At 45.0% G+C, this 62,072-nt stretch overlaps 2 protein-coding genes, 1 long non-coding RNA gene and 1 other non-coding gene across 4 annotated transcripts in view; 2 read left to right on the plus strand and 2 right to left on the minus strand.

Moving 5' to 3' along the window:
- Positions 1–6,566, plus strand: part of BAG1 (BAG cochaperone 1) — a 13,303-nt gene extending 6,737 nt beyond the window's left edge. The window contains exons 5-8 of the mRNA XM_059410125.1: positions 274–387; positions 2,737–2,844; positions 3,778–3,840; positions 4,337–6,566. Coding sequence (XP_059266108.1) covers positions 274–387; positions 2,737–2,844; positions 3,778–3,840; positions 4,337–4,426 — 375 coding nt within the window. The 3' untranslated portion in view covers positions 4,427–6,566. The remainder of the gene's footprint in view (positions 1–273; positions 388–2,736; positions 2,845–3,777; positions 3,841–4,336) is intronic.
- A 2,616-nt stretch (positions 6,567–9,182) lies between these two features.
- Positions 9,183–17,255, minus strand: SPINK4 (serine peptidase inhibitor Kazal type 4). Its single transcript, XM_059411504.1, has 4 exons — positions 17,128–17,255; positions 12,234–12,274; positions 10,703–10,815; positions 9,183–9,323 (listed from the first exon to the last, which is right to left on the minus strand). The coding sequence occupies exons 1-4, from the start codon at positions 17,186–17,188 to the stop codon at positions 9,278–9,280; spliced, it is 261 nt and encodes an 86-aa protein (XP_059267487.1). The 5' UTR covers positions 17,189–17,255; the 3' UTR covers positions 9,183–9,277.
- Positions 17,256–33,457: 16,202 nt separating this feature from the next.
- Positions 33,458–60,603, minus strand: LOC132025097 (uncharacterized). Its single transcript, XR_009406412.1, has 4 exons — positions 60,518–60,603; positions 59,995–60,171; positions 59,766–59,860; positions 33,458–34,309 (listed from the first exon to the last, which is right to left on the minus strand). It is a non-coding gene; the product is annotated as an uncharacterized LOC132025097 (long non-coding RNA).
- On the plus strand, positions 39,584–39,690 carry LOC132025228 (U6 spliceosomal RNA). Its single transcript, XR_009406493.1, has one exon. It is a non-coding gene; the product is annotated as a U6 spliceosomal RNA (small nuclear RNA).
- Positions 60,604–62,072: the final 1,469 nt, after the last annotated feature.

Here is a 62,072-nt window from a genome sequence, read left to right on the forward strand (position 1 = left end):
GACTGACTCTGGCACTTGGTTTGGCTCCTTTCTCTCAACCCAAGCTGTCTGGGTCCTTGCAGAATGTTTACTTAGTGTTTTCACTCTAGACTAGAGTGTTTGTAGGTAGGAAACCTCCATGTGTAAACCCTCCAGCTTGCTTTCCAAGGAGCAGCAGAGTTAAGGTTATTTTTTTCTAGGTGAGTGGTTTAGCCCAGTTATGGTCAGATTTATTTTTTCCTTTCCAGTTAGAAGCCACTATTCTTGACTTCATTTTATTCTTTAACATTTTAGAACAGTCCAGAGGAAGAGGCTGAACTAAAGAAGTTGAAAGGTTTGGAGAAGTCTGTGGAGAAGATAGCTGACCAACTGCAAGAGTTGAACAAAGAGCTTACTGGAATCCAACAGGTCACTGTCTGGGGAGATACAAATGTGTGGTTGTGAGGGCAGGCTTTCTAGTTTCCCTGGGCTCAGATCCTGGCTTTACCCTTTCTACTACTGTGGGCAAATTTGCCAGGTCTCAAGTTCCTTAAAAGGGAAAAATGATGGTACCTCCTCTCAGGGTCGGTGTGAGGATTAAATGATGCAGCTCAAGGGGCACCTGGCTGGCTCAGTTGGTAGAACATGTGACTCTTGATCTTAGGGTCGTGAGTTCAAGCCCCACTTTGGGCATAGAGCTTATTTAAAAAAACAAAAAAACTGTAGTTTGAGTCTGATGCATACTAAGTGCTTTAGAAGTGTTCTTGTCATTGCTGTTTTCAAACCCCAGCCAGCATCCATTTGTGCTCCTAGGAGAGCACCTGCCATTCCAGGGTCACATACTGTCTGAAACAGAACAGGTAGCTTTTCTCAGGCCCAGCTGTTAGAATGTGTTTAGCAAGACAAAGAACATTTAAGGTCCAAGTTGAGTTTGATCTTAGCAGGGAAGGCGGGGGGGTCATCCTGTTCAATTCCTTGTATTAGAGAAGGGGTACTAAAACTAAGGGGTGCCTGGATAGCTCAGTCAGTTGAGTGGCTGCCTTCTGCTCAGGTCATGATCCCGGAGTCCTGGGATCGAGCCCCACATTGGGTTCCTTGCTCGTGGAAAGCCTGCTTCTCCTTCTCCGTGCCTGCTGTTCCTCCTGCTTGTGCTCTCTGTCAAATAGGTAGATGAAATCTTTTTTTTTTTTCTTTTAAGGATTTTATTTATTTATTTGACAGAGACACAGCCAGAGAAGGCTGTGGGAGAGGGAGAAGCAGAGGGAGTGGGAGAGGGAGAAGCAGGCTTCCTGCCAAGCAGAGAGCCGGATATGGGGCTCGATCCCAGCACCCTGGGATCATGACCTGGGTTGAAGGCAGAGGCTTAACAAGTGAGCCACCCAGGCCCCCCAGTAGATGAAATCTTAAAAAAAACAACACCACCAAAAAACTAAGTAAGGATTGTGAACTGGCCCCAAACCAAGTATTTTTTTCTCCTCTCACTTTATAATGTTAATAGATGTAGGTTTCTGTTTTAATTACAAAAGTAATACATGGCGGTTGTATAACTTTTAGGTAAACATATGGGCACTAATACCTATAAGGTCCTGACTCAAAAGATAACCAGTACTGAAGACTGGAATATGTTTTTGCATCTTAAAAAATTTGATACAGTGTTATGTATACTTTGTAAATTGTTCTTTTATTGGATAAAAAAATTGAGCATTTTCTTGTCATTGAAAATTATCATTCTTGGGGTGCCTGGGTGGCTCAGTCGGTTGAGCATCTGCCTTCGGCTCAGCTCATGATCCAGGGGTCCTGCATCAGCCTTCCTGCTCAGTGAGGTGTCTGCTTCTCCTTCTGCCCACCCCCCTGCTTATGCTTGCTTGCTCTCGCTCTCTCTCTCTCTTTCAAATAAATAAAATCTTTTTTAAAAAATTGTACTCTCTGAAACTTGGATAGTAATGTTAATGTATCATGGTTTACCTAACCAGTTCTCTATTGTTTATCACCGAATGTTATTTTACCATTATGCATTAATGCTTATCTGAACATCCTTGAACATAAATCTTTTTTGACCATTTCTGATTATTTTGGGGGGGGTAGAATAAATTCTTTGACTTGGAATTGCTGGCTAATGTTTAAAGCTTTTACTACATGTGGTCAAATCTATATCTTTGATAAACATCCTCAGAGATCCTGGCTGTCTACCCATTGTCACCACCTAACTGTTCACTAGGCCAAGCAATGTGAATAAATGGGAAGATAGTTTAATAAAAACAGTGTAAATGCTGCCAGTTGTTACCACATGTCCGTGTCAGGAATTACATTAAGAGTCTGCTTATGTTTGTCTTTATCCTCATAGTAATCCTCTGGGGTGTGTGTATCATAATCTTCATTTTAAAAATAAGGACATTAAGGCTCAGATGGGTTAAGCAACTTGCTAACGGTCACAAGCCAGTAAATGGCAGTTAGAATTCAAGACTGGGCCTGTCAGACTCTACACCCTGCATTCTTAATGTCTGCCTCTTAGGTGTGGGTATACTTTGGTGACTGGAGCTTCACCAGAGCCAGGCGTCAGGAAGCATTAGCAGCCCCAGTGGGCCGCGGGAGCTAGAGTGGCCTGCAGCCTATTGTGGTGCATGGGGTGGCTCTGTTTTCTCCAAAAGATGAAGTTGCAAGTCTGAGGTCTGGCCCAAACTATTGGGGGAATGTGGGTGGCTGCTTCATCAGTGCCTCAGCCTGGAGTTTTCTGTCAGCCTCAGGAAACCCTTGCAATAATGCATTATTCCTGCACAGGGTTTCCTGGCCAAGGATTTGCAAGCTGAAGCCCTCTGCAAACTTGATAGGAGAGTAAAAGCCACTATCGAGCAATTTATGAAAATCTTGGAAGAGATTGACACACTGGTAAGTACATATTCAACCAGGAACTAGTTTGCTTTGACTGTGTTTCAGTCAGTTTCACTCTTTCATTAATGCACTCTTATTTTCTGAGCGTACTGGGCGCCTGCTGTGTGACAGACACTGCCCAGCCCTTGCTGGGTACACAGAAAGACAAGATCGTTCCTGATTTTTAGGCACTCATATCCCACCAATGTAGGGCTTTTGTCATTTTTATTTATGTGTGCTAAAAGCATCTAATCCTCACAAAGTTGGGACCCAAATGGATGGTGATTTTCTAGGGCTTCATGCTACTCATGTGACCGGTACCCCACTGGGCTCATTACCTGAACAGAAGTGAGTCAGACCCGCTCTTGTGAGACTGTTGAGAGTCATCGACTCACATGTTCCCTGTTATAGAATGGCAGTAATGATATTTCTAGCCCGCTGCCTCATTTTTTAAAAAAAATTTTATTTATTTTTGAGAGAGAGGGAGCACAAATAGGAGTGGGTGGCAGAGGGAGAAGAAGACTCCCCACTGAGTAGGGAGCTCTATGTGCGACTCAATCCCAGGACACTGGGATCATGACCTGAGCTGAAACCACCTGAACCACCCAAGTGCCCTGATGCCTCATTTTTGAGGGTGAATTACTCTGCCTGGGATTCTGAGGGAGTGCGGGCGATTATAAAGAAGATCAGGGAGCTCATGACGTGGCCAGGACATAGTACCTGTACATAGGGAAAGGACATAGTCCATGTTATACATCAGTTTCCATGGCCCAGACCCTGAGAACAAAGGATAGGGGTAAGAGCCATGGTAACGGCCACATAGGATACAGATCAAGGAAAATCATTCCTGAACATGCACATCTCATTCATTTTGGTGGACTGTGGGTATTCTGTCGTGTTGTTATGTCACTTTCATTGAGATGATTTATGTGTCAACTTATTCTTCCACAGATTCTGCCGGAAAATTTCAAAGACAGTAGACTGAAAAGGAAGGGTTTGGTGAAAAGGGTTCAGGTGAGTTGTGTGGTGAAGCATTACAAAGTTTAATGTCTTGGTGTGTGTGTTTATCTATTCAGAGAAGGATACGGTAAAGGTGTGCTATGTGGTATGGACTTTCTTTTGATTGTGATTTTGTGAGCCCAGAACATAAGAGAAGAGCTCCTTTCATGTCCCTGTAATTACATTTGGATATAAACTCACTGGGGAGGAAGATCAGTGGAGAACAGTTATGATGCCACATTACATAATTCCAGGAGGCACTAATGTGAATACTGTTCCCTGAAACTGTGTAGTATAGTGGCAAGGCTTCCTGTCCTCACCACCCTTCTGGTGGGTTGTTGTCAGAAGCCCTGCTCCTATGCTGTGCTCTGCCTCCCCCGCCTTACCTGGGAGCTCAGGCTAGCTCCATCCCTCCCCGCGGGTTCCCCATAATGGTTGAGCAAAGAGCCTCCCATGGGCAGGGAGAGGTTAGCCCCAGGTGGTCCCTCACTGTTCTGCACTCGTGTTTTAGGCATTCCTAGCTGAGTGTGACACAGTGGAACAGAACATCTGCCAGGAGACAGAGCGGCTACAGTCCATGAACTTGGCCCTGGCCAAGTGAGGTGAGGCGAAATGAGGCGGGGCTGCCTGAAGAAATTGCCACCAGCTCTGCCCTCTCTGGGACAGAAGTGACCTGATTTCTCCAGGGCTGCTGGGGACAGTTGGCCGCTTTGCAGTTTTCCTGCACCTACCATGTTCCCGATGAACAAGTATTCTCTACAGTCTGCAGTGGAGCTCCTGTCTTGTTTTCTCATTCTCTCTCCATGTGGCTGTGCCGTCCAGCAGCCCACCTTGTCTGGGGGAACCTCTCCTGCCCATCTTGCCAATTCTTTCAACCTTGGGGTGCTTTCCTTGGGCTGGGGAGACCTCTCATTTGTGTTGGAGTAATTCCTGTAGGCCACCCCTGTCTTCAGATTCATGAGGCCTTTTTGCCCTTATGATTCCGTAGCCTGTTGATGTAACCCAGAATCACCAGGAGGTTACATCTAGGGAGTGGCTCAGAATAGGTAATTTGGCTCACAGGGTGGTCCAGGTATCCCTCATTGTAACCAAATTCTAGAACAGGTGGCTGGGTTGTTGGTTCATAGACCTTGACCTCACTTCCCAGTGACCCTGCCCAGCCACAGGCCACGAGACCTCAGGCCCATTCCTGGGGTTGGGCTTGTATCGATGTGTGGACTTCCTTGTGCTTAAGTAAATCTTTAGAAGGTTAGAACCTAGTAATGACCAAAGCTCTGCTTAAAACCAGGTCACAAGTACAGAGTGGGGGGGACAGAGAAAGGAACCACAGTGAGGCAGGTGGTGAAGGCAACCATAAATTTCTAAGGCGTACCTCAAAGGCATTTCTGTTCACTGTACCCTTCTGAGGTCATTGTTTCCTTTAAGGCTGTTACTGTTTGTTTTGTGGCCCCCTCCACTCTTACAACATTGTTTTTAAAAAGCAGTTTATGTATCATCAGCAAACAAAAGAATGTTTAAACCTTTTTTGATTAAATAGGAGAAGCAAAAGCCTTCTGTGGTTCCAGCTGTAATTTGTGTTGAATAAGTCAAGAGTTGCCCTGTATGCTACAACTCTTAACCAAGTCAGCTTCTGTCACCCTATTTTTTCCACACAGTGTCCCGGAGACAGGCTTCCAATAGGCCACTCTGAGGCCAACCTTATTTGGCGGAGAGGAGTCACTGAAGCCCCAGGAATTTAGGCCTGTGCGGGTGGGACCTAGGACAGGGGTGGCTAAGTGGATGAGGTTCAGCCTAGCCTAGCCCACCTCCCACTTTAATCAGCAGTTCAGTATTTATCTGATAGCTTTTATAGGCTAGCTATGTGGTGCTGGACCAAGGCATATAATGAGAGGTCCCTGTGTGTGAGGTGCTGTTCTGAATTCTTCAGGTATATTAGTCATTTAATGCTCATACATTCTAGGAGGCAGACAGATACTGTCCCCACGTTAGAGGTGAGGAAGCAGAGAGCTTAGGTAATTTCTCAAGGTCATAAGTGGCAAAGCCAGGATATAAAGCTGGTAGTTTGACTCTTCACTGTACTTGCTCCCCATAGCATGGGCCTGCTGGCTCTTATCTCTCTCCCTCTTCCTCCCTCTCCCTTGTTGGTCTCCACTTCCCCTCTGGCCTTCCAAAGAGCAGCTTCCCTACAGAGCAGCCAGAGTGGCCATAAAGTGCCAATCTTAGCATGTCAGGCCCCTGAGGATAAAGGCCAGAGTCCTTACCCTATGTGCTCTCCCTTTTATCCCCAGACACTGGCCTGTTTGCTCTCTGCTGGTAGGCACGCTGGTCTTCCAGATGCTTTGTGCCTTCTCCTGCCTTGGGGTCTCTGCATATGCTGTTCCTCTGTTTGGACAGCTCCTCACCATCTCTCTCCACCCCCACCTCGCCAACCCTTTTCCTAAGTATCTCCTGTTCATCCCTTGAGCTTAACTCAAATGTCTCTTCCATGGAGAATCCTCATCTGTTGTCAGGGAACATCTTAAACCCCCAGGTGATATCCTTTCGCAATTTGCCGTTGCTTTCCTTTATGATAAGTAGCATGATAAACCATGATGTATTTGTGGTATTATTTGATTAATATTTACCTCTAACCCTAGACTCTAAGTTTCTTGGGTTAAGGGGCTTCTTTGTCTTGTTAACAGCATATTTCAGGCACATTGACTATTTTATAATAGGTGCTCAATAAATATTTGGAGAATGAATGAATGTCAGACGCACACATCTACAATGATATTCCCACAGCTGCACTGCGTCAGCGCTGGAATTTACTGCATCAACAGCCATTGTTTGATTAAAGGGTGGAGAAGAGAGGCCCTGCGCCACTGGGGACTGGGCACATGTGCAGGGTGGTGACTGGGGCCTGTGCACAAGCCCCCCCACGCCCCTTCCCCAGATCTGTACATCCACAGGGTGTCTCTGCCAGTGAACAGGGAAAGAACACTCCCCGGCTGCCCACTTTTCCTGGCACATGGCCAGTCTTACTATATATAAGGGGAACCAATGGGGCTCTGTGATCCCATAAACATCCTCAGCCAAACAGAGCTGGGAGAATTCTCCCACACATGGTTTTAGTCAACAATTTCTACTTGCTTTAAGACCTAGCATTAAGTTTACCTTCTCTGAGACACCCTTCCTGCTTTGGTAGTCAGGATTCTTTTAACTGAAAGCACCAGAAACCAAATTCCGAAGAGAATGTTGAAACAGAAAATATACTGGGGCACCTGGGTGGCTCAGTCAGTTAAACATCTGACTTTGGTTTTAGCCTAGGTCACGATCTCAGGGTCATGAGATCGAGCCCCACCTGGGGCTCTGTGCTCAGCAGGGAGTCTGCGTGAGATTATCTCTTCCTCTGCTCCTCCCCCTGCTTAAACTCTCTCTCTCTCTAAAATAAATAAACCAATCTTTCTTTTAAAAAAGGAAAGAAAATTTATTGGCAGGATGTCAAGTGATCCCACATAGTTTTGGGGTGTTCGAGGGCAGTTGGGCTTCAGGGATTCAAACACAGCCTGGAATCAGTCTCTGCATCTCTTTCTTTGCATGCCAGCATCATTCTCTCAATCCTGCTTCTTCCACAAAGTAGGAAACGTGGCTGTCAACAGCCCCCACATCACACATCTTTCAGCTTCACTATGAGAGAGGAACTGCCTGTTTCCTTATTTGCGATTCAGAAAATCCTGGCGGAGAATTTTTTGGCTGATCAGCAATAGCCAGGGCAGCAGGGTCATGTGCCATAGATAGGGTCTTTGGGGACCCAGTTATGTTTCCAGAGACAGGGCCAAGTTTCCACATCTGTAACACGGGGAATTAGTTATTTCTTCCAGTGTTGTGCTTGGCACCTTGGCACATTGTTCAGGTGTGATCTTTGGGATCCCTCATCATGACTGTGGAAGCCTGGGAGAGGAGGGTCACTGACAGGAAGCTTGGCTGAGAAGCTATACCCCCTGAGTGTAAGAGGGGCTTCCCACTTAGGGCAGGGGCTTAGAGATCACCAACAGTTACTCTCCTATAAGTGAGCTAATTTCCACCTTAGCACGTGGCTCACCAGATAACAGTTTTTCCCAGTCTTCTTGTCCTAGCATGGCCAAAAGACTCCATTCTATGCAATGGGCTATACACACAGTGTGCCTTATGGGGAATCATAGAGTGCCCTTCTTTACTTGGAGCAGCTGTCATGTACACTGAAGGGGAAACTGATGAGGATAGCAGAGTAACTATATAAGAAGCAAGAAGTTAGCACACTGCAGAGGTCCATGTGTGAGGAAAATGAACTGTTGAAACCACTGTTATTTTGGCATTTGGGTTTCTCACAGCCAAACTCAATACTGCCATCATTCCTATGCAGGAAAGGAGCAAAAGTTTCTGTTACCAGTGGCAGTAAGTAGTAGGGCCCATAGATGACCTTCTACCTGCAGGTCTATCAGCAACAGTTCCTGTCCATGTCCCCATTTCAGTTGTCTGGGGAATGCTGGTTCCTTCCTTTCCTGCCCCGGCTTTCTTCCCAGTGTGTTTTCCCACAGCACATTTCCTGCTCAGTCGGGCCACCCTAAAGCAGGAATCTGAGTCCAAGTGACACTGCTTCTATTGGCCAAGACTTGTCTCCACACTCTTTTACTCTGCCACCATTATCAAGTGGCCCCTTCTATTCACTTTGGCCAAAAGAGGGTTATTTGACATGGACCACAGGCTAGGGCCTCTGTGGTGGGGTTTCTGGATACTGTGTGTTTTTGTGAGCCACTGTATAGGTACACATGTGGTGTGTATGCCTGGACTTGTGTCCAGTGCCAACATTAACAGAATGGATGGTGACCAAAAGAACAGAGCAGGGTCTGGACATCATCCTGCATGGTGGCCAAGGTGCAGGGAGACACTCAAAGGCCCGGGGCAGCTATTTTTAGCTGTTACAGACCTAGGTCAGTAATTTAACAAGTCGTTTAGATATATTGTGTATGCTATCTAAGTATTAGTATTTGTGTGTGTGTGTGTAAGACTTAAGACTTGGGGTGCTGGTACAACCCAGGGAGAAGGCCACGAGGGGTGTAGGTCCTGCTCTCTGACAATGGGAGAAGGTACAGAGGTCACCTAGGGTTCTTGACAAGCAGGCTGGGGCAGACAAGCGTGCTGGGGACAGGGACTGACCTCTTTAAGAAGCAGAAGAGACCTGGGACCTCTAGGGGAGCATGTGACAGTGTTGAGGAGTGCTGGAGGAATGGAGAAGACATCAGGTTCAAAGTAGGGAGGTCAGGGCAGAATCCCTACCACACCCACCCACCACCAACAACCACCTCATCAGAGTCCCCAAAGATACTGGCTCACTTGGCTGAGTTGGGTTGGAACTTTTATTCATGTCGCATCCTTCACTCCCAGCACTGTTGTCTAGCCCAAAACTTCGTGGCTTAAGAGGCTGCTATGGGGATCAGCATTTGCCATCCTTCATGATCTGGATGTCCTGTTTGGTTTTCCTAGGATCACAGGAGACAAAGATGAGTCCCATCTCATCAGGGACTAGGACAAACCCTTCAGGGACCCTACCCTGCCTCCCTGGCCAGAATGCTGTAGCTTCTTCTGCTTCTGCTTCTTCTTCTTCTCTCTTTTTTTTTTTTTTTTTTAGATTTTATTTATTTGACAGAGAGAGAGAGAGATCACAAGTAGGCAGAGAGGCAGGCAGAGAGAGAGAGGGAAGCAGGCTCCCCGCCAAGCAGAGAGCCTGATGTAGGGCTCGATCCCAGGACCCTGAGACCATGACCTGAGCTGAAGGCAGAGGCTTAACCCACTGAGCCACCCAGGCTCCTCAGAATGCTGTAGCTTCTGAAGACTGTCTTCCATGATCCTGATTAGCTCTGGCCCAGCTCAAGGGTTTTATTAATGAAGAAAGGGGATCTAATAGGTGATCAGACATACCAAGGTCATGTCTGGCCCTTCTCACCTTTCGACTCATTTCTTGCCTCTTCCCACTTGTCTTTAAACATCATACTCCAGTGTATCCAATTTCTTACATTTTTTCAAATACAAACTTTTTTTTTCTTTCCTTCTAGACATTTTCCAAACTCATTTCACTACTTGGAATTACCTTTCCTTGTTCCTTCTCTTTCTAAGCCAATATCAGCTTATCTTTCAGAGCCAAGCTGGAAAGTCTTCCCTGCCCTTGTCCTTGCCCTGCACTCACAGAACCCTGAGTGCCCCAGTTTGAGCCTTGAGCATTCTATGCTACAGTTGGCTGACCATTAGTTTGACTTCCTCCTTAAACTACTACATGCCCCAGAGGGCCAGGGATGCTGTCTAGCTTATATCCTATTGTATCCCCAGTGCCTAACATAGTAGACACTCAATAAATAATTATTGGTTGGAGGAATAAATGAACAAATGAAGTCAACTAGTTGGTCAAGGGTAGAATGAGGGAAAGAACCCAGGGTTTCTTTTTTTTTTTTTTTTAAAGATTTTATTAGAGAGAGAGGGAGAGACAGCGAGCACAGGCAGACAGAATGGCAGGCAGAGGCAGAGGGAGAAGCAGGCTCCCTGCTGAGCAAGGAGCCCAGGACGCTGGGATCATGACCTGAGCCGAAGGCAGCTGCTTAACCCACTGAGCCACCCAGGCATCCCAAGAACCCAGGGTTTCTTCACCCTCCCCAACCCCCTACCAGCTGAGGCTTTGTACTTGGAACCACGTGCCTTCTTTGAAATATACTTGTGCTCATTCTGTTAGGGGCAATTTCAGAGGACTCTTCTCAAGCCAAGGTGTGTGAAGGAAGAGGCAGGTCAAGTCTTGTTCCTTTCACACTTGAATGCAGCAGAGTTGGGGCCCACCCAAGCAAGCTGAGGGGAATGAATGGGTTGGACTTACAGCCGGATCAAGCAGATCTGACATTCATTGTCATACGTGACACCATCAGTGCCACAGACCAGGTTGGATGTCTGGGAACAGACAGGAGACTCCTCCATGTGCTCACAGATGGGCTGTGAAAGAGAGGAAGGGAGGGAGGGCACTCAGCACTTCAGGGGCAGTGAAGAGGGGCCAAGGGACTTTGCTTGGAGTAAGGGGCACCAGGGAAGAGCCAGATTCTAGAAGGCCCCAGTGTTGGTCCAGTGGATATGAAACTAACCACTCAGGGCCCCTTGGCATGTTTGCTTAGGTGTACGTGCATGACTAGGTGTAGGGCTGTGCCTGTGTACACAAGTGTGTACCTGTGTCTGCTGAACCCAAGTCTGTGGGCATTCAAGTGTGTGTCTGTGTGTCTGTGTGTCAGGTGAGTTTATGGCCTCAAGCTCCTTGGGATGGGTTCACACACTTTTCAGAGGGTCTAACTAGAACCTCTGCTGTGGGTCCCGGTGAGGAACCCAAGAGACAGAACCACCAGCATTCCCACGGGGCCTCTCCTTACTGAGGGCTTCTCTACTCACCCTGGCTGACATGACCCATCAGGCCCCTGGTGCTGGAAGGCTGAAGAAATGGAACAAGGCTTAGGTCTTAAATGAGGCTATTCTGAAAGAATTTCAGGGCAGGCCTGAGGTCAGGGTAGAAGCTGGGTCAGGACTGGGATCGGAGCGTGGGACAGGATGGGGTGAAAGAGGCAGTCTGGTGGTGGTGGTCATAAGACTGAGAGTCTGACTTCCATGCTTATGAGTTGGGTGAAGTTGTGAGAGCCATCTCCACTCCTGGTCCCTCAGTTTCCTCCTCTGCACACACTGTAAATGAATAATAGTATTCTTCTCATGCAGGGTTAATTGAAATCATATATGTAGAAGTACTTGACTTCTTTGGCCCAATAATAGGCCTGGGTCTGATAGGCTGATAGTGGAGATGCCGAGGCTGCTGGATGGGAAGGCAGCTTTGAGCCCCCTTGGTGAAGGCTGGGTTGAGGGTCTCAGGGACGCCAGCACCACTGCCTTAGGATCCCTGCGGACATCAGGCCCAGGGCCAAGGTGGAACCAGGATTCAGGGACAACTTGGTGTCTGTCCTCTAGAGTAAAGGGATGGATGAATGATGGGGTGTGGTTGGGCGAGGCGTGACACAGGCTGGGGGCACCAGAATTCTATGGCCTGAACCCATAGCCTGTCCATCTTCTCTACACAAAACAGAGTACATGCTCAGTCCTCATGAGCCCAGGCAGGGAATTTTGCTGGAGACCAGGTTGGGGAGATCTCTTGAGGTCCTGGAAGCCAAGTTTGGGACCTTGGCAAAAGGGCTGGGCCAACTCAGCCTGGAAGGGCAGCCCAGGGAGCCTGCAGGCTCAGGAGGCTACCCTAGCCACCTCGGAGCCATCAGTTACTTGAGCAGGAGTATAAAAAAGAAAAATGCTGGTTTCTTAGCATGGATGCAGAAGGAAGACCAGGACAGCAGCCCTGGAGCCCAACCTGGAAGGGGCTGCCTTACCATTCTTGGGGAGATCAAGCTTGTCGCCGACACGGGCGTCTCTGAAAGGCAAAAGGACGAGTTAGGTGATGGTGTCCCTAGGCGCAGGTCTGGCATCTGAGGACTGAAAGACGAGTTAGGTGATGGTGTCTCTAGGCGCAGGTCTGGCATCTGGGGACTGTTTTGGGAGACCTGTTCCAGCTACTATCTAGTCTGGAATTCCTCAAGGAGAGGTATTGAGTCACCAGACCATGGGGGAATCTCAGAAAGCTGCTGTAACCTTGGGTTGCTAGAGCAGAGACAGAAAATCTAGGGTTAGGGAGGTGACAGTCCAGCCTCATCTTATTAGTCAGATCCCACTGGGATTGTTATATCCCATATCATACTGAAAGTAATTGAATTAGCATGAATCAAGCATGGAGAACACATGATCTTAACTCCTCTTCACATCTCTATCACCGTCGTGTAACAGGGAGGGAAGGATGCCGCGGTCCGCTACCCACATCCCACCCGCAGGCCAGACTGAGGTGCTCATTTCCTCAGCTGCTGTGAGTATTGGCCACTCACAGCAAGTTCCTTCCTAGAAACGACTCTCAGAAAACAGAGTACCTCACCCATGATCACATACCCTACCCAAGAATAGGCCATATCCAATGACAGGTCGATGTTGGTACAATAGCCAGAACCCCTCATTTCTACTAAATAATGCGGAAGGGCCACCCCAGCTCCAAAGCTCCCTGTGGGATCGTTGGGCAGAGCTGGGACCGCACACGAGTCTGTCACTCCCCAGTCTTTTCCTACACACAGTTGTGCCTCTTGGCTCTTAAAGGTCTCGATGCCCTGCTTGCAGGACATAAACAAGCTGATGTGAGTGGAGAATGTGACAGGCAGATGAGGGAACGGAGCCACATCTAATGCCACAGGTGGAAGGAAGGGTGTCTATGTAAATTGGAGAAGGGCAGGCTGCTTCCTGAAGTCTCTATAGGGCTATCCCAGGGCCAAAGGAGAGAGGATCTCTTTTCAACCTCACAGGGCAGAGCCCATTCATGCGAGGAAGCTGTAGGGAGGCAGGTTTGAGTTCCAGAATTTTCTCTCAGTGGAAACTGCCACAGTGAAGGAGGCTGTCTCCAGAAGCAGAGAGTTCTCCCATTACTGGAGGTATGCCCACCACTGTGGTTTTAGCTTTTCTTGGGGTTGCTATTATAAGAGATTTCCAAGATAGATAGGGAGAAGGGAATTGAGGTGAAGTGACCCCTGAAATGCTGTTTAAGCATGGCACATTAAGATGCAGACCCAGCACTACACTGCTTAAAACTCTCCTGTGATTGTGAAACTAGAAATGAGAAATTACCCAAGTGTCCTTCAACAGAATGGATAAACTATGATACATACATACACTGGGATACAACTCAGAAATAAAATGAGCAAACAATGGTTATATGCAACAACATGGCTGAATCTCAAAACATTGAGCAGAAAAAGCCAGACACAAGGCTACATACTACATGGAAGGGGTACCTTAGGCCAAGGTCAAGGGCAGCCTGGGGATAAATACAGCTTTCTATGTGACATTCTAGAATAGGCCAAACTAATTTATGGTGGGGGTGGGGGAAGTGGTTGACTCAAGGGTTGGATAAGGGAGAGGACTGACTAGCATGAGGGAAGTTTCTGGGGTGTTGGAATTTTTTTTTTTTTAATTTTTATTTTAAGTAGGCTCCACACCCAACATGCAGCTCCAACTCATAATTCTGAGATCAAGAGTCTCATGTTCTACTGACTGACACAACCAGGTGCTCCAGAAATGTTTTATATCTTTAAAATTTTATTTATTTGTCAGAGAGAGAGCACGAAGAAGGGCAGAAGGAGAGGGAAAAGCAGGCTCCCTGCTGAGCAAGGAGCCTGATGTGGGACTCAATCCAGGACCTTGGGATTAAGACCTGAGTTGAAGGCAGATGCTAGGCCAACTGAGCCACCCAGGCATCCTAATGTTTTGTATCTTTTATTTTTTTTTAAGATTTTATTTATTTATTTGACAGAGACACATTTTGAGAGAGAAAACATAAGCAGGGGGAGTGGGAGAGGGAGAAGCAGGCCTCCCACTGAGCAGGGATCGCTATGTGGGACTTAATCCCAGATCCCAGATGCAGGACTTGATCCCATGACCCTGGGATCATGACTTGAGCTGAAGGCAGACACTTAATGACTGAGCCATCCAGACACCCCTAATGTTTTGTATCTTGATAGAGATTTGGGTTACACATGTATGTGCATTGTCAAAATTCATTGAATAAGATTCACTGAGTGATAAGATTTGTTTATTTCACGGCACAAAACTGTTGGACAAAAAAGCATTAAAAAAATATAAAGGCCTTCTATGGCTCCTGTGATCTCAGAGCTCCTTCATCTTTAAGGGCCCTATGTAAGCTGATAAAAAACTTCCTCCTAGACTCACTTACTAGGACACCTCCCCATGTTTCTATGCCTCAGCTCTTCCTGTCTGCTCATTTTTCCAGGATAGGCTCTGCTTTAGCTTATACTGTTTCTGTCTAGGTGAAATGCCCTTATCTCCCTTCTACTGATTTTGTCTTCATTGTAAGGCTCAGATGCTACTTCCCAGGGAATCCTTCCCTGATGTCCCCCAGGGTTTCCTGAGGAGACTGGATTTAGCCTGCAGTTTTTGTCTATTGTCCATTTAGCTGCTAGAACAAAATACCATAAACTGGGTGTTTGAGAGAACCCCCTGATTAACATGGCAGCCCCTCTTCACCCTAGCCAATATTTTTTCTTTAGCCTTTATCACCTTCTAACACTGCATCTATCTTGCTGTCTAGTCCCTTCCATCCTACCCCCAATGCTGGAGGCTGGAAAGTCATAAGGTCATGGCCCCAGCAGATTTGGTGTCTGGTGAGGGCCCTCTTCCTGCTTCAGAGCTGGTGCCTGCTTACTGTGTCCTCACGTGGTAGAAGGGGCAAGGGAGCTTTGCAGGGTCTCTTTTGTAAGGGCATTAATCACGTTCATGAGGGCTGTACCCTCATGACCTAGTTGCCTCCTAAAACTCCCACCTCCCAATACTATCACTTTGGGGATTAGGATTTCGGCATACGAATTTTGGGGCCACAGACATTCAGGCCACTTTCATACCTCAGGCTGTCCCACTCGGTGGGTCACTTGCCTCCCATGGACCTGAGTTCCTTGGGGCTCCTATGCTTCTGCCCTCATGTGGTAATGTGCCCCACAACTAAAGTGCATCGTGGGGGGGGGGGTGGAGGGCAGAACTCTGTATAGAGTTTCTTCCTGGAGGGTGTGGGAAGAGGTTGAATTTACTCTTTTGAACCCCTTCCTCACCTGGCCTAGGCAGGAATCTGAAATGGGCACAAGGACTCTTTTCCGGACAGGCCTCCTTAGTGTTCCCAGTGGGAGAACTGCTCAGGGAACGGATGCCATGCTGGGAGTAAGCAGAGCCCCCAAACCCATGCTCTGTTGTCCCAGCTCCTAGGACTGCGTTCTCAGCTAGGGGAATGGGAGTGGGACTGGCCAGGAGGTCAGTGGTCTTCCAGAAGTGTCGTAAGTACTCTTCCTGCTTCCCCCTTTAGTCTGTTCTCAACACAGCAACTAGAGTGATCCTTTTAACACACAATTCTGCTTGGGGCGCCTGGGTGGCTCAGTGGTTAAAGCCTCTGCCTTCGGCTCAGGTCATGATCCCGGGATCCTGGGATCAAGCCCTGCATCAGGCTCTCTGCTCAGCGGAGAGCCTGCTTCCCCCCTCTCTCTGCCTGCCTCTCTACCTACTTGTGATCTATCTCTCTGTCAAATAAATACAATCTTAAAAAAAAAAAAAACAAAAACAAACAAAAAAAAACAAGCAAAAAAACCCCGGCTCAAAATTCTTCAGTGTCTCCCATTTCACCCAGAGGGAAAGCCAAATTCTCACACTGGCCTTTAAAGCCTTACCCAGTCTAGTTCCCAGTTGCCTCTGTCATTCCTCTCCCATTGCTCTGCACCCTGCCTCTCATTCCCCTCCTGCCACACTGGCCTCCTTGCCATACCTTCAGCACTCCAGGTATGCTGCTCCTATCTCAAGGCCTTTGCACTGCCTCAGCTCTGTCTAAAAACTTCTCCCAAATATCCACATGGCTTACTCCCTTTCCCCCTTGAAGCCTTGCTGTAGGAGAGAACCCCCTGATTAACATGGCAGCCCCTCTTCACCCTAGCCAATATTTTTTCTTTAGCCTTTATCACCTTCTAACACTGCATCTATCTTGCTGTCTAGTCCCTTCCATCCTACCCCCATTGGATTTAAGCTTCATTGGGGTAGTTCTCTTTCTGTTTGCTCACTGATAGGTCTTATCAGGCCCAGAATATGCCTGACACATGGTCGGTATGAGACCACAGATGTGCTCCAGGCCCTGAGAAGGCTCCACTCCAGCATGTGTCTAGCCCAGGGCAAGGGGCTACCCTTGGCTCACCCAGCTGCCATCCGTCCCACAGGCATCACCAGTTACAGCAAACAGGAGTTCAGAGGACCCGGGCCAGGCTTCCTTCAGCACCTGCTACCTTGCAGCCAGCAGATTAACCTGTCTTTCCCGAGGTAGGCCTGCTCTCTGCTGCTTCCCACATCTCTTGCGGAGGAGTTGCTTAGAGCAGCTTTGAACCAGAAAGACATCCTATGCTACAGCTGGAGAAACAGAGGCCCCAAGAGAGGAGGGGTTTTTGTAGTTCTGGGCCAGAGTCAGGATTTGAACCCAGGTTTCTTTTCTCCTAACCCAGAGCTTTTCCCAACCACAGTGGAGAGGTACAGAAAGAAGGTATATACAGAAAACCGAGGCCTCACAGGATGCTTCAGTGCCTGTCTCTGCCCCCACCACAAGCTCATCTACCATCACCAAGTCACAGAGTCCAAGCTCTGTCCACTCACCCCTGTCTACAATGAGGAGGGCAGCCACAGCCAGGGCAACCATCCACGAGCGGACAGCCATGCTGATCTTGGGCTGATGCGTCCGAGCTAGCTGGGGTCCTGGGCCAGGGCTATGACTGGGGCCTGTTTATAGGGCCGATCCCCACCCTTATCTTATCTAGGGCCAGATGGAGAGACTGGGAGCGGCATCCACAGTTAGGTACCTGCACCACAGCATCAGAGATGCCGAACCCGGGGCAGCCTGGGGCTGTGCCTGCAGAGCTGGCCGATTTCCAGAATGAGGTGAAGTTTGGACAACCTCCAAAGTGGCCACCAGTCTGAGGGCTGGAGCATGTGAGGGAGGAAAATGGAAGTAGAAAAACAGAGACACCAAGTCAGAGAGACTGAAAGAGGAGAGACAGATCAGAAAGGAGAGAAAAAAAAAAAAGCAGTCACTGTAAGGGGGCAGGAGGCAGAGAAGAGAGGTTGGAGCCATGGGTACCCTTGCTGGGGTCTGCACCAAGCACCTCTGCAGTAGCAGAAAAGACACTTTCCTTCCTGAGGCCTGTTTACCCACTTGTACTACGTGGAGATGGCAGTTCTGACTCTGTCTCCCTCCTGGGGCTGCTGTGAAGAGGACAGTGGGGACAGCAGATGGGAAGACATCGTGCAGAGGATGAAGCCTGTGTAAATATAAATGAAAATGGTTCTTTTCATTTCTTTTTTTCTTTTCCCACCATGAAAGGGCACAATTGATATGGCAGGCCCTGGGGAAGGGGCGGCAGGGCATGGAGCCTGCTTGAAAGTCTCTCTCTCCCTCTGAGTGCCCCCCCCAACCCCTCACACTTTGTCTTTCTAAAATTAAAAAAAAAAAAAAAAAAAGAAGATGCCCTCATGTTTTGGATGAATTATGTGCCATTTGCATTTTAGTGGGTTAAATACAGACAAGATTCTTTTCAAGAAAAATCAGTATATAAAAGCCCCCAGGGGCACCTGTGTGGCTCAGTCAGTTAAGTGTCTGCCTTTGGCTCAGATCATGATCCTGGAGTCTTGGGATCAAGTCCCACATTGGGCTTCTTGCTCAGTGGGAGTCCGCTTCTCCCTCTTCTCCCTGCTCGCGCTCTCTCTGGCTCTCTCTCTCAAGTAAATAAATAAATAAAAATTTTAAAGAATAAAATTAAGATTAAAAAAATAAACAATAAAACTCCCCCATACTTATACATTTACTTAAACATATACACTTACACTTTATACACTATACATATACACTTACATATACACTTCACTTATATACATACTTGTACATATAGTATATACATACTTATACACTTAGATATGAATGAGATATTTGGTTATCTGCTCTCAAAAGAATTTCTGATTATAAACAGAATAATAAAATTTTATTTATATATATTCATTTCTCAAATTAATTTAGATTAGTGATTTTTAGTTCCATCTACAGATTCAGTTTTCCTGGGAAGAATTTTTTTTTAAAGATTTTATTTATTTATTTGACAGATCGCAAGTAGGCAGAGAGACAGGCAGAGAGAGATGGAGAAGCAGGCTCCCTGCTGAGCAGAGAGCCCGATGCGGGACTCGATCCCAGGACCCTGGGATCATGACCTGAGCTGAAGGCAGAGGCTTTAACCCACTGAACCACCCAGGCGCCCTCCTGGGGAGAATTTAAAAGTACACACCTGAAGCCTCTTTCCAAAATACATAAGTCCAAGTTTCAAAAAATTTTTTAAATTGCTTTAATTTTGAAAGTAAGGCTACAGGTAAGTTGTAAGAAAGTTAAATGAGTCAATGGGAAGGATTCTTATTTATGATTAGCCCCTTTGGGGGCTCTAGGCAGCCAGCCAGACAGTAACCCCTACAGGCTGATAGGGGCCCCAGATGTACAGCCAAGCCTATGATTCAGCTTCAAGATCCTCCTGCCCCTCCTCAGGAAACTCAGGCCGAAGGACGCCTCTGAGGCAGGTGGCAGCTATCCTTCCATTGCTTAGCCAGGCAGAACAAATATTTAATGATGATTTCCTGTCCTGAAGCAAAAACATCTCATAAAGTGTGGGGAAGTAACTTTCAAGGTCATTTAGGTCCTGTCTGTCATCTTCCCCTCAGACTTTCTGGCAGCAGCCCCACCACGAAGTCATTTAACCTTTGGGGACGAGGAGCTCATGACCTACCAGTTTCATTGTTGAATGGCTTTGAGCTGAGTCCTTCCTCATACATGAGGTCTGCTTCCCTGAGACTCCTTGCCGGGGTCGGAGTGGGGTGGGGGTTGGTTCCCAGCTCTGTCTCTAGCCTCCTCCACTTGCATGAACCCCAGGTGAGCACCTCCGGGCTAAGCAGGTCCAGCCCCTTTGCTGACCCCCACCCTTCCGCCTGAGGAAGCTCTTGGACCTTTGCATTTTTCATCTGGCTCCCAGGTCTGTCTGCCTGTGATCCAGGTTAGAGTGAGAAGGGGACAGGGGGAAACAAAGGAGTTTGTCATCTCCCTTGTTTTTGGACCTTATACCTTTATCAGTGTGGCGGGAATGTCTGCTGATGGTTCTAGCTGCTTCAAGGGACCAAGAAGCTTGAATTCTGGATCCTTTGAAGTTCAGAGGAAAATCTAGTGCAGCCTGTGGGGTGTGGAGCCCACTTACTATGCTCCTTATCCAAAGTCTCTTTCCCCAGACAAGCACCTCCTAGATTCATTTATAGTGACAAAGTTCAAATCTGTCCTTGATCAAAATATGAGCCTGACTCCTATATTCAGTTGTTATTGGGAAGCAACCCTATCAATGTCAATAATCCAAATAAATCTCATTCATTAATCCAGAATCCACTCATTCACTCGACAGGAGTTTAATAAGCAGTTAAGCTCCATGTGTTTGTATATAGCTGGGAATAAGTCAGCACAATAGCTGCCTCAAGCAGCTTGTCATTATGTGGGAGACTGGTACCAACTGGCGGGGGCAGAGCTGTATCATCGCCACTGGAATAAGTACCACAAATGAGACACACTCAGTGCTTTGAGAAGATCTGAGAGTGACCTATCCATCTGAGAAGTCAGAGAAGGCCAAGGGGGGAGTATTTGGGGCAGGAAGTAGCAGAGTGGAATAGTGTTACAGACAGAGGAAACAGAATGTGTGAGGGCCCTGAGGCAGGAAGAAGCTTGGCACATCCAGGAAACAGTGAGGTCAGTGAGTGGAGAGGAGCATGCAGTGAGTCTGGAACGGTCAGGGAGATCGGATCACTGCTCCCCACCCCACATCCCACCTTCCAGCAGTGGAATCCAGAGGCTGACTCTGTGACCCTGTTTGCCTTCCCACTGAGTATATAGGTTCTGCTTCCTGAATCACATAAGCAAGAAGGAGTGAGATCTAGGGGAAGGGTCTGCCAAGAGGAGGAACTACCGGGCCAAGGCCCTGGGACAGAAGCAGGCTTGATATGCTCAGGAAGTAAATACCAAGTAGTTAATTGTGGTTAGAATAGAATGAACATGGAAGTGAATGACAGGAGGAGATGGCCAGCTCATACTCCCGGCCCAGCCCAGACCAGCTCGTTGGGGTTAACTTGAGTGCATCCCTTCCTCCCTTCGGCCTTGTGCATGTTCTCCCATCTGGGAAATGGGCCCACTGACATTTCATCAGCAGCATGATTTCCAGGGCAGCTTTGAGGACCCCAAAGAGAAGTGTGTGAGGTGAGATGTGTGCAGACACTGTGATGCCAAAGAAGCAGCTTGAGTGTGGATTCCTGGAAGCAGAACAGAGGCCAAGCGCTAAAAGCCCTAAGCACCTATGCAAGTGCTGGGATCAGTACAATAAAGACAGAGATGCCTTAAAACGGGGCTCTGGCAGGGGAGCTAGTAGTTCCTCCCTGTCTTGCCCCAGGTCAGAGTGAGAGCTGGGATTATGTGTGCTGGCTGAGCCCACACTACCCAGCCTCCTCCAGCAGCCTTCATGCTTCCTGCCAAGTCTCTGACCGACGCCCAAGGAATACAGCCCCTCCTTGGTGACGACAATGCAGGATCCATTAGCTCTGAGTCACCAGGCCTGCCAATGGGTGGAGGAAACAATGGCCTTGTTTGGTTCAAGGTCGGATGAACTGACCTCAAGCAGGTCTTGGGCCTGCCAGATGGCATGCTCAACACGGCCACCTTGCCCCTGGACTGTGTTTCCTGGTCCCTCAGACCACATCCTGTTCCACCTTTTTTCAACCTCAAGTGCCTCCCCCCAACCCATCTACCTGTGATGAGCAGCCCAGGATGAGTATGGGCACCCACTCCTGGGAGCCCTGGTCTAAACCAAGCCAGCTCCATAGCCTGTCCTGTCGTGGGTTCCTGAGCCACCCGACTCCATGTCCCAGGTCTGGCCACTTCCCATTCTGCCTGGTCCAAACTGAAGGCCCCCACAAAATGGCAGTGAAAGGAAAGGGTACCCTTCTATTCCTTTATTTTTTTAAAATACTAACTTTATTATTTTTTTTTTTTAAAGATTTTATTTATTTATTTGACAGAGAGAAATCACAAGTAGATGGAGAGGCAGGCAGAGAGAGAGAGAGAGGGAAGCAGGCTCCCTGCCGAGCAGAGAGCCCGATGCGGGACTCGATCCCAGGACTCTGAGATCATGACCTGAGCCGAAGGCAGCGGCTTAACCCACTGAGCCACCCAGGCGCCCCTAACTTTATTTTTTTTTAAGGTTTTATTTATTTATTTGACAGTGAGAGAGAGACAGATAGGGAACACAAGCAGAAGGAGTGAGAGAGGGAGAAGCAGGCTTCCTGCTGAGCAGAGAGCCCGATGCGGGGCTCTATCCCAGGACCCTGAGATCATGATCTGAGCCTCCTGGGATCATGATCTGAGCTAAAGGCAGACACTTAACAACTGAGCCACCCAGATGACCCCCTCCCCTAATTCCTTTAACAAGAGATTTCATCTACTTGTTCGGGATCTGATTCCAAGGAGGACTCAGTGATGGCAACAGACTGATGTCATTCCTCTGTGGGGGCACCAGCCCTACCATTCAACCTTATTAAGCACCTATTTTGGGGCACTAGTCATTGTGCTAGGTCTTGGGACCACAGAGATGATGGATAAATGGACCCCTAGGGTTAAGAAGCTTGCAGTTCACAAGTAGTAGAGGTAGAATGGACACATGGACACTGAGCATTTATAAATTTATAAAGATGTTTATAAAATGCTGTGGTCAGGGCAGTGATGGAAATGGTGGTAGAATATAACCCATGGACCCCTAATTAAGTATGTCCAAAAGTCAATTTGCCATGTCCTCCCCACCCAGAGATAATCTATGTCCCCATATCTCCATCTGGGTGGACAGAACCACTATCATCCAGGTGCCCTAGGCAGACCTGGGAATTCCCCTGAACTCACCCTTCCTACTACTACTAGTACTGCTACTACTACTACTACTACTATTACTACTTCTTCTTCTCTTCCTCCTCCCTCCTCCTCATTTTTTTTTTTTTTTAAAGATTTGATTCATTTGAAAGAGAGAGAGTACAATCAGGGGGAGGGGCAGAGGGAGAGGGAGAAGCAGCCTCTCCACTGAGCAGGGAGCCCAATGTAGGGCTCCATCCCAGGACCCTGGGATCATGACCCAAGCTGAAGGCAGAGCCCCAACCCACTGAGCCACCCAGTTGCCCTCACCCTTACTTCTTCATTGTTACTTATTTCACCTCTTCCCCCTCTCTCATATATGTCACCTCCTCTGCGATTCTTCTAACTCATCCTCCATACTTCTTCCAGAGAAATCTTTCTGAGATGCAAAGATGACCACATAATCCACTGCTTAATACTATCCAATTATGTTCAGTTCATTCAATTAATATTATTCAATCTCTATTGACTCAAGGATGAAAACCAAATTCATTGGCATGGCATACACGTTCTTCCATGACCAGACCTTTGCTGGCCTCTCTACATCTCTGGACACTTAACCCTAACTCCATTGCACAGAATCACCCAGTAGGCTCTTACTCCTCCAGGCCTTTGTTCATGCGGCGCCTCTGCCTGGATGCCCCCCAACCACCTCCCCCACCTGGGCTCTCTTCCTGGGAGCTTGGCCCTCCCCGGTTTGGGCCCCTCATCTGTACAGACATCTATCCCAGAAGCACGTATAATGTCCCATGGTCCTTCCTTGCTTATGTGGCTATGTCCTATATTTCCTTACAGATAGGAATGGGAGGACATCTGGTTCACACCATGTCCCCAGTGCTCTGTGCAGGGCCTGGCACGTGTGTGTTGACTATATGAATACATCCAAGACTGGAGGCAACTTCAGGACAGCAAGGAGCCCAGTTCCAGATTCTGTCAGCTGGGCTCGCGGACTTCTGAGAGCTCCGAGGACCAGGCTGGGCTGCATTTGATCCAGTGGGTCCAGCCACTGACCACTCTATGCCATATCCATATGGGGACAGAGGTGGCACTCTATTCCAAGGACCACATTTTTCTAGTTCTTGGCCCACCTGTCAGGGCCCCCAAGAACTCAGCTTCTCTTCTAAGACCTAGATGTGGTGCTTCAGTCCAAAAGCTGTCCCAAGCCCATCTGTAGGACTCAAAAGTAGTGACCCAGTACCTGCTTTCTCTTTTGGTGTGTGGGATCCTGGCTTGATTATCATCAACCAGGAAGAATATTTAGGTCCTTACTCTAGAAGTGGCCTGGGGTCACAAGAGACCTGGTGTTCTCTGGTTATGTGCCATCCAAGGAGTTCCAGTCACACAAGCATAGCTCAGAACTCCAGTTTTCTGAGCATACATATGAAAGACAAAGGCTCATGAGACCCTCTTTTTCCCATTTTAGAGCTCTGATGGTCTTTAGAAAAAGGACTATTTTGCTAAGCGAAATAAGCCAGTCAGAGAAAGGCAAATACCATATGATTTCACTCATATGTAGAATTTGAGAAACAAAACAGATAACCATAGAGGAAGGGAAAGAAAAATAAAATAAGAGGAAAACAGAGAGAGAGGCAAATCATAAGAGACTCTCAACTACAGGCAACAAACTGAGGGTTGCTGGAGGGATGGTGGGGGGTAACTGGATGATGGGCATTAAGGAGGGCACTTGATGGAATGAGCACTGGGCATTATATGCAACTGAGGAATCACTGAACTCTACCCCTGAAACTAATAATACACTCTATGTCAACTAAATTGAATTTAAATTTTTTTTCAGAAGATTTTATTTATTTATTTGAGAGAGAGAGAGCACAAGTAGGAGGGGTGGCAGGAAGAGGGAGAGGGAGAAGCAAACTCCATGCTGAGCAGGGAGCCCTACATGAGGCTTGATACCAGGACCCTGGGATCACGACCTGAGCTGAAGGCAGGCGCTTAACTAACTGAGCCAACCAGGCGCCCCACTAAATTGAATTTAAATTTAAAAAAATCTTTTATAATGAATACCATTATACTGAAAATAAATAAAAAGTAAGTAAGTAAATAAATAACCCCCCCCCCCAAAGACTATAGGGGGCACCTGAGTTGCGCAGTTGTTTAAATGTCCAACTCCTGGTCTCGGTTTAGGTCATTATCTCGGGTCCTGGGATTGAGCCCTGCGTTGGGCTTTGCAACTCAGCGTGGAGGCTGCTTGAGATTCTCTCTCTCCTTCTCCCTCTTCCCACCCACTACTTGTGCTCTCTCTCTCTCAAATAAAAAAATAAATCTTAAAAAAAAAAAAAAAGACGTAGGTTCTTATGCCCAAGTGCAGTATCACATCCCTCCAATCCACTGTTAATCCTGATAGGATCCATGACTTGCAAGCAACAGAAACAGATTCTTGCCAATTTAAGCAGGAAGTAGGAATTTTCCAGAAGAGGATGTAGTTTTTAAAAAATATTTTATTTATTTGACACAGAAAGAGAGATCACAAGTAGGCAGAGAGGCAGGCCAAGGTGGGAGGGGGAAGCAGGTTCCCTGCTAAACAGAGAGCCTGATGTGGGGCTCGATCCCAGGACCCTGAGATCATGACCCAATGCAATGGCAGAGGGTTAACCCACTGAGCCACCCAGGTACCCTCAGAAGAGGATGTAGTTAACTTATGTTGGACTCACTCAGGAGCAGACCGCGATATACTAAATTTCAAGTAGTTTTCCAGAAGGCAATACTGGGAAGCACCGGCGGAGGAGTCAGGATCAATAAGGTGGGGAGAGAAGAGAACCAATAGTGTGCATCACTGAGATTATCACTGTGGGAAACCAGGCCTCAGTCCTACCAGGGATGGGTGGGACACCATGTGAAATCCCTTTCAGTTATCCCCACTGAGGGGCAAGGGAGCTGGGGTGTATAGCTACCAACTCCCATCAGTCACTGACTGAGAACACTAGAGCAAAGTCCTTAACTCCCTGGCACTAAGGGGTTGCCTCTCTCATGTCTCTGAACATCCAGAGAAAGCCAGCAGCCAACGGATTTGCAAGGGTTGTGGATGGAAATGGGGGTCGGCATAGGAATGGTGAACGCCAACGAGATGTCGGGGGGGGGGGTACTGTATAATTCCATGTACACGAGGTTCTACAACAGGCAAACCTTATTTATAGTGACAGAAACAGATCAGTGGTTGCTTTTAGGGTAAGGTGTAAGAAAGGGCAGAGGGAACTTTCTGGAGGGATGGAAATGTTCTTGATCTGTTTAGAGTGATAATGACACTGATGTACACAATTGCCAAAATTAAGGAGTTAAACATTTAATGTCTGTGCATTTCATAGCAAATAAATGACATCTTTTTAAAAACATAACTGAAACAGACCCGTAAATACAGAGAACAAAAATGATGGTTACCAGAGGAAAGAGGGGTGAGGGAATGGACAATATGGGTGAAGTAGAGTGGGAGATACAGGCTTTTGGTCATGGAATGAGTAAGTCGTATGGACAAAAGATGTACCATAGAGGATCACCTGGATGGTTCAGTAGGTAGAGCATGTGATTCTTGGGGTTATGAGTGTGAGCCTCACTTTGGGTGTAGAGTTTACTTAAAAAAAAAAAAAAAAAAAACTTTTAAAAAAGCTATGGCATAGGGAATGTAGTTAATAATTTGATAGGGTTGTATGGTGACAGATGGTAGCTACACTTGTGAGCGTAGTATGATGTACAGAGTTGCTCAATCACTATGTTGCACACCTGAATATAATGTAAGACTGTGTCAACTATACTTCAATAAAACTTTTTTTTTTTAAAGACTCTATTTATTGACAGAGAGAGCGAGAGAGCACAAGCAGCAGGAGCGGGAAGCAGTCTCTCCGCTGAGCAGGGAGCTCGATGCGGGGCTCGATCCCGGGCTTGATCCCAGGACCCTGGAATCATGACCTGAGCCAAAGGCAGACGCTTAATCGACTGAGCCACCCGGGCACCCCTATACATCAATAAAAATTAAAAAAAATAAAGCTATGTTGTGATATCACCACACACTGGCCAAGATAGCTAAAACAAAAAAGACAGGCAATATCAAGTATTGGCAAAGATTTGGAGCAAGCAGAATCCTTAAAAAAAACAAAAACAAAAACCCAAACCAAAAAACCAATCAGAATTATGCCTCAATTTTGAATTGCTCCCACCAGGTGGCAGTAGTGCCCAATTTCTAAGAGTTCAACTGTAAAGCTTGTGTAATGAGTAAGATCTGAGAATCATTTTGTTTGTGAGTGTTCTTGAAAGCATGAGACATTGTTTTGTGGGCATGTATTTTTAATTTCAGTCAAGAGTATCCTGCTGGAGGTCTCTTTCTCTTCCTTACTCTCTTACTCCCCCCCATTCAGCACTGTGTTTTATTTTATTTTTTAAAGATCTTATTTATTTATCTGACAGAGAGAGAGAGCCAAAGAGCACAAGCGGAGTGAATGGCACAGGGGGAGGGAGTAGCAGGCTCCCCACTGAGCAGGGAGCCTGATGTGAGGTTCAATCCCAGGACACTGGGATCATGACCTGAGCTGAAGGCAGATGCTTACCCACTGAACCACACAGGTGCCCCAGGACTGTGTTTTAAAGATTTGTCTACACTGTGTGTATATCTGGTCTATCGGTCCTTACTGTGATTCCAGTGATGGATGCCTCACTGCATCCAGCCCTCCAACCACCACAAACAATTTTGTGTTAAAGCATCCTCTTATATGTCTCTTCACGCACTTGTGCAAGAATTTTTCTAATTGCATGGCCAGGAGTAGGATTCTCCTCATATCAACTCATAATATTTATTCACTTGTATCTCTTTATCTCCTTCTATTTAGTAAATTCCCCCGAATTTTTTTGTGTTGAAACAGGGTAATCTAAGTAACAGCCTAAACTTTTAAAGGGAAACATTTGCTGTGAGTTGTTTTATTTCTATAGTTCCTTGCAAAACATATTCTCTTGTTTGTGATGTGATTTCACCTTACAAAATAGTGTTGTTGCCTCAGATTTGGACCATCATATTGTTGATCATGGATTTTCTTCTACCAAATAAACTTTCCCCAATTCTTTGCTGTAAAATGACTAAATTTAAGCAACATCCTAAATTTTAAATAAAAGTGATATTTCAGAAATGGTTTCTGAAATATTTAAAGCACAGTTTCTCTTGGGGGCACTGTGACATTTTGGCCTCCTGATTCTGTGTTATAAGGAGCTGTCCTGTGCATTAGAGGATGTTTAGCACATCCCTGGTCATTACTCATAAGATGCCAAGAGCACTCCTCCCCAGTTGTGACAACCAAAAAACATCTCCAGACATTGTCAGATTCCAATGATGAGGACAAAGTTGCATTTAGTTGAGAACTACTATTTTAAGGTAAATGAACTCTGGGATTCACTTGGAGGACTTTTTCTAGAATCTCCCTTTCTTTTTTTCCCATTTATTTCAATCCTAATATCAGCCACAGACTTGCTGTATGTGATCCCTTTTAAAACCTGGGGGCGCCTGGGTGACTCAGTGGGTTAAAGCCTCTGCCTTCAGCTCAGGTCATGATCCCACGGCCCGGGATCTAGCCCCAAGTTGGGCTCTCTGCTCAGAGGGGAGCCTGCTTCCCTTCCTCTCTCTCTCTCTCTCTCTCTGCCTGCCTCTCTGCCTACTTGTGATCTCTATCTGTCAAACAAATAAATAAAAATCTTTAAAAATAAAAAAATTTAAAAACCTGCCCCCTTGGGGCGCCTGGGTGGCTCAGTGGGTTAAAGCCTCTGCCTTTGGCTCAGGTCATGATCCCAGAGTCCTGGGATTGAGCCCCGCATCGAGCCCCAGATTGGATCAGGCTCCCTGCTCAGCGGAGAGCCTGCTTCCTCCTCTCTCTCTCTCTCTCTCTGCCTGCTCACGATCTCTGTCTGTCAAATAAATAAAATCTTTAAAAACAAAAACAAAACAAAACAAAACAAACAAACCAAAAAGCCTCCCCTACCCCTTGCTTCCTGGCTACAGTAAATCTCTTCCTGGAGATTCTTACTGGAGCTCTTAGCCTTTTAGGGGACTGACCTCCAAGCAATTCGCCAGGTTCTCTTTTCTCTAGGTTTCCTCACCTCCCTCTTAGCCACTCCGGTGCATCAGAGAAGGAAGAGGGAGTTCCCTCTCTGGGAATCCAGAAGAGGAGGGACAGTTCCACAGTGGCTGATAAGACCCTACAAGTTTGATGACTCAGTCTGCAAGGGGCACAGACACAGGAGTCTCTCTCTTTGGCTCTTATATCCTCTCTTCCCACGAGGCGCTATTCTCTCTAGCTGCCCCATGTGACTTGATTTTATCTACAATCCGTTATATCTACAATCTAACACCCAGAGTGATGACTGTCCCCTATATTCCTCAGCACCTTAGACCTATAAGATGCTTCTGAGGAAACTTTTCTGTGGTCAAATAAATAATGGTAATGTTGCCTACTGAATGTCTCTCTTGGACACCAGCAATGAGCATCAGTTTATTAAAGGCTTTAAGAAGCTCTTCAAATGTCTATTTTTTTTCTAAAGATTTTATTTTTAGGAATGCCTGAGTGGCTCAGTCAGTTGAGCTTCTGACTCTTGATTTTGGCTCAGGTCATGACCTCAGGGTCGTGAGATCAAGCCCCACATGGGGCTTGTGCCCAGCATGGAGTCTGCTTGATTGCCTCTCTCTCTTTCTCTCTGCCCCGCCTCCTGCTCATTTGCTCTAAATAAATAAATAAATGAAATATTTAAAAAGAATATTTTATTTTTAACTAATCCCTACACCAAATGTGGGGCTCTAACTCACAGCACGAGATTAAGAATTGCATGCTTTACTGACTGAGCCAGCCAGACACCCCCAGATGTCTATTTTTAGTTCAGTACTTCCCAGATGGACTATAGAACCTTCCCACCACACCTACCACGTCTTTTAGCCACCAACCCCCACCCCCAGCCACCGCATAACTGGTATCCCAAGGAGCACAGTTTGGGAAATGTCCTAGTTATTAATGACCTCCATTTTTTATAAGATGCCTTCAAAAGCCATTAACATGTTCCTTCATTTATTCAAGAAACAGTTGTGTACCCACCATGATAGGTATTAGGGTTACAAAGATTACTTGACTCAATGACCCCCCAGGCTGGCAGGGGGACAGAGAAGTCAGGTCAGACTGTCGGTTAGAAGATATGTCAAGGACTGAGCCAAACATTGGGGGAAACAATGGAACCCAGTGATGAATTCTGACACTGAAGTTCTAATAATCTTCACAGCCCCAAGCAATACCTTGCTGAGTCTAAAACACAAGACCGGATCCCTTACATCCTTGCAGTATCAAGAGCTTGTTAGAAAGAATCTTGGGCTCCAACCTTGGAGCTACCAAGCCAGACCTTGTGCTTTGACGAGATCCCCAGGTACTTGTCTTGTACACCTTACTGTTTGAGAAGTGCTGCCTTAAAATGAACACACTTTTGGATAAGAATGTCAACAGAGCCAAGATGTATTTCTGAGTGGTACCCTGGCCAAAGGGTGACCTAGTGATTTCCAGGCCCAGACAGACAGACAGACTAGGAAGGGAAGACTGGTATGGGCAACAAGTATCTTCTCTTCTCTCCTCGCCATCACCTAGCAATGACTGATTCACCAGGTGAAGTTGCCCGATATCATCAGGGAGCAAGAACAGATAATGAGGCCATACCTGTGGTCCTTCCTGCCTCAGTGTCTGCCACAACTGGGTAGATGTAATGGTGAGGACTGGGAAGAAGGAAATGAGCAGGGGTCGGTCAGGGAAGGGATATTTGCTGTTTTCTTCCCAGAGATACCAGTTCTGCTCTGGACCAGATAAAGGGCCAGCCACACAGCCCAGCATTCAGGGTCCTGTATGGAGAACTTTTAACTTCTTCCTCTTGATCCCCAACACTGGTAGAAGAAGGAGGACAGTGAGGATTGATGGCAGCCTGACCCATTAGGAAGCAAAGGTGTTCAGGGCGAGGGCACCCAGCAGCTGAACCAGTCCAGCTTTAGATTCTCTTCCCCTCTTAACAGGTCATGCCCTTGTCTGGCCTGGCCCTGAGTGCTGCTGGCATGAGCTTTACTGGCCACAGGGAGAATGCAGGCAGGCTGGGCCTTGGCTAGAGGCCTTGTTGAGGACCTAGGGGAACACTCTTCCCATAGACTTGGCATTTGATGATGGAGGGTGACTAGCCTAGGTGGTTGGGCAACTATAGGGAGGGAAACAAAACCACAGCATCAACGACCACAACAAAGGGTGGCAGAACAGGCCATCCCCAAAACACACTACTTTGGGGTTTGATTACGTTGACTCATAGGCATTTGAAAAGCAGCAGATGTAGAGAGAGACTTTCTCTAAATTCTTATCTGTCTAAACATGGATCCTCCAAAAGGAACTCATTTATCATAGACCCCCTCCCCTGAGGTATCATCCACCAGGGAAAATTGTCTTGTAACAGGAAACCGGAGTAGAAGTCAATACTACACCCAGAAGACAGATTTTGCCTCAAACTATTATACCTCCCATCTATTCTGATGGCCCATCTTTCTTAAAAATCAGTTTCCCTCCTCTCAGAGGCCTATATTCCTCCTTCCCTTTTCCTATTAAGATTGTATTTAATCTTGAATTCTAAACCACCTCAGGGACCTACTGGGTATCTCTGTATCTGGGTATCTCCCATGTATACATGAGGTATATATGTTAATAAACTCGGCTTTTCCCCTTGTTATTCTGTTATTTCTTACAGGGGTCTCAGCTTAAGAACTGAGAAGGGTAGAGAGAACATTATTTTTTTCTCCTGTATAACAGCACAACAAAACAAAATATCGAAATACCTGCACAGCCCTTCAGCATACTTCCTGCCCCACTCAAGAAGGCCTCATGTTTGATTCACCCTACAGCAGGGGGTGCCTGTCTGGACTCTTCAGAGGGTCAGCACAGAGCAGCCAACACTTGGATCCACTAGGATGAAGACGTCCTGCTATTCTACCTAGATACTCAAGGATTTGCAGGAATCTGGTAGACAGAGATGGGATTTCTAGAAGAAGGAAAGACACACTCGAGGGCCCAAAGCCAGGACCACATTCACCTGGGTGGGAAAAGGGGCATTAACTTACACGTCTCTATCCAGTCCTGAGTAAGTTGGCCTTACCGTGTTTTCCGAGCTCCACGGACACTATTAGTAGCTTGTGCATGTCCCTGGGGGTAGAGTCCCATGTTTGTTCCTTAAGCATGGGCCTAGTTCTGGTTCAACTTATTTCCTGGCAGTCCACTAGAGGTGACCCAACCTAACCCTGACCCGAAGACTAAGAACTTCTCAGACCTCCACAGCAAGTGCTCAGGACAATTGGATCCATTGTAGCAACCCCATTCCTACAGGTAGGCCTCATCAGAACAGTCCCTGCCTTACCACCTCCTACTCTTTTCTGAAGAAAGAGTTAACTCAGAGAGTTGTTTGCTGAGGTTCCTGACACTAATCAGGCCAAGGCATATCTGGAGGCAAATTCCTTGGCTGGGACTTGCCAGGGTCAGTCTGATTTGTTTCTAATAGTGTGAGTAGAGCATGATGTATGCGTTCTCTTAAAAAAACAAATAAAATTCTGGCTACAAAAGTGTTTCATGCTCATTGCAGAAAATTAGAAAATAAAGAGAAATGTAAAGGGAAAAAGAAATACTAATCCTAATTCCACCACCTAAAGGCAACCTTTTTACATTTTGGTGAATTCTTTACAAGTTTTTTACTTTTATGTATATGTTTTTAGGTATATATGTACATATTTAACACAGTTGAGATCAAAATGACTCTGTTTCATGCCTTACTTTTTCATTTGGCAATACATTATAGGCTCTTACTTATCAAAATTTGCTATAATCAGCATTAATATTCCATCCTAACCATCTATCATTTAGTTAACCACGACCCTGTAGTGGTGACAGTTTCATATAACATTTCAGTTGGGAATATGCAGAAAAACTGTGATTTCTATGTTCTTTACCTGATGTAGCCTCCTGTACAACTTCCCGCCCACTTAGTAGGGAAAATTAACCATGAGTCTAACTAAAGAATATTTTAAGAAATCACTTTTTTTGAGAGAGAGAAATAAAGGGGTGAGGGGCAGAGAGAGAGAGAATCTTAAGCTGAAATCTGAGCCCAAATCAAGAGTTGGATGCTTAACCTACTGAGCTTCCCGGTACCCCTAAGAACCAATTTAAATAGCCTGCCTTTAAGGCTTTTATCTTAAAACATGATCCTATTTTGCAGGGTAGAAACCTTAGTCTTCCTCTTTGCAAGCCTTCTGTAATAAATTCTAACTCCTGGTCTCCCCTCCTTCTCATGGATGCTGAATCCTCCAAGGCTCAGCAGAAAACAGATGGTTTACGCGATGTGTCACTGAAGGATTTAATGGAGGGACTATTTACAAAGATTCCAGCAAGGCTCAGGTAACAGATAAGAAATGATGAAGCACTCAGGACTAGAGATGTAGGAGGGCATTATCACCCCTAATCCTAAAGGAGAAATGGCAAAAGCTTTACCCGTGGGAGAGAGACAGTCCAACAGGAATTTTGGTGGAGGAGCACAGCTATTGGCTCCCCATGTTCTGGCTGAAAGAGAGCCAGGGGAGTGGTCACTCTGACATCTCTCCACCTTCCCTCAGATCTATTCCCAGTGCCTTCCATTAGCTGAACTGAACTGGAAGGTAGAGGAATAAATATTCCACAAGGTCCGTCTCCCAGCACATAGAGCAGGTAGGAAGCGATGGACAGTGGATTTTAAAGGATAGATGGAGGGGTACCGGGGTGGCTCAGTGGGTTAAGGCCTTTGCCTTTGGCTTGGGTCATGGGATTGAGCCCCGCATTGGGTTCTCTGTTCAGTAGGGAGCCTGCTTCCCCTCCTCTCTCTCCCTGCCTGCCTCTCTGCCTGCTTCTCTGCCTACGTGTGATCTCTGTCTGGCAAATAAATAAATAAAATCTTTTAAAAAAACACTATTTATTTATTTGACAGAGAGAGATTACATGTAGGCAGAGAGACAGGCAGAGAGAGAGAGAGAGAGAGAGAGGAGGAAGCAGGCTCCCCACCAAGCAGAGAGCCCGACGCGGGACTCAATCCCAGGACCCTGAGATCATGACCTGAGCCAAAGGCAGAGAGGCTTAACCCACTAAGCCACCCAGGTGCCCCTAAATAAAATCTAAAAAAAAAAAGAAAAGAAAAGAAAAAAAGAAAGGACAGATGGAGATAACCACCCCAGTGATTTGCGCAGAAAAGGGAAAAGATGAAAGAAACATGCACCTTAGTAATTTTCGAAATGTATCTATTATTGGACTTATAAGTCTCATTTTCACTTTTATAAATAATGTTTCAAAAGGGGATATCTCTTGAAATGTTCTAATGAAATTAATATATCATGAGAGGAGGTGCAATGTCCTTCAGAGTCAGATTGTCTTAGTTAAATTCTCTTTGAATGGAGACAGATTGTCCAGGGCAGGGCTTCCCACCCCCACTCCCAGAGCTGTGATCTAGACCTTGTCAGAGGGGGTGTGACTGTGGTTCATTGGACAGTAGGGACATCACAATGGTGCTGCACTGGCAGAATGTGCTTGGGATGTATTCACTGGTATCATTGCTCTACAAAAGGGAGTAGAGGAGAGTGCCAGGGAAATCTGGAGGCCTTTGGATGATGCTGGCCACCATGCACTGCAGGAGCTGATGCTGAAGACACCATCTGTCCTGCAGGAACTTGATGCTAGAGAAGTCACTTGCATTGCAGGAGCTGGATACTGGAGAAGCCGTCCATGCTGTGGGAGTCAGGGCTTGCTGAGCAGAGCACACCTGAATCAGGAAACGAAAATTCCTCTTACACTGTCTCTCCAGTGCTCTCTACTGACAAAGCTTTACATTTGTCAGCTTACCAAAAAAAAAAAAAAAAAAATTGAGATCCTCTACTATATTTTTGTAGAGTAGAGTAGATGATGAAGGCTAAATTTGGAGCCAGGGGAAATGGATTAATAACTAGCACAATCCCAAGTCTGTATGCCCAGAGAAGGGACGATGATTGGTAGAGCCGGTGCCATGCTGGATTGGTCAGTTACTTGTGTTGAGAATGGAGCTACATTCATTAAAAAGAGAAGCAGCAAGGTGGAAAGGCAGGTGCAAGAAAGCAGACCACTCACCGAGGAAGAGAAACTCACCATGGCTTGAAAAATAGTCCTCAAGAATTCCCATTTCCTTTTATTCAGACATGCACCAAGAAATCCCGATTTTTCTTACAATCTACCCCAGTATCAGCTAAGGGACGGATCTTGGGCAGTGGACACATGTATTTTGCTGTTTGGAAAGGGATGTCATCCACTGTGATCTAATAGATTGGCCTTTGATGGTTATATAAGCCTTGGATGGTATTTGTGAAAATCTGTTACCAAGACTCTGCTCTTAGCTGGTACACTAAGAAAAGTCAGGTTCTGATCCTGAGAAGCTGAGAACCAGGTGCTCTCCTAAAGGACCTGTAGCCTGCACCCCAGACAATTGTTGCTGCTAGCACGTCCCCCAAGGAAGAACTCTGCCAAACACATAATTGGGCATGTATAAATAGTATTCTATAACTGTTTGACCAAAAACCATTCTGTAGTTGCTAAACTTACAGGTATTTTTCAGTCTTTCACTATTACATATAACATAAGGATGAATATCTTTGTGATTAGTATTTGTGATCAGTGTTCTTTTTGCTGTTCTTTTGTTTGTTTTTGTATTTCAAATGATTCCTTTAGGATTGATGATCAGAATTGGAAATAAATTGATGTCAAATCATAGCTTCCTTTGGGGGTGTGTGTGTGGAGGGGAAGCATGAACGTTTTATTAGGTTTTGAAGACCTATTGCCCAATGATTTCAGAAAGGTACCAATTACAGTTCCACTTGAGACAATTTCAGGACATCCTGATTCACACAGAGTATTGCATTCTAATGTGTGTGTGTGTGCGAATGCACATGCCCATAGACATATGAAATATTGCTTTCTTTATGTTTCTTTAGTTAATATTAATGTTATATATTCATGCTTACAAGAGATGGTCAATCTTCTTGCCTTCTTCTGAGAGTCATCTGTTCAGATCCTTCACAATTGAGATGAATTTTATTTCAATCTCTGGGGAGTTTCATGTCCCAGATTCTTCATTCTGTCCTCTTTTAGATGGAAGGGAGCTCTTCTCCCACCTCTAACTCTTTTGGAAATTCCTTTCTGAATTCAAGTGTCTTTGCTGTAGGAGAGCTGGGCTTGGGTGGTCACGAGCTTTGATGAGAATGGATGCAAGTATATGGAAGTCTGAACCCTGCAAAGCAGGTCGAGTTTCATCCCTGAGTGGAGAGTCCTCAGAGGGAAGGAACTGGTCTGTATATAGCTTTCTCTTCACTCTCCATTTTTAAATCCACAGAGGGACCCTGGGTGTTTTTCTTCTCCTTAGTTGACTCAAATTGAGTCTTTAAATAAAACATACTTCTTGTAGGAGCCTAAGACACATATTTAGAGGAAATGTGTCATTGAAAGTGCTATTTTGAAGTCATGTGGTAAATTACCAGAGCAGGAATCTCCTCACCCCCTCTGAGCTCTGTGCCTTCTTTGGCTCTGGGGGTTAGAGAAAAACTTTCTTTTCTTCCCTCTCCCATTCCCTTTGCCTTCTAAAACTGACACAGAGAACATGGCTTGCCCTGAGAAACTTGCAGGTGGTGAGCAGATGGCAGGTATGAGGCAGTTGTGTGTTTTGAAGTAAGTGTGGGATGTGTGTGGGGGAATGCAAGAGGTGACAGTAACTCATTCCTGTGAGGGGTGGGGCTCAGCAATGGTAATCAAGGGAGCTTTGGGGAAGACGGGCCATTTAAGGTGGTCACCTTAAATGATAGACAAGGTTTGGAAATATAGCAAAGGAGTCAGCTAAGTTTCTGTTAGTCTTCACTCCTGTCTCACTGGTACCACCAGGAATCCTGGTTCTCCATGTTGCTGCCAGAGACAGTCATTCATCCATGCATACATACATATATACATAAATCTGACAGTTTGTTCAGTCATTTATTCCTTTTCCAATGGTCTTTCCATCTTCACATCTATTTTACACTATCTGTGAAGGCTTACTCTCTGCAGCACAAATATTAATAACACAAGATTCTAGCTTTCAGGGTGAACATAGTCTAGTGGTTAGCTGGACAAGGGGAGTCTGGGTGGCTCAGTGGGTTGGGCCTCTGCCTTTGGCTTAGGTCATGATCTCAGGGTCCTGGGATCGAGCCCCATGTTGGGCTCTCTGCTCGGCGGGGATCCTGCTTCCCTCTCTCTCTCTGCCTACTTGTGATCTCTCTCTCTGTCAAATAAATAAATAAAATCTTTAAAAAAAAAAACAACACATAGATAACAACACAATACAAATGTGTTTAAAGTATGCCTGGATAAATGTCTCTTTTACCCAAAAGGCCTTACCTGATCACCCAGTCTGAAATAGGTTCTAGTCATTATTCTTTTTCATAATATTCTTCTTATTTTCCTTTAGAGCATTTATCACAATGTGTTATTATATCCTTAAAAGTATATTTATTTGCTTCATATCTATCTTCCCCCATTGACTGGAAGCTCATGGGGGTAAGTAAGTTCTATGCCTGCTTTGCTTATTCCTGAATACTCAACACATGGCCTATGTGCAGCATACGGCAGGCCTTTAGGAAACGTTCACCAAGTGAATTAATAAATAAGCACTGATCTTACCCAGGAATGATCATTTCTGGCACTTAACCAGTGGTTCTCAAAGTGTGATCTTGGGACCAGCAGCATCACTTAACTAGAAATGAAAATTCCTAAACCCACCTGTTGGTTCACAAACTGGCCTTGTACACAGAAGGCAGAGAAAGAGACCAAAGAAAGAGGCAGGCCACTCCAGATTGGTAGGTGGCAGGTTTAATAAGCAGGGGAACTTACTTCAAAGACTTGGCTTTTGTGGCCACAAGAGAAGTGTTATCTCTGCACCCACCCACCTAATCTTAAATGTATATATAGAAGCCTTAACTGGGTTCAGCTGTGTCTTCAGTCCAGGTGGTCTCAACAATACCTTCTTCTCTCAAAGCTACATTTTTGGAATGGCTCCCACTGGGGGATCAGTAGGCAGAATGTACATTCCAAGGACAGGCTAGTGAATGAGGAGCCTCCCATTGCCCAGTCCTGCTTGAGGGTCGACAAGCAGTCCTGTCCTCTCAGTTACTTCCTCCCACACCACCCACCAGAATTAGAATCAGAAACTTAGAAATCAACAATTCACATTTTAAAAGCCTCATGGGTGATCCTGATGCATGCTAAAGTTTGGGAACACTGTACTAAATTAATAAATGGCAATTCTAGTCTACCTTCGACATCTATAGATTTCAGTGCAGAGACAAGAGTAATTGTGTCTGGGGTGCCTGGGTGGCTCAGTCATTAATGGTCTGCCTTCTGCTCAGGTCATGATCTCAGGGTCCTGGGATGGAGCCCTGCAACAGGTGCCCTGTTTGGTGGGAAGCCTGCTTCTCCTTCTCCCACTCCCCCTGCTTATTTCCTTCTCTCACTGTATCTCTCTCTGTCAAATAAATAGGTAGAATACTAAAAAAAAAAAAAAAAAAAGTAATTGTGTCTGGACTGGGGAATAAATACTTCATGAAGAAAGTGATATTTTCAAGGAAGCCTTGAGCTAGATGAGTCAGAGAAAGGCAATTAAGGGCAGAGAACTCTCAGGCAGAGAATTGTATAACCAATGTATGAATTAGCCTGGCTTTTGAAGTAGTCTGCATGGCAGGGAATGGCACGAGAGGAGGATGGAGATGTAAGCCAGGGTCTTGAATGCCAGGTTCAAGAGAGGAGGCAACATGTACTCCATTTCCCCTCCCTCCAGCTGTCCAGACAGGCCTGAGTCAGATTTCCCTGGACTCACCCCTTCCTGCCTCTCTCCTCCCTCCTTCCCCTCCTCCCTCTTCTCTCATCTCCTCCCTTCCCCTGGGGGTGAGACAGCTTGGCTCCCAGGCCAGCCCCACCCCACTGTCCCCTTGCCAACCCACCGATGTCAGTTTGGTGGGGTGAGTCTGGCTGGAGCTTTGGAGCCAGGCCTAGCCACTTGCCTCACAGCTCCCGGCTTTGTGGGAAAGCCCAGGCTGTGGATACGCACTAGCTGCTCACTGAGGGCTTCCAGTGCGCAAGAGAAAAGAATCTCTTCCTCTGGAGACATCATACTCTGGGGGAGGAACAGTGGTGTCAGACCAAGGGTTTCTCAGGACCCAGGCTTACGTCATTCCAGCTCCAGGGGACTGGCTCCAGGCCCTCTCCTTGCCGAGTGACTCACAGCAGGCCTTGTCTCTAGGGTCCTCAATCCAACTATGCTTCGAGGTGATGAAGCTGGTAATAGCCTTAATGCCAACAGGTGCTATGTACCCAGCACCTAGCGTTTTGGCGCCGTGAGTTATCTACACCTTGTAGCTCTCTACTTTATGCAGCCCGATAATATTTTTCAATGCTGTTTTTATTTTATTTTATTATTTTAAGATTTTATTTATTCGTTTGAGAGAGAGAGAAGAGAGCAAGAGAGAACGCAAGCGAGAGCATACATGCAGAAGGAGGGGCAGAGGGAGAGGGAGAGGGAGAAGCAGGCTCCTGGCTGAGCAGGGAGCCTGATGCAGGACTAGATCCCAAGACCTCAGGACCACAACCTGAACTGAAGGCAGACACTTAACTGACTGAGCCACCTTAGCGCCCCTTCAATGCCATTTTTAGCATTCTTAGATAACAGAACCAACCTGCATCACGCTTTCATAATATGAAACAACAACAACAACAAAAAAGCCACAAGTAACTTAAAGGAGGAAATAAAAGGTATTTTTTTTAAAAGATTTTATTTATTTATCAGAGAGAGAGGGGGAGAGAGAGAGCACAGGCAGACAGAATAGCAGGCAGAGGGAGAAGCAGGCTCCCCGCTGAGCAAGGAGCCCGATGTGGGACTCTATCCCAGGACACTGGGATCATGACCTGAGCCGAAGGCAGCTGCTTAACCAACTGAGCCACCCAGGCGTCCCGATAAAAGGTATTTTTAAAATATAAGAATATATAGTCCGTGCTTACTTGGGCAGCACATATACTAAAATTGGAATGATACAGAGAAGATTAGCACAGCCCCTGTGCAAGGACAGCATGCAGATCTGTGAGGCGTTCAATACAGAAATGCTTGGATAGACCACAACTGGCAGGTTTAATGAAACAGTCTTTCTCCGTGAACTGCCAACAACTACGAACACATACTGATACAGGTGTGTTCGTTCCATTACTGGTTCCAACACTACCAGCACTGTTGCCATTCAATTATGATTTCAGCAATGGTGAACTCTCCTGCTCAAGTTCCAAATAAAACAGCGTTCAACCTTCCCTTAATTGACATGGTACCCTGCTGTCTTTCATTTGCCCCTCCAGATCCATTTTCCCCCTGCTCTTCTCTTCCCTGCTCTTGGCCTTGGGAGCCTGACACGTCAACCACACTCATGTCCTCTGATTTCCTGCTGGGTTTGGCCAATGAAAGCCCTGACAGGAGACGGGGTGAGGGATGGAAGGGAGACTGGGGTTTTTATTTCTGCCTCCCTTCCTGCCTATATCCCTCATCCTAAGGTCACTGCTGTTCTCAAGGTAGCTATAGTGGGTTGAATGAGAGCCCCCCAAAGCTAGGGCTGTGGAGTGACCTGATATGGTGGAAGCTGGCACAAGCAGTGAAAGAATTCACCCCAGGTCCAACAAAGGAGATAGAAGCTTACTGAATATACTGCCAGGGAGCAGCGGGCAGGACAGCAGAGGAGAGACTGTCTGCCAGAAGGCAATGGCGGGGAGCTATTGTTGAGGGGAGAAGGTGAGGAGGTAACGGAATATGTGGAATTTTCCTTTTTTGGTATCTGTGCCCAGGTGTAAGCAGCCCATTGGTCAGCTAGGGCTTGTGGATATTTTTAGGTGGGTCACCTGATGGGCCTGTTTGCATTCGGGCCAGTGGTCACTGTGCACCTTTTTACCTTACTCAGGCTTCCGTTGTTCGAGTATTGCCTAAAAGTGGCCTCTACAATGTTCACATTCTAACTTCTGGAACCTGTGGATGTAGCCTTATTTGGAGAGAGGATCTTTGCAGATACAATCAAGGCTCTCGAGATGTGATTGCCCTAGATGATCTGGGTGGACCCTAAATTCAATAAGTGAAGAATAAATGTCTTTTAAAATTTTTTAAATTTTTTTAAGAATAAGTGTCTTTATAAGAGACAGAAGGGAAGACACAGAGAAGAGGAGATGGCCATGTGAAGACAGAAGAAGAGAGGTGCCTGGGTGGCTCAGTTGGTGAAACTTCTGCCTTTGGCTCAGGTCATAATCCTGGGGTCCTGGGATGGAGTCCCACTTAGGGCAGGGTGTTGGGGGGAGTGGTCCCTGGTCCCTGCTCAGCGGGTAGCCTGCTTCTCCTTCTCCCTCTGCCACTCCCCCTGCTTGTGCTCTTTCTCTGTCTAATAAATAAATAAAATATTTTAAAAAAAATTCAGGAGCACCTGGGTGGCTCAGTTGTTAAGTGGTTGCCTTCGGCTCAGGTCATAGCGAGGAATGTGCTTCTCCCTCTCCCACTCCCCTGCTTGTGTTCCCTCTCTCGCTGTGTCTCTCTCTGTCAAATAAATAAAAAATATATTTTTTAAAAATACAGAAGCAGAGACTGGAGTGATGCAGCCACCCAAGGAAGGCTGGGAGCTGCCCGAAGCGGGTAGAGGCCGGGAAGGATTTTCCCCTAGAGTCTATGGAGACCCTGTGACCCTGCTGCTGCCTTGATTTCAGACTTATGGCCTTGAGAATTGTGAGAATAGATTTCTGTTGTTTTAAGACACCAAAGTTGTGGTAATTCCTTGTGGCAGCCAGGGGGTCTAATACTCTCAGCAATACTTCTCCTCTCTCAGGTTCTGGTAATCCCACCTCCGCTCACACCTTGGATATAGTGGTGGTGACAGCTATGCTGCGGCTGGACCTGGGTCTCCGCCCTGTCCTGTCTGGCTTCCTCACACCTGTCCACACCTTTGTAATTAGTCATTTTTGCAAATCAGCCCCTCCCTGAATTACCCTAACTTGAGTGCGCTGATTTCCTGTCAGGCCCCTGACCGTTACACAGGGCAAATACATTCCTGGAACATTCAACAGATACTAAAGCTATGCAAAAATATGTTGTGACTCTTTGTGAAACAAAGTTTAGTGTCTAGGCTCACAAACCGCAACGTCAGATAGATGAATGTCCCGTGGACCATATGAAAGCCGTGGGGCAGGAGCAAAAGCTTGTCACCGTGGAGTGTCCCAAGAATCACAGGCCCCTAGCATCTCTAGTTAGAAGGGCTCCACAACCAAACATTACCGTACAATTTCTGGGACATCATTCTGTTGAGAAGCACTGATTATGTAATATTTTTAAAACCTACAATGGCATTTTGACTGGGTACCATCTCTATTTTACACATGTGGAAACAGGCTCAAAGAGACAAAGACACCTGCTTGGGTCCATCTGGTGGGGGGCGGTGGGATCTGGGGTTCAGACTAGATATGACTAGATTTAAGGCCTGTGTTCCTAATCACAAAGCTATACTGCCCTTTTGTAGTTTGGGTCTTTGTCAGGGTGAAAGGGCAGAGACAGTGCTGGAGGAGATCAAGTCTAACTCATCATGGGGGCACCTGGGTGGTGCAGTCTGTTGAGCATCTGGCCCTTGGTTTCAGCTCAGGCCCTACTCTCAGGATAATGAGATCAGTCCCTGAGTGAAGTCTCCTTAAGACCCTCCCTCCTTCTATCTCTGCGCCCCCTCATACATGTGCTCTCTCTCTCTTTCAAATAAAAAAATAAAAAACTTCCTAAAAAGACTTAAAAAAAAGTCTAACTCATCATTGAGGGGCTCCATCAAAGATAAGCCAGTCTGGGAATGCTGTGCTACATATAATAATATATAACTTCAAAATCTCAGTAGCTTCAGACACAGTAAAGATTTCTTTCTTGCTCCAGGAAAGTCCTGTATAGATCTTGGTGATTCCTGAGCAGCTTTCCTCCAAGCAGTGAAATCAGAGATTTGGTCTTCCTCCATTAGGAAGCTTTACCATCTCAGAGCCTTTTGTTTCTAGCCTCACAGATAGAGGAGAAAGGGTGTGAAAGATAATCTAGGACATTTTTTGGGCAAATGTGGAATTTCTTCTACTTTCCTTCTATTGGCTGAACTCAGTCATATGGTCCATATTTAGGTGCCAGGGGGCCTGGGAAACGTAGTCTATGTCTAGTGAACACAGTACTGTCTCTGCAGAAGAGTTGTCAAGCTCTTCTAGTCCCTATATCAAAAGTATAAGGAAGAGAGACATAAGTCCAAGTGTTGTCTTTGCTATTGATCTGCTAAATCACCACCTTCATCATATCCTGTTCCTTTATAGAGCCTCAGCTTCCTCATTTGGAAGCTCATCTCTCAGAGATACATGATGGCCAGATGTAAGAGGAGAAGTAGAGTACTGGTTGGAAGAAATCCTGGAGAGAGCTGCTCCCACCAGAGTTCTGACTTTGCTCAACAGCTCTCCCAAATCCATTTTCCACATCTGCAGCCAGGAAAGCTCGGCAGATTGTCCTGGCTGTTGAGAAGGGCCTCCCTGTGAAGCTCACGTGCCTGTGGTATCTCTGAACGCTGGTATTGTTGGAGAGGAAGGGGTTTTGGGGGAATGAATAGTGTTGGAAGCTAGATACAAGAATCTACCAGAGAACTCTGGCAATGACCCTTGAAGACCCAGTAGAGACCCCAGAGATCTAGGCATAAATCCAAGGAGATGATGGAGTTGTGGCTGAGGGGGTGGGACTGTGTTTTAGGAAGCCAATGCTCACCCCAATGGACATCCACTGTTGGGTCTGCCCCAAACCTCTCTTCCAGAAATCAACTCCCCCATGCCCAAACTTCAAGGTTCCAGTGGGAACTGCTATGTTTCTACAATATGACCTTGGTCCCTTGGTCACTTGATTGGTCCAGGTCAGGCACCTGACCCATACTGGAACAATAATTTTTCTTTTTTAAGATTTTATTTATTGATTTTTATGTGAGAGAGAGAGCACAAGCAGGGGGAGCAGCAGGCAGAGGGAAAAGCAGGCTCCCCACTGAGCCCCTAGGGAGCCCAGTGTGGGACTCGATCTCAGGACCCTGGGATCATAACCTGAGCTGAAGGCAGATGCTTAACCGACTGAGCCTCCCAGGCTTCCCAACGATAATTTTTCTGCTTGGAATTTTGAAGAGATAGAGATGAGAGAGGAAGAGCTATTTTAACTTCTCTCCAGCTGATTGGTCCAATAACATATAACTCACCTTGACAGCTATACTTTCCTCACTGTGTAGAACAAGCAGGAGAACTGGTCTGATGAGAGAGAACAAAAGATGAGGAGACTCGCAGGGGCATCTGAATTTCTGGTTCTGCTCCATTCCTGAGGACTCCTTGTCTCTGTGACGTGCCCCTGTATCATTATAATTAACCTTCTCCTTGATAGTGCAAGTGGATGTTTGTTATTCACAATCCAAAAGGAATAATATGAACTTTTAAAATCAGATACATTTATTCATTCAAGTGCATTCTTCTGGCGCAACTACTAGGTTCAGGTACCATGCAAGGTCCTGGAAATCCAATGATGAATAGGATAGACATAGTACCTACCCTAAGGGACCTAATACTTGGAGAGGGGATAAAAGGCTAGGGCAGGTGAGACCTGGAGCAAGTACTAAACAGGTAAAATCCAGGTTTATGAGAACTTATAAGAAGATAATGAGAACATACAAGCTGAGAACTGACAGACTGATCAGGAGTTGAGTGGAAGGAGTTCGTAATTAGGATGTAAAGGAAGGAGAACATCCCAGTCAAGAAGAAGAGCATGAATGATAGCTCTCTCATGAGGTCAGCATCCTCTGGAAAGAAAGCAACATTTCAGTTAAGTGTCCTGGTTTCTCACCTACTCCTACTTTGGGTCCCCAACTAATATGCTGGTTAGAAGACTCTTTCCTTTGGCCTGGAAACGGCCCTGCTGGGACAACCCTCTCTTGTCCAGACTCTTCTATTCCTTGTTGAGATACTGCAAGGGGAGAAACACAAAACCCTCCCTTTCATTCATTCCCCTTTTGGTAGAGAATTGCTAGATTTCATCCTAATAGCCATTATCCTCACCTTCCTAACTCCTACGTTGGGGGCAGCAATGTGGCTGGCTAATAAAACCACATTTCCCAACCTTCCTTGTAGAGGGGGATGGCTAATGGGAAGTCAGTGGAAGTGACTGGGTAGGGTTTTTAGAAAGCTGTTTAAAAGGGTTCACTTAGCTAGCAAACAGCCCTTTGTCCTTTCCCTTGTTCTTGCTTCTTTGTCCCTGGGACTTAAACTTGAGGGATAGAGCTGCAGCAGTCATTTTCACCTGGGGGTTGAAGTCATGTGCTCAGGATGGCAGAGCAGAAGATAGGACTCCAGCTTCTTAGACTTAAAGAGTCCTCATACCACCCTGGTCCACCTGAAGACGGTTTATCATGTGGGAGGAAAATAGGCCTCTATCTTATTTAAGCCACTGTTATTTTGGATCTCTCTTACTAATGGCTGAACTAAAGTCCTCATTGGTGTAACCCTAAAAGCCCTCTCAGAAGTCAGTTTCTCTTCACTAAATCGTCCCCAAGTCATTCATTCAATCATTTACTCATTCATACTCATTCAAACACTCTCTGATTGAAGAGATATTCTGAAATGAGATGAGATTACATGGGCATAAAAGGGTATTGTAAATACCAAAGCTTTAAGCACATATTAAGTTGTGTTACTATTATTTTATTAATATTATCATTCATTGTTATTCAAGAATTTAAAAAGTTTTAGTATGTAGGGGTGCCTGGGTGGCTCAGTCGTTAAGTGCCTGCCTTTGGCTCAGGTCATGATCCCAGGATCCTGGGATGGAGCCCTATGTTGGGCTCCCTGCTTGGCAGGAGACCTGGTTCTCTCTCTCCCACTCCCCCTGCCTGTGTTCCCTTTCTCGCTGTGTTTCTGTCAAATAAATAAATAAAATCTTAAAAAAAAAAAAAAAGACGAAGTTTTCGTATATAATATGCAATTTGTGGGAGGGAAATTCCTGTTAAGTGGTGTGAATTACTGAAGTCCAGTGCTATGCTATTTTGGTAAAGAAAAGATGTGGGGTGCCTGGTTGGCTTAGTTGATTAGGCATCTCACTTCGGTCAGGTCATGATCCTGGGGTCCTGGAATCGAGTCCCACACCAGGCTTCTTTCTTGGCGGGGAGCTTCCTTCCCCCCCCTCTGCCTGATGCTCCCCGATTGTGGTCTCTCTCTCTCTCCCTAAAAATGAATAAATAAATAATCTTTAAAAAAAAAAAAGATTCTTTCTCTTTCTCCCTCTGGCTTGTGCTCTCTTTCTCTCTCTCTCTCAAAAAACAAAAATTAAAATTAGGGGTGATGGGTGGCTCAGTGGGTTAAAGCCTCTGCCTTAAGCTCGGGTCATGATCCCAGGGTCCTGAGATTGTACCCTGCATCAGGCTCTCTGCTCAGCAGGGAGCCTGCTTTCTCCTCTCTCTCTGCCTGCCTCTCTGCCTACTTGTGATCTCTGTCTGTCAAATAGATAAATAAATAAATCTTTTAAAAAATTAAAATTAAAAAAATGATCTCCCATGCTTCAGGTTATCTTTATCAGGTCTTTGATTATTTAAGAAAACTCTTTTAAAAGTTTTTAATAGTTCTCTAAAAAAAATAGCTAAGGGTTTTTAAAAACCATGTAATTTCCTGTATTTGCTGAAACCTTTAGTGTCGTTTTGTCTAAATCTTTAATTATCACTCTATCACTTAATTATTCTATAGGATTTCTGGAACATCTCAAAAGATTTGTTCTTTCTCCTTTATAAAAAGAGGGACTAGGTTTTTCTGACATGTTAAATTACATGGGAAGGATTGTCAAATAAGTTATGTGCAACCCTCCTAGGTTATATTTGTATGGCTATATGTTCTTAATATGTGTTCGAGAAATTGTATTGAAATTCCTAGAATCTGATACATCCTGGTATAATGTCATCAGTCACAAGTTCAGTTATCATCTTAAAATGTTGTATGCCATAGAGATCATCAAATTTCCTTACCAGTTGCATTTAAAGGAACTATAATCAGATCTTTAATCATGACAATTTTTAAGTCTTTGATCAGTCGGTCATTCTTTTATTCTGATATTTTTCTAAAAGCTTTGCTAGCAGCAATGACCCAAAAATGCTTTATCTTCAGAATGATTCAAGGAAGGGACTCTGACAAGTTCTCTAGATTTCAGGTTTCTCACAACATTAAGGTTGACCATTGACCAGGGTAAGAATTTCCAGAACTCTAGTGAAAAAACAAAATGATTCACAAAACTTCTAACTCAGAAGCAAGCAAAACAAGAATTAATTACATGGGGCTAAATAAATTGATGAAGATGATTATAATTTTTATGACTTTTTGTTTGAAACATCACTGGTTCTTTAATGTCTTGTTTTCTAGATTTAAGGAGACTTTTCCTCTTTTTTCTTAAGTAATCTGTGACTGGCTGCAAGTTGGTAAAATATACCTTCATGAAAAGAATTGAGGCATTTATTTTTTCTCCCTATCTGATCCTGCTAGAATTCAGAAACTCTTGAGTATTCTTATTTCATGGCAATATACCTATCTGCCTAAGTTCAGTAAGAATCTTGCAATAGGACACAACTGGAAATATTGGTGGTTTTACCAAGGCTTTGACTGGAATGTCATATTTGAGAGTGATGAGCACAGATTAAGATATAACCAGACAGCTTTAAGGAAGTAAGGTTGCTACTAAGGGGCCAATACTTATTAAACCCCTTTTTGAGAAACCACCTGGTACCTTTCAGGGTTTCCTGTCTTACCAGGTGAGTCCTGGCAGACTCAGTCCCTTCAGGATATTTTTGGGACCTCAAACAGAGAATTCATCCAAGTGTAGAGATATTCATGGGAAGTCTGATGCTGAGTTCTGGTGTGGCTTTCTAGCCTTGAGAGGCTTTTGAAAAAGTTCATTCTGAGATTCCTTATGAAAGTTCCAGCAAAGCAATTTTTGTAAAAGATTTTATTCACTTATTTTTGAAAGAGAGTGCACACAAGCAGTGGCTGAGGGGCAGAGGGAGAAGACTCTCTGCTGAGCAGGGAGCCTGAGGCAGGACTCAATCCCAGGACGCTGGGATGATGACCTGGGCTGAAGGCAGACTCTTAACAACAGAGCCACCCAGGTGCCCCACAGATTGTGAAACTTCTCAAAGAATTTTCAAAGCTGGGGAATGAAGGGTAGCAGAAAGTGCCATGCCAAAATATGATAACAGGAGTTCAGGACATCTACCCCAAAATATGCTGCTTTGGGGTAATGATTGTTATGAGCTGTAGACACTTGAAAAATAGCAAATGACCCGAGAGTATTCTCTAAATTTCCCTTACCTGCCTAAAGATAGATTCCCCAAAAGGAACTCAACTGTCATAAATCCCCACCTCAGGAATTTCATAAACCAGGGAAGATTGATTCTTGTCATAGGAGAGGAAACTAGAAGTTAACACCACACTCAGGCAGACTGTCACAAAACATCCCATCTCCTATCTATTCTTCTAAAGACCCATTCATCTTTCCTAAAAATCATGTCCTCTTCTCTAGGAGGCCTACATCCCCCCTTCCTTGTCCCAATTCAGATGGCATTTAATCCTGAATCCTCAGCCACCTTAGCTTACTCATTTTCCCTTGGGTATCTCCCATGTATACATGAGGCATACATGTTAATAAATTTCTGTTTGTTTTTCTTTTGTTAATCTGTCTTTTCTCTTTTTTTTAAAAGTAGACTCTATATCCAACATGGGGCTCAAATTCATGACCCTGAGATCAAGAGTCACATGCTCTATGGACTGAGCCAGCCAAGCAAACCTAACCTGTCTTTTATTACAGTGGTCTCAGCCAAGAATGCAGAAAGGTAGACGGGAAGTTGCTTTTCCTTCCTGGAAGGTTAAAAAATTTTAATTTGCTCTCACCCTTCCCTCATTCATTCCTACCTATCAATTAGTCAGTTAGTTCTCTATCCTGGGTGCCAGGGATTGAAAAATTGAGTAAGACACCAAAGATGGGGGCAGAGGTAGATAGAAATATTTAAAAATACTTAAAAAAAAAAAGAAGTACGGAAGGAAGGAAGGAAGGAAGAAATTACCATACGGTATGATAAATGCTATTAAGAGAGACAGGTTTAGGGGCCTGTGAGAGCTCAGCAGAGTGGTCCATCACTCAGATGACCAAGAAGATAGGATAAGAAGATGGTACCTAAACTGCCTCTTTAAGAATGAATAATTATTGGGACACCTGGGTGGCACAGGCAGTTAAGTGTCTGTCTTGATTTAGGTTGTGATCTCGGGTCCGATCTTGGGGTCTGATGTTGGGGTCCTGGGATGAAGCCTGGAGATGGACTCCACTCAGTGGGAAGTCTGCTGCTTTCTCTCCCCCACCTCTAAAATAAATACATCTTTAAATTAAAAAGAAAATAATAATTGTTAATTAGTTAGATGAGAAAAAAAGAGGAAAGAGAAGGATGGATGAAAGAATGCAAGAGATTGCTTTATAAAGCCAATTAGATCTTCAAAACAAAACAAAGAATGACAATTGGGTAGCTTGGATGATGGACAAATACGGTGCCAGTTGTGAAGACAGAGAAGACCAGGAAAGGGACAGATATAAAAGAAAAGGGATTGATTAGGTCTCGGACATGCTGAGTCTCGGAAGCTAGTAGATGACCAACAGCACTTCCAAAGTGTGTTCTGGGAACCTGAATTCCAGGAGATATTACTATTCCAGGGAAAAGGGGAGGAGGAAGACTGTGGAAAGCTGTTTTAGCCCAGATTCCCTGGGAAACACCTGGTGGCAAGAATTATATGCTGCTGCCTTTTATGAAGGTGCAAAACCTAAGCCTCAAGAAGATGTAAAAGAAGTGAGGCCAGGAGGGGTGGGAAACAATGCAAGATGCAGGGAGGAGCAGCTGATGAACCACAGAACTACACTGTTGGCTACAGTTTAAGAAAAGCTAAAGGCTAGGGGTCCAGGCCTTAGGCAGTGGTAGCAGAAACTGAGAAAACACATTGTATCCAATACAGATGTCAAATAAGTTTAAGAGATATTGGGTATTATATGCCCCCTCTTGGAAATCTGTTATGCATTTTAGCACATTAACAGTTCTAGAAGTAACTCAGCAAGGAAATAAATTTCATTTTATTTAACACAGTATTTACCAAACTTATATGATCACAGCTTTCTTTCCTGCCCTGCTTATCTGTAGAATTCAGTTCTGGTCTGCTGTGGACACTGCAGTCTGGAGCAAAGGAGATAGTATGGATTGGATGTAGGGATTTGAGAAGCATATAGGTAGTGTTTGAAGGCCAGAGGATAGAGGAGATCATCCAGGAAAAGTCTGTAGAATGATCCCAAGCCAGAGTCATGGGTTACACCAATATTAAGGAACAAACACAGGAAGAAGATCCCTTAAGAAAGAAGGAAGAAACAGTGACAGAATTTGGATAATCAGAAACCATCACCAGGTAAAGCAAAAAAGGAATTTATGAACAGGTATAGGTGAGCAGAGGATACCCTAGGACTGAGTGACTCAAAAATCAATCCTAACCAACATACACTACCCAGGAGCTTGTTAGAAATGCCAAATCTGAGATCTCAGTCCGTATCTACCCTTTACCTGTACCCTCAGGCCATTCACATGAACATTAAAGTTTGAGAAGCTCTGGCTTATAGCATTACTGCAAGGAATAGAGGAGTAGTAGAAAACGGAGCTTCCAGAGATACCTGTAAACCCTCAGAATCACCATGATTCATCATGATTAAGAAAGAGGCCACAGGGGCGCCTAGGTGGCTCAGTGGGTTAAGCCACTGCCTTCGGCTCAGGTCATGATCCCAGAGACCTGGAATCGAGTCCCGCATCGGGCTCTCTGCTCAGCGGGGAGCCTGCTTCCTCCTCTCTCTCTCTGCCTGCCTCTCTGCCTACTTGTGATCTCTGTCTGTCAAATAAATAAATAAATTCTTAAAAAAAAAAAAAAAAAAAGAAAGAGGCCACAAAAATATTAGTGCTGCAGGAAGCTGCGGACCTAGGAAGCTGGTGATCATGAAGCCAGTCGGCCTCTATCCACACCAGCAAAATTGATGCCTCGCCTGCTGCTACTCCCCTCTTCATTCCAGGATCAAGTCTCATGTAATTTCATTTAATTGGCAGTTCATAAATCACACGTAGAATGCCAGCTGCAAGAAAGTCTAGGAAGTGTAGCTTCCCAGCCACAATGTCCTAGAAGGAAGTAGAAAGGGTGAACCAGTCAACAGGATCCATTCTTGGACGCATCCTGGAAGGTATGACAGGTGCTGACAGCTAATCCCCAATATCCATTCTACCCTTCACTCATGGTTATAGGATCTTCAGCTTGGCACATGTCCAGAATAAAGACATCTCCCAGCCTCTCTGCAGACAGATAGTATTGAAAGACCCGCGGATCCCCTTACCCAAGAATCCAACACTGCCACTGGATGCAAACAGCAAGAGGTTTATTGTCACGCAGGTACCGGCGGGTGGTCGGCAGCTCCAGCTAACCGAGCACACCGACCGGAGTGAAGCAGGGTCTTTTATAGGAAGGTACAAACAAGTTTTGGGTGGGGCGCAATTGATTGGTGGACAGTTTGAACTTTTGAAAAAGGCATACTTGGAGTTTGCGAGTTGGCTCCAGGGACCCGCGCGCGCCAAGAGAGCGGCGGGGAGGGGGGAGTAAGCTGATTGGTTATGAGGGCCCGCGCGCGCGAAAGGAGAGGTGGGGAAGGGGAGCAAGAAGGGGGAAGGGAGGAGTGCCATCATGGCGTCTCTATTATTTCTATAAGCCACGCGGCTAGAGAAAGGTAAGAGAGCAATTCACACAATTGATAACCTAATTTCATACCTAAAAGCCAGCGGTTTACAGAAAAGCAAACAAGCAGTTAGTTATCCTATCTATCTACTAGGGGAGGGGTCTATCTAGGAGAGGGGTCTTTCAGTATCATGCGACTAAGTTTGGGCCAATAAGGTAATGGAAATGTCACAAACCAACTCCCAGGAATCTTTGAGAGACAGGAAGAGTATACGCTTTACACTCTTCTTTTTCCGTTACTCTCCCATGCTGCTTGGAGCATGAGATGACATCACCTTGGACTATGAGTTTGAGGGCTATATCCTGGGGTTGGCAGAGCCAAGCCTGAAAGAGCTTGAGTCCCTGAGGACTTCCTAGGTGAGAGATACTCTCCCTGCTCTGGCACCTTACATCTGTATCCTTGAAAGACTAATCAATCAGCCTTCGTTTTTTTGGATCATCCCTGGAGGAACCTAATCCTAGACGGCACAGATGTCAAAGGCACTGGTTCTTAACACTGGCAATTCATTGATTCCTTTGAGAATGTAATGAATATCCTGGGCCATCCCCCTAAAAAGGTGCACATCTGTACAACTCTTTGTATGACATTTTCAAGGACTACATGTTGGTTTTTTTTTTTTTTTTTTTCCTGGAGAGAGTCTAAGGACTCATGGAACCCTGGTTAAGAACCCCCAGAGTGGAGATTTTCAAGAAAGGATTATAATCCAAAGGCAAATGGTTCAGAGTAAAAGTAAGAACTGAGATGTGGTCCCTGGTTCCTGGTCCCATGTCCAGTCTGTTGATGGCATTGGTACGAGCAGTTTCAGTGGGGTAGAGTAGTGTGGGGCAGAAACTAGACTAAAGAGTTCTGGGAGAATGATAATCAAGAAAGTGGAGGCAGCAAGTATTGTCAACCATTTGGAGTAGCCTAGTCCCGAAGATGGTGGTGGCTTGGACATGGAGGACATGGGCTTCATAGAGGGTTTCCCTCTGTTTTAGGACCAGACTACTCAGAGTGAGGGTGATTTGGGATACCCAATACCGTTCCATGTTGCACCCCATCTGGTAGCCTATTTTTGGTTCACTGCCTTGGAAATTCTGGTCCCCTCTCAGAAAGGAGGGGAAAGTGGGGTCCTGGGAATAGAAAATGTTCCTGAGCAAATGAAGGCTAGAAGATGATTTGGGCTCAGCCAGAGTACATGATATAAAGTCCTGCCTCTTCAGACACTCCATACTAGGATGCCTATGGGCATCCTTCAATGAGAAGGTTATCTCCTCTGCCCACTCTCCACACCTCTGGTGTTGCTGCTGTAGCTGGATCCCAGCCCTGAAACCAGTGCATCCAATAGCCTTGGCATAGCCTTGGCATACCCATGGAGCTAAAGTCAAAGCAAACACAGCTTGTCCTCTGGAGAGAAAAGGGAACCACTTCACGTGTCCTGGTTTCTCTTCTTACCAGGAAGCTCTTTCATGCTTCCCTGCAATCAGACTGGCATTCCTGATGTGCCTCCATGATTTTTCTCCCCGAGTACCTCATCAGCCCTGCTCTGGGATCCCAGGCTTATCCTGTTCCTACACCCTAAGCTGTTCCTCTGCATCATCCCCTGAACACACGAGTCACACATTCTTTCAAATGATTATCAACAGATTATCAAAAAAGTAATCAAAAGATTACTGTACAAGCACCCTCCCCAGTTTCCCTTGGTGGTGAAATTAGAAAATGTCTAATCCCTTGTGGGAAACTGGAGACAGAAATGGCTCAGATTTACATGAGAGCCCCAGGGAACAGCACTGGCAGAGGGGGTCTATCAAAGAGGCTCCGCTCCAAGTGGCCCAGCTTTTACGAAGACACAAAGTGCTCATTTATCTCCTATTTTGGGAGGAAATGAGGGTCCTCACTGGGCCCTGCATATGCCAGTTAGCCAACTGCTGAACCAAATTGTTGGGTTTTAGTAGTCCCTCAAAGGCTCCCGGGAGAAAGCGAGGGTCCCAGGTCAGAGCCCATGTGGCATTTGCTCTCACCTCTGTGGCTCCCACTTCCCGTGCCAAGTCCCTGCTGCTCCCACCCCAGGGTAACTCCGGAGAGAAGAGTAGGCTTACAAAATGGAAATTGTCCAACAAAACTTGTAAACATCCCACCTGTACCCCTCCCACTTCTCCCCGCCTGGGGCCCCAGTGTTTGAAAACAAAGCTTAGCAGCAGCTGAAAACCTTGACTGGAGATAAGAGCTGAGCCAAACAGGTGGGGCTGGTTCCTTACTGCAGCCTCTTCCTCCTCCCCAGAGCAGCATTTCCTTTTTTTTTTTAAGATTTTATTTATTTATTTATTTATTTATTTATAGAGTGAGCGAGCACAAGCGGGGGAAGCAGCAGAGTGAGAGCATGAAGCAGGCTCCCCGCTGAGCAGGGAGCCCCACGGGAGGCTTGATCTAGGACACTGGGGATCATGACCTGAGCTGAAGGCAGACACTTAGCCAAATGAACCACCCAGGCGCCTCTGACCAGGATTTGCTGAGTGAGAAGGAAGAACTCAGACAAAGGAATTTGCTTGCCCAGAATTTTAGCAAGGTGCTGAGAAAGAAATACAGGCTCTGGCCTTTGAAAAGCCTGGGTCCCAGTCCAGTCCCTGCCGTTTACCTGTTGTGTGACTTTCCCTTAACCTTTCTGAGCTTCCACTTATTTTCTCAACTGTAAAATAAGGATTATAATTCTTCTTATATAAGGTTGAAAGAATTAAATGAAATAATGTATGTATAATTCCTGGCTTTTTAAAAATTGTTACTAATCTGCTTGAAGATGGAGCCTCTGCATAACTTGTTTCCCATTTTCAGAAATCTTTCTCTCTCGGGGTTCAGCTTACCTCTCTTCTCTTCTCATTTCTCTCCCCAGCACCTAGAAAGATCTCCTAGGTCACTATTATTCAAAGATCCAGTATAGACGCCTCATGTAAGAGCTTGTTAGAAATGCAGACTCTCAGGCCCACCCCAGACTCTCCCGTTCAGAATCTGCATTTGAATGTTACCTAAATTCTTCTCTGTGCAGATTACAGCTTGAAAAGCACTTGCCCTGGGTCATCCCTTGCTGCCTTTTTTCTTTTTCTTTTTTTTTAAGATTTTATTTTTTTCATTTGAGAGAGAGAGAGGCTGGAGCACGATTTAGGGGAGGGGCATAAGGGTAGCGATAGCCGGCTTCCTGTTCAAGCATAGGAAATTATTTTGATTAAACACAGAATCTTTGTTTTCTAGACAGATTATTTAAAAGGTAAAGAAAAACCTTTCACAATCTCTTATCAAGAGTAGGCCAATAAAACCGGACCACCCTGGGGCGCCTGGGTGGCTCAGTGGGTTAAGCCTCTGCCTTCCGCTCACGTCATGATCCCGGAGTCCTGGAATCAAGCCCCGCATCGGGCTCTCTGCTCCGCGGGGAGCTTGCTTCCCTCTCTCTCTCTCTGCCTGCCTCTCTATCTACTTGTGATCTCTCTCTGTCAAATAAATAAACAAAAAAATCTTTAAATAAAAAAAAAAAAGACCACTCTCTTACACCATGTACAAAAATGAAATAAAAATGAATTAAAGATTTGAATGTAAGACCTGAAACCATAAAACTCTTATAAGAAAACATAGGCAGGGGGGATGGGAGAAGGGGGGTGGGGTTATGGACATTGGGGAGGGTATGTGCTTTGGTGAGTGCTGTGAAGTGTGTAAACATGGCGATTCACAGACTTGTACCCCTGGGGATAAAAATATATGTTTATTTAAAAAAAATCCATAAAAAAAAAAGAAAACATAGGCAGTAAGATCCCTGGTATAGATCTTTTTTTTTTTTTTTGCATTTGACCCTAAAAGCAAAGGCAATAAAAGCATGAATAAACAAATGGAATTAAATAAAAAAGCCTCTGCACTGCAAAGGAAACCATCAACAAAATGAAAAGGCAACTCACCAATGGGAGAAAATATTTGCAAATCACATCTGATAAGGGGTAAATATCCAAAATATATGAGGCGCCTGGGTGGCTCAGTGGATTAAAGCCTCTGCCTTCAGCTCAGGTCATGATCCCAGGGTCCTGGGATCCAGCTCCTAGGTCGGGCTCTCTGTTCAGTGGGGAGCCTGCTTCCTTCTCTCTTTCTCTCTCTGCCTGCCTCTCTGCCTACTTGTGATCTGTCTGTCAAATGAATAAATAAAATCTTAAAAAACAAAACAAAACAAAAAACAAAATATACAAATAACTCATACAACTCAACACCAAAAATACCCAAACAATCTGATAAAAAATAGGCAGAGAATCTAAATAAACATTTTTCCAAAGAAGAAATACAGATGGCCAACAGGAACATGAAAACATGTATTGCAACATCACTTAATTCAACATCACTAATCAGGGAAATTTAAATCAAAACCACAACGAAGGGTGCCTGGGTGGCTTAGTCCACTGAGCTTCTGCCTTCAGCTCAGGTCATAATCCCAGGGTACTGGGATTGCCCTGCCCTGTGTCACCCTGCCCTGTGTTAGTCTCCCTGCTCAACGGGGAGCCTGCTTCTCCCTCTCCCTCTGCCTCTACCTGCCCCTCCCCCACTTGTGTTCTCTTTCTCTCTCTGTGTCAGATAAATAAATAATAATAAAATCTTAAAAAAAAAAAAAAACCTACAAGAAATCACCTCACATCTGTTAGAACAGCTATTACCAAAAAGTGAAGAAACAATAAGTGTTGGTGAGGCTGTGAGAAAAGGGAGCCCTCAGGCACTGCTTGTGGGAATGTATGTTGATGCAGCCACTATGGAAAAGAGCCTGGAGATTCCTTAGAAAATTAAAAATAGACCTACTATATGATCTAGCTATTCCACTTTTGGGTATTTATCCAAAGGAAACAGAAAGCAACCTAAGTGTCCACAGATGGATGAATGGATAAAGAAATGTGGTTTATACATATTCAATGGAATATTACTTGGCCATAAAAATGAGAGCTTGCTATTTGCAACAACATGGACAGACCTTGAGGGCATTAAACAAGTCAGACAGAGAAAGACAAACGCCCTACAATCTCACTTACATGTGGAATCTAAAACATGAATCCCACCCCCACCCAAGCTCATACATACAGAGAACAGAGTTGCCAGAGGGGATGGAAGGTGAATGAAATAAATCTTAAAAATTCTCATTACAAGAGGAAAAAAATATAACTGTGTGCTTATGGATGTTAAACAGACTTAACTGCAGTGATCATATAGACATATACCAAATCACTGTGTTGCACATCTGAAATTAGTATCATGTTATATGTCAGGTATATCTCAGTTTTTTAGAAAGAGTACACCAATAAACCAAAAGAAACTTTTCCTTTTAACAGATGAAAGAAAATTAAATTTTAGTTTTGCATAGGCACACTCTTGATACTAAGGCTTATTTCTAAAATCCTCTTAACAAATTCATTCTGTTTTGGCCAGTTTGACTACATGAGATGAGAGTCTCTGTCTCATTCTCACTCATACTCTCTCTCTCCAACTTTCTGTATCTACCTAGTTTTTGTCCTTTGTCTTCTCTTTTTCTTTTCTTTTCTTTTTTTTTTTTTTTAAAGATTTTATTTATTTATTCGACAGACAACGCAAGTAGGCAGAGAAGGAGGCTGAGAGAAAGGAGGAAGCAGGCTCCCTGCCGAGCAGAGAGATCCATGTGGGGCTCGATCCCAGGACCCTGGGATCATGACCCGAGCCTAAGGCAGCGGCTCTAACCCACTGAGCCACCCAGGTGCCCCTTTCTTTTCTTTCTTTCTTTCTTTTTTTTTTTTTTTAATTCTTCTCTTTTTCATTCTGGAATGACCAGTTATTCTACTTTAGAACAAAATTACTCCTTTTCCCTTAACAAAAATATATCTCCATAACACATGGCTTTTCTTACCAAAAACAAACCCTACTTTCCTTACATATTTTGCATATACAGCTTTTTCTACTAGTTTTAATTAAATACATTAATTAGAACTCTGAACTCTTAGAAACCTTAATTTCTTTCTTTTTTTTAAAGATTTTTTCTTTTTTAATACTTTTTTAATTTATTGATTTGACAGAGAGATCAAAAGTAGGCAGAGAGGTAGGCAGAGAGAGAGGGGGAAGCAGGCTCACTGCTGAGCAGAGATCCTGATGTGGGGCTCGATTCCAGGACCCTGAGACCATGACCTGAGCCTAAGGCAGAGGCTTAACCCACTGAGCCACCCAAGTGCCCCAGAAACCTTAATTTCTAGTGAACACTAAAAAGTAAGCAACAGTGAACTGTCACACCAATATTCTGTGGGTGTCAAAATAGCTATTATTCCTCTGTAATAAGAAGACAAAAGGGGGAGCCTGCGTCACTCAGTGGGTAAGCCTCTGCTTTTAGTTCAGGTCACGATCCCAGGATACTTGGATCGAGCCCCGCATCAGGCTCCCTGCTCAGTGGGGAGCCTGCTTCTCCCTCTCTCACTTCCCCTGCTTGTGCTACCTCTCCCGCTGTCTCTCTCTCTCTCAAATAAATAAATAAATAAATAAATCTTTTTAAAAAAGAAGAGGACAAAAGTAGGTAAACAAACTTATATTTAGCAATTAATGTTTCAGTACATTATCTTATTTGGAAATGATCTAGGTATTCAGTGAATATCTGTCATTTAACTTAGTAAAAATTTAAGGTTTCAAGTTACCAAAAAGATTTTAGAAATTTTTAAAAAAGATTTTATGTATTTATTTGACAGAAAGTGAGCAACAGAGCAAGGCAGGGGGAGCAGCAGAGGGAGAGGGAGAAGCAGGCTGCCCACTGAGTGGGGAGTCTGACGTGGGGCTCAGTTCCCAGGACAATGACCAGAGCCAAAGGCTGATGCTTAAACCACCGAGCCACCCAAGCACCCCTTGGAAAATTTTTTTTTTAAAGATTTTATTTATTTATATATTTGTCAGAGAGAGTGAATATAAGCAGACAGAGTGGCAGGCAGAGGCAGAGAGAGAAGCAGACTCCCCGCTCAGCAAGGAACCCGATGTGGGACTCGATCCCAGGACTCTGGGACCATGACCCGAGTTGAAGGCAGTGGCTTAACTAACTGAGCCACCCAGGTGCCAGAAATGTTTTTAAGTAGACATATTTTATAAAACATAACCATTGTTGAAAAGATAACTTACAAACTTTTATCCCACCTACGTTTAGTTGATTCACCTTTTCTTAACAATTATGTTTAGATCAGTCATGAAAATTTCATGAGACATTAGAAAAAGTTAGGTATCATTTTAAGTTACTGTTTTTCCTGACAGATGTTTGACTAGTATACCCAGCTAGAATAAAATTGTATGGTTTGCATTATTTTTAATGCTGACAGTTCTTGAAGACATGCTGTTTTTTTGTTTTTTTGTTTTGTTTTGTTTTGTTTTTAACTAAACCAACAATACTCTTGTTTACCAAAGACTACCTAGGGGCACCTCGATGGCTTAGTTGGCTAAGCATCTACCTTTGGCTCAGGTCATGATCTCAGCATCCTGGTGTCAGGATCCTTATTCAGCCCGGAGCCTGCTTCTTCCTTTCCCTTGGCCCTTCCCCTGCTTGTGCTCTCTCTCTTTCTGTCAGATAAACAAATAAAATATTTAAAAAAATCCTTTCCACACCTTATTATCAGCTGGAACAAACAATAACTATTTCTGACAGTATTAAACTTCTTTTTTAAATTATTTTTTTCCTGGGGCACCTGGGTGGCTCAGTCAGTTGATCATCAGACTCGATTTCAGTTTGGGTCCTGATCTCAGGGTCACGGAATCCAGCCTGGTGTGTTGGGCTCTCCGCTCAGCAGGGAGTCTACTTGGGTATGTCTCTCTCTCTCTCTCCAGCTCCTCCCACCTTTCTCTCTAAAATAAATGAATAAATCTTTAAAAAATAAATAAATTAGTTTTTTCCTTTTTCTTTTAAACCAAAGGTATATTCATCAAGTGACTCAAAACAAAAACTAACAAACCTTTTGTGACTTAACATGGATACAAGTGATACCCCTTAATGATGGTGCAAAAGAGACAACCCTGCCAAGACTAGTCATGCGCATGCACACAAACCAAAAACCTGCGTGCCAAGTCAAACTCTCAGGACGTAAAACGAGACACACAGGAAAGCAATAGCTGATCCTGGACTGTAAAGGATAAATAGCCCAAGGATATCCCCAAAACCAAATTCATGAGAGTCACACTTCAAAGAATTCATTCTTACAAATGTTTTTCTCAGCAAATATGAATTTGAAGACAAAGGGACAAGATAACATTTTACCCTCCTCTCTCAGTTGGGCACCACAGACAGAGATCCAGGAGAGACGATTTTAATAAGAACTCTTACCCTTCTGCCAGTTTTCCCAGTATTTCATCAGGGCAGGGTTTCAGCGATCCCATCCTCAAAATTTTCTCTCTATCCTTCTGAGTTGGCTGAGACTCCTGCAATAAAGCACAGAATAACAAGAGGAAAACAAACAGAAGTTTATTAATATATATACCTCATATATACAGGGAGATACCCTGGAAAAATTAATGATTCCCCAAGGTGGCTTAGAATTCAGGATTAACGGTACCTTGGGTGGCTTAGTTGGTTAAGCAGCTGCCTTCTGCTCAGGCCATGATCCCACAGTCCTGGGACTGAGTCCTTGTCAGGGTCCTGGCTCAGCAGGGAGTCTGCTTCTCTGCCCCTCCCCTGGTTCCAATGCACTCTCTCTCTCTCTCTCTCTCTCATTCACTCAAATAAGTAAAATCTTAAAAAAAAAAAAAAAGAATTTAGGATTAAATACCATCTTAATAGGGAAATGGGGGAGGATGTAGGGCTTAAAGAATAAATGATTTGGGGGGAAGTCGAATTGGCCTCTAGAAGGATAGGAGATATAATAGTGTGCAGCAAAGTTTCTCTAGATGTGCTGTGGATTTCCAGGCTGCTCTCTTGTGATGAGAGTCAACCTTCCCTGCTTGATTAAACTCCCTGGGATGGGTTTTATGACAACTGAGTTCCTTTTGGAGGATTTAACAGATAAGTTATATTCAGAAAAAGCCGCTCCCTGCATTTGCTGTTTTTCAAGTGCCTACAGCTTAAAATAACCAACATACCAAGGCTGCAGAATTTGGGGTGGCATGTCCTGAACTTCTGCAGTCCTATTTCGGGGTGGCACCTTCTGCTACCCTTCAGCCTCTGCCTTAAGTAAAGAGAAAGTGCTCTGAGATTGGGAGAAATACATGTATGCTCTGCCCTATGTTAAAGTGGCCGGAAACTACATTTTATAATCAGCTCCAAAGCACCACTCAGAGATACTAGATAACGTGGTCAAGCAGGACTACTGCCGCACACTTCAGCAGGGCCATAGACAGGCTCCTGGCTCTCAAGGAGGCACTCTCTCTGAAGATCAGCACTTGAAGAAACCAAAGAGGAACTGCCTCCTGAAATTAAAAAAAAAAAGAAAAAAGAAAGAAAGAAAGAAGAAATTCCTGTCTGAGTGTGCACAAGTCAACTCTTCTACACAACAACCCCAGTAGGTATCACTGTTGTAGTCATTATCACCCTTGAGAATTATTACCTCAGGGAGAAAAGGCACAGACAGGGTAAGTAACTGTCATAGATCACACAGCTAGTAAATAGAGATGGAGCTGGGATTTAAACCCATTTAATCTAGCTCCAGACCCTATAACCTCCTATTTTGTTATGTTTCCTATTCACTACAGAAGGAAAGAAAGCAAGGTGTTGGGCTGTGAGAAAGGAACCTTGACCATTTCTCCTGGGAAAATTCAAGGCCCACGCTGAGGAGCCTGTGAGAAATGATTGGTCCAATGTCATGGGAATCTAGAATAAAAAACACCACCACCCATCTTAAACTCGCTGGAGATATCTGAAAAGGATTGTTTCATTTTGACTTTTTTTTTTTTTAAGATTTTATTATTTTTCAGTAATCTCTACACCCACTGTGGGACTTGAACTCACAACCCTGAGATCAAGAGCCACACATTCCACCAACTGAGCCAGCCAGGCACCCCTCATTTTGACTTCTTTTTACTTCCATCTTTATTTACTTAAAGTAGAATTAGATAGAGCCAAGAAAAGCAAATGTGAGAACAATGAGGTCCCATTTTCACCTATTAAAAATTTAAGGAGCGGTAAATAGCCATGCTGGCAATGGTGGGGAGATGTGCTTGCTTCTAAATGACTGGTGACAAGATAAAGTGGTCCAGCCAGTAAAAAAAAGCAGTTTATTCAGCCATGGGGGTCAAGAGCTATAGAAGCTTTCTTTAACTTTGACCTGCTAACCTCAGTCTTCAGAAACAGCTCATGGAGTCACAAAATAAAACCCACCTAGTGCTGCGTGCAAGAGATGCTTCTAAAATAATGTTCCTCGGAAATACTGAAAGTAAAAGAGTAGGAAAAAAATAGAAAACAAGAACAAATGCCATACATGCAAATACAAGCAACAAGAAAACAAAGGTTTTGGTATTAATATTAGGCATGGCTGAATTCACAGAAAATCAGAAAACAAGATACAGGAGAAAATATTATCATGATAAAGACAGACAGCAACAATGAAGATGTCATAAATATTTATGCACAAGGTAATATAACATCAGAATTCATAAAACAAAAACAATAGGAAATACACGGAGAAATGGACATAAATAC

This window comes from Mustela nigripes, chromosome 9, assembly GCF_022355385.1.
Source record: "Mustela nigripes isolate SB6536 chromosome 9, MUSNIG.SB6536, whole genome shotgun sequence".
NCBI classification, from domain to species: Eukaryota; Metazoa; Chordata; class Mammalia; order Carnivora; family Mustelidae; genus Mustela; species Mustela nigripes.

Bases quoted from the DNA above. Each gene is read 5' to 3' on its own strand.
- SPINK4 (XM_059411504.1), bottom strand. From the start codon at position 17,188: ATGGCTGTCCGCTCGTGGATGGTTGCCCTGGCTGTGGCTGCCCTCCTC. The intron at 10,816-12,233 runs GTAAGGCAGCCC...TCTCTTTCACAG, and splicing joins GCTTGATCTCCCCAAGAATG to CCCATCTGTGAGCACATGGA. The intron at 9,324-10,702 runs GTAAGTCCAACC...CTGTGATCCTAG, and splicing joins CAGATCTGCTTGATCCGGCT to GAAAACCAAACAGGACATCC.